The sequence below is a fragment of the Gavia stellata genome, chromosome Z (genome assembly GCF_030936135.1).
Source record: "Gavia stellata isolate bGavSte3 chromosome Z, bGavSte3.hap2, whole genome shotgun sequence".
In the NCBI taxonomy this organism is placed as follows: Eukaryota; Metazoa; Chordata; class Aves; order Gaviiformes; family Gaviidae; genus Gavia; species Gavia stellata.
Genome location: NC_082637.1, coordinates 58,867,373 through 58,939,461, shown reverse-complemented (window position 1 = coordinate 58,939,461; position 72,089 = coordinate 58,867,373). Strand labels below are relative to the sequence as shown.

The 72,089-nt window shown below is 42.3% G+C and overlaps 1 protein-coding gene across 1 annotated transcript; it reads left to right on the top strand.

The window, feature by feature from the left end:
* Positions 1–21,797: 21,797 nt before the first annotated feature.
* Positions 21,798–59,897, top strand: CPLX1 (complexin 1). Its single transcript, XM_059834028.1, has 3 exons — positions 21,798–21,804; positions 22,016–22,191; positions 55,044–59,897. Exons 1-3 carry the CDS (start codon positions 21,798–21,800, stop codon positions 55,239–55,241), a joined length of 381 nt encoding a protein of 126 aa, XP_059690011.1. The 3' UTR covers positions 55,242–59,897.
* The last annotated feature ends 12,192 nt before the right edge of the window (positions 59,898–72,089 follow it).

The following is a 72,089-nucleotide window of genomic DNA, read 5'->3' as shown; positions in this document are numbered from 1 at the left end:
ACTTTTGTTTCCCCCCAGAATTCCATTCAGCTGATAAGACATCATAAGCACCAGGCTTCCTGTGTTCTTTGCTTGATAGTCCTTAATGATCTAGGTGGAGCTGGGAAGAATATACTGCCAGGAATGGTCTGTGGTGGTACTGGCAACAGGGCTGGATCACAGAATCACAGAATGATTGGGGTTGGAAAGGACCTCTGGAGATCATCTGGTCCCCCCAGACCAGGTTCACTTAGAGCAGGTTGCACAGGAATGTGTCCAGGCGAGTTTTCAATATCTCCAGAGAAGGAGACTCCACAACCTCTCTGGGCATCTCTACCACCCTCAAAGTAAAGAATTTCCTCGTCATGTTTAGATGGAACTTCCTATGATCAAGTCTGTGCCCATTACCCCTTGTCCTGTCACTGGGCACCACTGAAAAAAGACTGGCAAGGGATGCTCCATTGTGTATTACAGGAGCAGTCTTCTGGAATAGTTTGGCATCCTTTTGTGGCTCTTAATGCTGTTTGTGGTGCCTGCGGCAGCAGGAATTCAATATATCTAGCGATAGTGACCTTTCTTGAGAATAGTCACCTGGTACGAGGCTAGAGTCTCTTATTATTGTAGCCTGGACTGTAACAATAAAGGTAATTCAAAGTCTATTATTAGGCAACTGTATTTTGTATAGTCCTAGTACTCTTGGCAGTGTGGTGTCAATTAAAAGTTGGTTGAGGAGTATGGGAGGATACCAGTATAATTACCTAATTACGTTTGCACAATTATGCTGGTATTCTGACTACACTCCAAGACTGTCACAAATGAGTGGTTTAGGACGCTTGAAGAATCACCGTCAAGGATATTGGCAAAAGCAATTTTAATAGAAGTTTGTAAAAATGCAACTTAACAGAATTCGATGGCAAGGTTCACTCTACTACTTAGTAAAACATACAAAGGAAAAATTGAACTAGGATTGAATCAAAATAGTTTATACAGAGAGACCAGAGAAACTAAAGGATAAAGAGGACTTTCCCGTTGAGTCACAAGGTTCAAAATAGACTCCCTTGCTTTCTGAACTCTTTCTCAGAGAGGAGTCTGTGTGCGACTTGGTCTAATCCTAGTCTCAGACTTGGTCAACGGTTTATATCTAAAGGATTATATCTATTTAGTAGCAATCTAAGGTTCATTCACAGTTTAAGGTGAATCATAAAATCTTAGCAGCACTTAGTATTAATTTAACATTTGCAAAGTGAGTTGATAGAATTTACTACAGTCACAACAGTGGCTTGATTACAGATTTGGAATGATAGCATTATATTTGCTATTGAGTACATAAATTGATTCACACACACAGAGACACAAAGATATAGAAACACATATATATAGAAAGAGATATGTATATAAAGGTATACCTGTTAAAAATTCCCCTCGAGTTCTGTGAAATATTCACTTCAAATGTCTCAGCATTTCTCAGTGGGCAAGGGTTGAGCCTCGAGGAGGAGAGGGTTTCAACCCAAGTCCCATGGCCAGCTTTCAGCAGTGATCCTCCAAATTTCACAAAAGTGAAACTCTGAGAGGCGTCGCACTCAGAGGGAGATGCTGGTCACAGCCCGCTGCAGTCCAGGAGAGCTCAAAGGGTCTCACTTGGGACTGCTGTTTATAGGTTCGTAAGAGGATTGGCCTTAGTCATCAGCAAGTTACTGGGAAGTTACTGGAATACGAGTAACACCAGTACCATTCCACTTGGGCTACAGTCCAGGTAAGGGATGTTCCAGGGCTGTCAGGGAATGACTGATTATTCCTGCTCTTACTATCCACTTCAAGTTGAGTAACAAGAATGCCTGGTACAGTCAGTGCTACTCCCCACCTTAGCCATGCAAGAATTCCTGGTACAGTCAAGGGATGCTTAACCACACAACTCATTGCACAAAGGCCAAGGCCTAGCTGGAATTCCTGTGAGCGGCCCAGGAAAAAGGCAGGGGGGAAGGAATGCACCACCACAAAGACACAATCAGCCTTTGTATAAAAGTTCATTTTACTCTTAACCTGGTCTGTTCCTGGCCTGGGAGTGAGCGACAGTGGATCGGAAACACCTTTATACCAGTGTCTTTTTCACAGTGAGATTACTTGGATAGCTGAATATATTGAAGGCTCAGAAAAGTGTTGGTTGGGCTGCTTTGTTGACACTTGAGGCTTCCCAGACCAATCAAATTGGCCAGTTTGGTTTCACAGATTCAGCTTGGATCACAGCCATGTGGCTGAAATTGAAGGTCTTAGGAAGATAATTTCTGGTAGGAAAAAGAAGGGATAGGAATGAATGGCTGAACATAGTAAGTCCTAGCAATATGTATGTTGTCTGTACCCAGTGAAGAAGCTTGATTTTTTGAAAAGGCTAATTGGCTGTAGGATTCTTGAGGCTTTTGAAAAATTATCTGGTTTTATGTTCAGCCTCACATTTTGTGAAGCAAATAGTGCAAGCTGTGGTTCCAGGAATGGTAGATGGTGGCAGTCCTCAACATAGCAATTCCTTCTGTCATAGGTTGCCATGCATTTTCAGAGAAGCCCTGCAAAGATTTGCACAGGGGTTACAGTGTGAGGGCAGAGTAAGAGGTATGTAGTGGGAGGATGGAAACAATCCAAGTTTGTGATTGAACGAAAAATCTCAGCTGGTGTATAATTTGATGAGTAACAGCAGAAATTTTTAGTCTGGCAGGGGACTTTTTACCTGCTCCCAGAACAGAATGAAGGCTCCAGGCACCAGTCCCTCTCCTGGCAAGTGTTTCTGCATCCATTTATCTCAGCTATGCTGCGGTGCAGCGTTCAGTACAACAACACAATCTGCAGTCAGGTGTCACACACATGTACATGGATAGAACCTGAGACTTAAGCAGATGCCTAAATAAATTCCAAAATTTCTCAGTATACATATTTCCCTTCTTCTCTCTCCAAGGAAAAGTCCACTAGCTGTAAATGCCTCTTTGAAGTGAATTTGTATTAGATAAATATCTCCACAAAATTTACAATTCGAATGAAAAGTACTTGTGTCAGTGTTTGACAAAGCACAACCAGTGGGGTGCCCTGTAATTCGGTCACTGAGCAGATGGGGAGATGAAGGATTATTGCTTGCTGTATTCCATATAGACAGCACATTGCACAACACAGATGAACCCTCACAGCTGAAGTTTGACAACTGCTAATGGAAAAATACTGATGAAGCAAAATGTAGACTGTCGAAACAATAGGCTTACATTATGAAAATACTTTTTTAAATGGAATTGTTTTCAAACTTATGGACTTCTTGGGATTAAAAGGGATACATTTATGGTCTTGCGAAAGCATGAAGTTGTAATGAATAAGCAACTTACCTTTTTTCTGTTCAAGTATAAAGTCTCTATGGATAAAGAGTTTGATGATGGGCTTGGAAAGATCTCCTTGTCCTGCAGCAAAGTCTGATGGCATTTTTAATTCCTATTGTGACCTTCAATTTTACACTGAAGTGCAGTGTTAGTCTGTGTACCGAACTCCAAAAGCCGGAAGTTGGTTATCTAGTTGATCTAGTTATTTGAAAGCTCCTGGTTTGATAAAAGCGTATTCCTCATATAGTAGAGAAAGACAATATGTTAATTCCCAAAGCAAAACAAAATTATGTGAACTTGTAAAATGGTTCTATTTGGCTATGGGGATATTATGTCCCAAATGCCTTCCCTGAGTGAATATGTTGCTTGTACCCTTAAATTACTAGCAGAAATAAATAACCAAATGCTTAATTTGAGTATCTGTAACCAATGAGTTCTTGACCTTGAGCAGTATGCTGTATCTTATTAAACTCATAAACCAGTACTTAGACATGCTTCACCTGTTAAAGAACAATATTGTTTTCGGTCTAGCTCTATTTTCTCCTTCACTAACAGTTATGTGAGTATTACACGGTTTACAGCCCGTTTCTCTACTTAGTCATCCACACATGCTGTCCATTTATGTGAAAGAGAAAAAAGAAAGCTGGAAGTTTATTCTCATCATACAGAAATGATGGAGGTCCATCTTAGCTGTGTAAAGTCAGGCTGTCAATCCATGTTCCTCACACTGCATCCTTAGTGTTGGTTTACAGTTGCTTCCTCAACAGGAAGCACAAAAACATTCAATTAGAAGTGGGTGTATTTGGGGAGCAAGGAGGGCTAGTTCAACTTTTAGCAAGAGACTTTTGTCGCAGCACTCGGTTCATCTGTGGAAGTGATGTCAGCATAAGCTCAGGCATCATTGCCTTGATAGAGTCCATTCCTGTGGCCTGAAGGAATTCTTCCCCAGCTGGGAAAGATATGGAATCAAGTGCAATAATTTAGTATTTTATATTTAGTGATAACTCATTTTACTTACTAAAGGATCTTGCTGGTGGGACAGACTTGGTGTGTCTAAATCTTCTAATAGTAACAGCCTTTTTTTAAACTTCCAAACACCAAAGAAATTATCCATACCATGTAGTAATGTGGTAAAATACACACACAAATACCCACATGCTGCTTTCACTGTGAACAATAAAAGGCAACAATCATGTCTTGATAATTTCAGGGAAGATGATGTGCCTCAGCTTCCAGAAATTGTAATAGAATTTGTAAAGTCACATTGTGTTTTCTTTTTTTAAAGGACCCTCGCACAAAGGCCTTAATTTCCATTCATCCCCCTGCTTCCAGCCTAGTGCTGAAACCTAATAATCTATGGATATAAACTCCGATTTTACCTTAATCCTAATCTAGGGTCAACATCACGAACTGCTGGAACAGCACTCCAACAGGATAAGGTCACTTGAGGCCCCCGTCCTGTTGCTGCCTTATAGTGAAAGCTGTAAGAATAGAAGTAGTTTAGCATTATGTTTCCCAAAATATTTTCCCAGCTTCCAGCAACACTGTTTCAGGAATTTCTTGAACAAAAAGTAGTTTCTTTATATTTAGCAGCCCTTTTTGTCTTCTTGATTTTCTCTATTCTCCTCTCCATGCCATGAAAACATATAGGACTTGCAATATCCTGTGGCGAGGAGTTTCGAAAGTCAGTTACTTGCCTTATGAATAACCACATTCTTCTGTTTCTCTGGAGTTTTTCTCAGACTAACTTTGTTTGAAACTTGCTTCCTCTTTAGTTCCTGCTTAGCTCTTATATTTAAAGAGACAGTGAAGAGTCATTCTTTCTCCCAGTCATTCCCGATTCTGTAAAGCTCCAGCAATGTGTCTTTTTCCCTGACTGGAAAGTTCTGCTCTATTAATAGTTTCTTGGATCGAAGCTGTCCCGTACCTATCATCTTTGATGACCTACTTTCATGTCATCTCACTTACCTTGACAAGCTGCACAGACCTTTCCTGCAGTACAAATGGTGTCTAAATTACACATTTATGTGAATGTACACCTATTCATGACAGACGCTGACTGCATACACACACCACAAAATGCAGTGTGCTTCTCTCAGTTTACCACTTCAGACTATTTCTGTTAGTGGACATTGATAAACTTTGTTTCACTGCTAGAAGATCTTTCTAACCTTTCATCAGCAAGTTTCTTTTGGCTTAATTTAAAAGATGTTTAATTCCCATAGCTGAGAATATATTCTCTTTAATATTTTTTTTTTACCCTTTTTTCCCATGCCTGGAGGGAATGGTGAGCTCTCAGCTTTTCACGGGAAAAAATGGGCAGCTTCTCAGTATTGCAGCCCATCTGCCTGCAAAAATGAGACTGAATCCAGTTGCAGTTGAGGTTGCAGATGAATTGAAAATAACAGTCTCTCCTACTAATTCTTCTGGAGTGCATTTGTTAAACATCTCAATGCTGAAACTGTCCTTTTGATGTCCTTCATTATGCCTGCAGTTCTGGGTTGTAAATAGGATCCTAAATGTATTTAATTGGCTATCGAAGTCAACAGTATTTGTTTCTCTATATGTAAAGCTTTTCACTGTGCCTTTCCTTCCTTTGCCCTGCATATGGTCTCTGTGTACAACTACAGCATTACGGGTCAGGAAGAACAGAGCCAAGTACAGGCCACACATTGGATTATGTCTTTAACAGCAAGTAAGATATAACCTTGAAAGGATGCTGTTTGTGCTGTCATGTCAGCCTTCTCCAGTGACTGTTGATTCCAGGGCAAGTACTAAGGGCACAGAAGACTTAGCCTGAACTAGTTCCCCATAGCAAATTATGTATGTGCTTGTCAACACTGGGTTGCACTGCAGAAACATCTTTACTGCATTGGTGGCAGTGGAGTTAATAACAGTCTCTTTTCTCCAGTGCTAGCTTATCCCAGTTGAAGCTTGAGGGCTTGGAATTTATGTATCAGGTTTTCTTGTTTGGTACTGAAAACTGTAGACCTACAAGAACAGACAGCAATTCCTAAAGGAAAAAAAACATTTCCATGAGTTACAGCAGCTGATGTCTGAGCAGTCCTGACCGCCATTCGCAATGCTTGCTGTAGAGCACAAGAGAAGGTAAATTCATACAAGTAATGAATGCAGGGTGAGTGAAGTTGTGTTGCTAAGAGAGTAAGCTGTTCCCATGTAAATCCAGATGTATTCAAGGAGTCAGAGCACAGTCTTACACAACTGTTTCCTTGTGTTTTACATTAGATAGGCATTTATAAAAATATGTTTTGTTTTAGGACTGCATTGTTGGCTCTTTCATTTATGTAATAGTTCTGTGAGTTGAGGTTTATCTAGAGCTGTGAGCCATTAAAATCTTGCTTTCCTCATCTTTCATCCCTAAATGAGGATGTGAAATCTCAAATTGGTAAATTTTTAAAAAATTTCTGTGGAAAAGTTTCCAAAAAACAATTTCTTCTGGTTCAAAAGTGTTCCATGTCCTTCAATTTTCTTTTGACTCTCCTGCAGTAAAAAGAAAGTACAGAAATGGCATCAATTATTTTTCTTGCCCAATTATCTTGTGATCCCTTGAGCTTTTCTGAGTAATTCTATAGACTGAGGTAACTCCATACCATGCTGAAAAATGCATGGATCAATAGCAGGCATGGCCTATATATTAAAAAAAGTGAGAGAAAGAGCTACTGACAGAAGACTGAAAATAGAACAAGCACAGCTTGTACACTCAAGGCTGTAATGTGACTTGCAAGAGGTCTTTGCTCCCTTGGTATTTAACAGTACTGCGAGGCTTTTGTCTCCTGAAGTAAATGACTATAAAATTGTGCAAGAAATTCTACCTTCCTTCTTTTAAGAACACTTGTGTTCAGATCTGCATGTTCTAGAAGGGTTGTGCAGGTCTTACTATGATGGAGACTGAACGAGACACCAGGAAAGAGGCACCAAGGACAAAGCTATTTAGACTGTTCTCATCTGTTCTCCATGTGTGTGGGTTCTCTTCTGAGTGACGCATGAAGAGTGCTGCTATAATAACATGATTTCATATGATTCAGGGTTATGCAGCCTGGCGATGTTATATCAGACAGGGTTATGTAGCCTGATCTTGATGGAACAGAAGTTGATGGCAGGCTGGGCAGCCATTGTGTCCTCTCATCCTCATGGCCTTGCCTTGGGATATTTCAGTGAGTCCTTTGATGTTCTGCTTCACAGGAGGGAAATCCTGCCTTGTTCTTGCTTTCGGATGAGGTAACTATTTAGATTAAATTATAAATTGAAGTTCTTTTGAATATAGTAATAGTGCTACTGTATTTCCCTTACCGTTCTTGTGCTGTTTGGACAAGAAGGGACTGTCTTTGGTATTGGGTTAGCGTGTGCCAAGCTCTGGGTGGTGCTTCAGGTGGCCATGTGGGTCTTTCTCACTAAAGCTATATTCATGACTTTTGCTTTGAAAAAAGGAGATGACTTCACCTTGGCATCCTCAGAACAGCCTATGGTACAAACTTCAGTAGTGTCATATAGCTGGAGTGTTCTTAGATTTGCGAGCAAATGATAAGACCTACTTTAGGAACTGTCTCACAAATCTGTTTCTGTCAACATAAAAAGAAAGAGCGGCCTGTTTTGAGGGTGTTACCCATTGGGGTCTGCAGGACCCAGAATCACTAATGTTAGGGTGAAAAAGAAGGTCTACCTCCAGGGTAGGAACAAGTGCAACAGAAATGCTACATTGGTTGGTTTGGGACTAGAAGATATTTCTTGTTCTTTCCAGATATTTGAAATAAATGGACTTACCTTGGGATGTTCTGAGTCCTGAGAGATGGTGTTCTGGACATCAGAGTAGATTTACTGCTCACAGTCTGTCAGGAAAAAATGGCAAAGTGTTTTTGTTGAGGTGTTCAAAGGCCTGAGTTGCAGACTGTGAGATGAGGTGCTTGAAAAACATTTGCAGACAGTGACGAAAGTGTAAAGTCATCTTCGTAGAAGGGAAGATAGTGATGTGGAGTTTAGACTTGTGTTAATCAACACTAAAGACTAAACCAGAGTGTGGTGCATTTGAAAAGAGACAATAGCCAGGCCAAATGCAGCAGCTGTGTTTACTGAGTAAGGAAGCATAGGGATCCATATTCTGACACTCTCTAGCTACATGCTTGTGAAGGCATCTTCTTCAGGTCTCTCTTCTATGGATACAAACTTCAAAGGACTTGCAGATCAAACATTTCATACTGAATCTACTTCTTGCCTGGACAAAGATTTTAAGGTTTTTAGATGAGATACAATCATCACAGAATAACCCAACAATGACAGTTTTGAAAATAACCTCACACATCTCACCTAATTATCAGACTTGAAGCATGAACAACAGTTCAGCAAACTTTTCCTTTAAGTTAGACATTAAAAGAATTATTTCTCTTGTTTTATTTTTTATTCTCTAGTTTTTTGAAATGTATTTTCAGCCTTCCATTTGCACTTCCAGTCTCTTAGAATATGAAACAATGTAATATGTTAATAACTGCCTTGCCATTGTGATTTTTTTAATTACTTTTTTACAAATAAAGCCATATGTCTCAGGCTGAAAGAGACTTCAGTTCTTTGTTTCTCATGACAGAGTTTTGGCATCTCAGTTCTCTTGAAAGCTTTGAACTCGGCAGGGTCCAACTGCTCCAGCACTGCTTCCTCTCCACTTTTGGGGATCTTTTTCATTTTTGCAGCTTTCTGAAAATAGTCTGTTTAGCGACCTGCATGGAATCCCTGAAAAGGCCTTGCAACCATCTTGCTAAGTTCTATGGTAGCAACCAGACCCAAGGCCATTGGACAGGCAACAGTGTTTAGAAAACACTGGCAGAATGTGCTAGTTCTTTCATGAACTGGTTCTGTCTACAGTTGCTAATAGCTATAAATTATGGAGCCAAGTGTCCAGAAAAGAAAGTTTATCCATTGCATGTCTCTTTCCGCAGATTGGGATATTGAGTGCTGCATTCTAAGCTTGCCTGGAGGTAGCAGCACACTGTCAACTCGTTTCACGAAATTCTTGTCCTAAAGTTTCACTGTTGCCCCAGTGAAAGGGCTACAAGGTGTGTGTGTATGTGGGGGGAGAGAGGAGACTGTCCATGATGTGTAACTTGTGTGAATAAAAGACAGTGGCAGGAAGGGAAGCAGGAGGTGAGAATGGGTTGGGAGCATCTGCAGGGCTTCTTTGCCAGGACAGCATAGCCTAATGGTAGCATGGAGGTAGCTCCCTCGAGCCACAGTGATGGGCAAGCCCAGGGATGAGTGGCAGGGAAGGGTCAGACTAGGCACGGCTGATGGAGGGATGCAGGAAGAACTATCTTGACAAGAGACCCCAGAGGACAGAATGGCCTAGGGCTCAGCAGCAGGTGACACAGAGACTCCTGGGTGGGAAGTCACACAGTGCAGGTGCAGGGCTTTGAAGAACCTCTCATGTGAAGTCAAAAACACTTTCCTCTGCCCCCGTTTAACCAAGGAAGCCTTTGCAGACTGCAGTCCTTTTAAAACTTTAGTGTGGCAGCACGTTGTGTTTCAGTGATGGTTTGGCTCATGGCTACACCCAGTGCCCTTATGCAGTATCATTTCTTCCTGCCAATAGGCTCCTACAGGGGTCTTCTTCAAAGAGACATACCTTCCTGGGAAACCTGCTGGGGTGGGGGGAACAGTTTGCTAACTGGTATAAGCTGAGTACCTTGGAACACAAAAGTCCACACAGGGAGCAGCAGAGAAAGGTGACTTGCCTGTTATTCAGACTTCTTCGGTCTCACTGCTCTCTTTAGATGTGTTTGAGGCTGCTGCCAATTGTGAAACACTGTATGTATATGCATTAAACATGTCATCAAAGTTACTGTTGTATGGTGTTGGTCCGGTCTCTGTTAGTTTTTCTTTAAAACAAAAGGGAGATTCCAGTTAGCAGGATTGTCTGACATGTTGTCTGGGCTTCCTGGATAGGCTTATCATCCTCTTCAATCAGAAACCATGGGGAAGACTGTCATTTTCCAAGGCAACAGAGAAGGTCTGGAATCTGTCACCAGTATGAATTTAGAAAATCTGTTAGAGCAGCAGAGCTTTGCACACTTAGCAATGTTATTTTTGATTCAGCTGTTCTTTCTGGGCCAAAGTGAATAATTTCTGTGAAGCAGGGAAATGGGACTGAAACAATCATAAATCCCAGGCAAATAAATATTGTGGCAAGCAGACCTGCTTTCAAGTTCTTTTTTCTGTTGGAACTAGAAGCTGCTTATGACTGTCGTGGTTTAAGCCCAGACGGACTAATCACCACACAGCCGCTCACTCACTCCCCTTCCTCAGCTGGACAGGAGAGAGAAAATATGAGGAAAAGGCTCGTAGGTCGAGATAAGGACATAGGGAGATCACTCACCAATTACCATCATGGGCAAAATAGACTTGACTTGGGGAGATTAGTTTAATTTAAATTTAATTTAATCAAAATCAGAGTAGGATAATGAGAAGTAAAACCAAATCTTAAAAAAAACCAACACCTTCCCCCCACCCCTCCCTTCTTCCCGGGCCCAACTTCACTCCCGATTTTTCTACCTCTTCCCCTCGAGCGGCGCAGGGGGATGGGGAATGGGAGTAGCGGTCAGTTCATCACACGTTGTTTCTGCCGCTCCTTCCTCCTCACACTCTTCCCCTGCTCCAGCGTGGGGTCCCTCCCACGGGAGACAGTTCTCCACGAACTTCTCCAACGTGGGACCTTCCCACGGGCTGCAGTTCTTCACGAACTGCTCCAGCATGGGTCCTTTCCACGGGGTGCAGTCCTTCAGGAACAGACTGCTCCAGCGTGAGTCCCCCATGGGGTTGAAGTCCTGCCAGCAAACCTGCTCCAACGTGGGCTCCTCTCTCCACGGGTCCACAGGTCCTGCCAGGAGCCTGCTCCAGCATGGGCTTCCCACAGGATCACAGCCTCCTTCGGGCTGCTCCTTCCACCTGCTCCAGCGTGGGGTCCTCCATGGGCTGCAGGTGGATATCTGCTCCACCGTGGACCTCCATGGGCTGCAGGGGGACAACCTGCTTCACCATGGTCTTCACCAGGGGCTGCAGGGGAATCTCTGCTCCAGTGCCTGGAGCACCTCATCCCCCTCCTTCTTCACTGACCTTGGTGTCTGCAGAGTTGTTTCTCTCACATATTCTCACTCCTCTCTTCTCCAGCTGCCTTTTCCCGGTTTTTCCCCCACTTCTTAAATATGTTATCACAGAGGCACTACCGCTGTTGCTGATTAGCTCAGCCTTAGCCAGTGGCAGATCCATCTTGGAGTTGGCTGGCATTGGCTCTATCAGACATAGGGGAAGCTTCTAGCAGCTTCTCACAGAAGCCACCCCTGTAGCCCCCCTGCTACCAAAGCGCTGCCACGCAAACCCAATACAATGACTAATGCAGGACGCTGCAGTGCAGGTGGGCTTATGTATGTGAACAAGATGCCTAGGCCATCTTCTCCATCAGTAGATATCCAGCCAACAAGTCCAGAGGACAATTCCCCTACTGAAGTAGATGCTTCCACTTGGCCAGAAGAATCTCATCCCAAGCTCTGTGACTACAAGCTGCCCAGAGAGGTTGTGGAGTCTCCTTCTCTGGAGATATTCAAAACTCACCTGGACGCATTCCTGTGCAATCTGCTCTGGGTGAGCCTGCTCTGGTGGGGGGGGTGGACTAGATGATCTCCAGAGGTCCCTTCCAACCCCTGTCATTCTGTGATTCTGTGACTATCTGGAGTAGATCTCCATGGAGTAGGAAGTGAACCTGGGCAGCTGGCTTGTGACATCTGGGCTAGCAGAGATTACTTATAGCTGCACCCTAGCTGGGTCACAGGTGTCAGGAGGACAAGACAAGCATTTGACAGGGATTATTGATCAGAACAGGAACAGAAGCCACTGCATTTATGGTATACAGGAAGTTGTCCCTGCTTTTTGATTGTGGGGTTGCATGGAGTGTCCCCCTGAGAATGGGACTGCACCCTTCCAGGTGTAGTTACAGAGATCTGGTTGAAAAATGCCTGCCTCTGGACGGTTTACAATGGAGGCAGGGAAGATGAACAAAATTCCAGAAGAAGAAGAAATGGGGGTACTGTGAAGTTTCCTCCCAAAGGTGCACACAGAATCTCTGGAACAGAGGTAGCAACAGAACCTCCTGTTATCTTATACTCCATTAATTCTGTTAATCTTAACCTGTCTCTTAATCTTTTGCCAAGCCATAAAAGGCACTGTCTTTTTCTTTAGTTTAAAAGAACAGTTCTCACATTGAATGGCTTGTTATTTTGGTGTAATGCAGCTGAAACCAAATTAATACGTGTCTGAAGGAAAGGTAGAGTGTTTTTGAACTAGGATTGCACACACTTTGCAGCATAAGTAAAAGGCGGTGGCCTTCCAGGTATCATAGATTAATAATGCCTCTCCAGAAGAGCAGTCAGGTTTGCACTCTTCATCTGGCAGCTCAATCTGGTACACTAGATCACTGAAACTTTTTTAACCTTTCAAAACCAAAGTGCAGCAGACTGTATGAAGACACCTCTACTAGCCTTAGGTTTCTTTCTGCTGCAAAACCTTAACCCCAGCTCAGAGGTAGATGATAACCTTCCCACAGCTTCTGTCTTCCCACATTTGCATTGTACATTTGTCTCAATCATCTCATCATATACCACCATCTTGTAGTTTCTGACATGAAATGGTGTCATCTTATGATATTAGTAGCTGTTTGGCATGATACACACTCTTAACATATCAGAAAATAATTCTTCATGCTGCCTTATAGGCCTCATGAGAGGTCACAGAGCAGAAAGGGAATGAATGAAAGTCCATCAGGGAATACAAACTACTTCAACTAAGAAGTGCAGAGGAGGTTTGCAAGCTAATGAATCAACTGAAGTGAACATTTCACTGCTCAGAGATATTATGTGTATAGCACAATAAGAGGTTAGAAGAACACTGTCTCTGACGCATACAAATGAGATACCACTGACAGGCCATCAACAGTGTTTGACGTCTTTCAAAAATTGATTATAAAATGCAGTACCTGCCTCAACCTGGAAAAAGCCCTATCAGGTCATTCTGAATAACAGATACGTATTAGCCCAGTGGCTGTTTCTAGTTTGTCATGAAATGGAAGTTGTGATTGGCAATTAAAAAAACCCAAACAAAACCAATAACAAACAGTAAGGCTAAGGGCCGGGTCCTGCACTTGGGTCACAACAACTCCATGCCATGCTACAGGCTTGGGGACGAGTGGCTGGAAAGATGCCTGGCAGAAAAGGACCAGGGGTGTTTGTTGACAGCCGGCTGAGTATGAGCCAGCAGTGTGCCCAGGTGGCCAAGAAGGCCAATGGCATCCTGGCTTGTATCAGAAATAGTGTGGCCAGCAGGACTAGGGAAATTAATAGTACTCCTGTACTCAGCACCCGTGAGGCTGCACCTCAAATACTGTGTTCAGTTTTGGGGTCCTCACTACAAGAAAGCTACTGAGGTGCTGGAGCGCATCCAGAGAAGAGCAATGAAGCTGTCAAAGGGTCTAGAGAACAAGTCTTATAAGGAGTGGCTGAGGGAACTGGGGTCGTTTAGCCTGGAGAAGAGGAGGCTGAAGAGAGACCTTATCGATCTCTACAACTACCTGAAAGGAGGTTGTAGCAAGGAGGGTGTCGGTCTCTTTTCCCAAGCAACAAGCGATAGGACAAGAGGAAACAGCCTCAAGTTGTGCCAGGGGAGGTTTAGATTGGCTGTTAGGAAAAACTTCTTCACTGAAAGGGTTATCAAGCTTTGGAACCGGTTGTCCAGGGAAGTGGTTGAGTCATTCCTGAGGGTGTTTAAAAGATGTGTAGATGTGTCACTTAGGGACATCGTTTAGAGATAGACTTGGCAGTGTTAGGTTTACAGCTGGGCTTGATGATCTCAAAGGTCCTTTCCAACCTAAACGATTGTGTGAGTTTCTGAAAAAAGAAGAAGAGAGAGACCCATATGTCCAGGATTTTGTCACTGTGAGTCTGAGATCAGATCAGACAAATGTCCCCTGAAAATTATTTCTCTACATACGTTGCACAGGCAACTTTATTGTTCTAGTTAAAGCAGTACAGAAAGGACTTAGCACTAGTGCAAAGGAATAAATCATATACGAACTGAAGAATTCACTTAAATACATGAGTTGATAGTTGTAAGCTAGAAAGAGAAAATAGAAGAGGGAATTATAACATCAATTTGTTGCACAAATGCACAGGTACAATTAGATTAGATGTTGGTTTGTGTCCAAGTACTGTACTGCTCTAAACAGCTAGAAAGAAACTGTCACTGTGCAGAGATGGAAACTTTGCAGAGGAAAAAACATAGAAACTAAGATTTTAGCCAAAGTAATTATGCTGATGGGGCTGGCAGGGTCTTGCTCTAAAAAGAATACTTTCTTTTGTCTGCCAAAGGAGACTCTCTAGCAGCTTGTACAGTAGGTAAATCATTATGTTCTGTTAACATGGCTATCTACCTCACTCAGTTTTGGGCTTCAATACCCAGAGTGAAACATTGCTCTTGCACACATTAGGACATACTGCTATCACACAAAAATGTGGGAAAAATCATTCCTGGAAAGTTCTGTGATGTGCCTCCACATGGATTTGTACCAAGTTTGAAAAAGTTCCTTCAACATCAGCCTTTAAAGTCTGCCTTGGGGTGTGTAAGGGAAATGAAACATTACTGTAGTGGTGAGAAGAAGCATTTGTCTCCAAATAGCTGGAGTTCCAAATACCTCCAAATATCCTTAAACATTTCAAGCACCTTTACACAGAGTTTGCTCAACTTACCAGTTTGTTTCCCAACAAGAAGACCTCTGAGCAATGCAGTTTGTCTAGCTGGATACAGAGGGAAAGAGAGAAAGACTGAAGTAAAATACCAGAGACAGAGAAAGCTGAGTCTGGGGGGGGGGGAATGGCTGAAGCAAAGGTCCACAGGAACTGTAAAATAAAGGCTTCTCTGTCTAAACATGGACAGTCAGAGCAAATGCTTACTTGTTCAGGACCCTCTTCTGAAGAAGGTGCAGGGAATGGCAAGGCTTGAGAGTTTTTTGGCCCTACACCATGAACACAGACCAAGGTGTGGTAAAAAATCCCAGGATCTGGAAGAAGGAAAGCTGGACAATAGAAATTGTGCTGATGATCACTCTTACTGTATTGATCACCCAAATGATCACCTAGTGTCTTGTCACAGTGCTGATTCTGTGAATAACTTCCCACTATTAATTCTGTGTTTGTCTTGGTACCTGTTACATGGGACAGATCTCAGTGAAGCCCATGTTCTACATGCTGGGTATCCTCAGACCATGTCTTCCCTGGTTAGCTGATGGCAGAAAATATTTTAGATCCCAGCATGAACACTCAGAGAACAGAAAGGACTGAGTCAGTCAATTCCACTAGGTTGAAGAACGGGAATTACAACAGATGCTGAGAAAATAACAGGCAGACCAACAACGTGGAAAATGGAGATGGAGGAAAAATGGAAAGACTGAAAGCAGACCAAATCTGTATTGCAGTGTGGTGAGCACTGCAGCAGCCAGCTAGCTGTTGATCACAGCCTTATTCACTGTTTTGCCTTCAACTCTACTGTCCTTTGATAGCAGGTCAGACAAAGTGCTGACGGGAATAGCATAAGGCTGATCCCTGGGGAAAGGAACAGACCAAACTGGTGTATTGCATTCTCGTTTATTTGGAAGGTAACCTAACCACTTTGTGTGTGTGGAAAAGGAACAAAATAAAAACCCAACTCCTTACCTTCCTGTGCAGTTTCTTCTCAATAGTGTTTATTTAGAAACAAAGTAAACTGAAGCTTTGAGTGCTCCTTTTCTACTCCTTCTTCATGTCCATTTGTATTCTGCCACTACCTAACTTGCACAGTAGCCATGATCCATGGCTTACCACTTGATATGTTCAAATGGACCTCACTGGGATCCTTCCAATATTATTTTTCTGTGATAGCTCAGAAAACTTAACACTGAAATGGATAGGCACCTCACTGACCTGGAAATAAGCCTAAAACCATAGATTGGCCCAGGAAGCAGAGATGCATGTAAACGTGCCCCTCCTTGGTTGTGTAAGACACTTGTGCTGAGTGGATCTGGAAAACTAAACAGAGAAAGAACTCCATGTCTGCTTTGAGCTTTGAATTTCATTAAGAATTTCTTCATTTAATACAATGTTAATGATCCTTACCAGAGCTCCCCACTGTGCCAAAAAGACCATAAAATGTCATTTTCAGCGATATTATGTTTTCTCAAATGAGCTCCTCAAGAGAACTTGGCATCAGTTCTTTGTTTGTGAAAGAGTAATCATTAATGCATTTCAATAGGTGCATTAGATATAGTTAATTAATAAATTGTGATGGTTCCTTTGGAGCTATTCAGTACTAATGTATAAACACAGTATTTCATTCATGCAAGTACCACTTTGGAATATCATGCAATACCCACCTGAAGAGGTGTTACATTTTTATTGAAACTTTTGCAGGAGGAAGTCGGGGGTGGGGGGAGTTCAGCTGAAAGGATGGGTGTGGCATTTACATTTTTGATGAAAAATAGTAATCTGGTGGCTAATAGAACTGCAGAAAGAAAAGACCCTGCACCTTTATCTCCCAGTTGAAGGAGTAGGAGGCACATAATAGAGGCATCTTTGTTCTTTTCACTGAAGAAATGTGCAAACATTTGCAGGACAACAGCTTTCTACAGCGACCATGGAGCTGTACTTTTTTGTTTCCAAAACATTCTTAAGAGCATTGTTTTGTTCTGCTCCTAAATGGATGAGGAGCAGAGGTTGGACTACTTTTTGTAGTTGCAAAGAGCAGCAGGTTTATGTGGACATAGGCAACAAAATATTTCCTGGCTATTGTCTTATTGTACTGATATGAGGAAGATTTTTCCTTCCAAAACAGTGTGATGGCCTGGATCCCTCTGTGCCAGGCCCTTTCTCTGCCCTTCCCCTTTTTATTAATGGGACAGAAAGACCAGGCAGACAACCAGGCTGCCCCAGTGGTGTGGAAAAGTCAAAGGCTTTATACTGACCAGCCTACAGTATGTACTGGTTCTTTGTGGATGAGTTATTTTGATTCCATCCTTGACAAGAAAAAATTGGTCCATGCACTTAAGGGTTCTTGAACTGGTCCTACTCTGAGTACAGTAATCTTGGATTACATAGTTTGTAACTTCTGTCAACTCTGATAACTTTCCATTGAGTTGTACCAAACACTGCATTGAAACAGGCATCGCCTGGTGGAAGCTGACTCAAAAAAAGCAAGAAAACAGGAGCTGCCTTACATCGCCGCCTTACGCCTGCTTTACAGGTGGGTAGACCAAAGAAAGGAGATACAGCAGGGTATGTCTGAAAAGCTCACAATATACAGACCATGTCTTGGAAGAGAACCCAGAAGGGAGCACAGGAGATCTTACTGGGCAGAGTTCCTGAAGAGCTCAGTTCACTCATTTTTTCCCAGTCTCATTTTCAAAGAAGAGCGAGACAAAAAACTGGGAAGTACAAGTTATCAAAACCATCTTGTAATGTCAAGAACTCTCAGTGTGAAAGACAAAAATGAGGTTGTGCAGCTGATCCATCATTGACTGCTCTTCATTCCTTCCTGCTTGGCCTATCTCATTCCTAAAAGTCCCAATGCCATTTTTTTGTTCTCACCCAGACCTAAGAGGGAAAATTTACATTCCTGCTGGGTTTAAAAAAAGTTGCAGGAGTTATTTGTGTACAAGATAATGAGCTATGAGTAGTAAGTTTGAGGCTGTTTAATTTTTTGGAGTCAGAAAAACTCATGGATGACTCAGTTGATTTTGCAAAGTATTGTGGAATGGAAGTGTGTTGCACTAAAAAAATCCAAACAACTTCTAGAGATCAGTGGGTTAGGTCTGGTTGTAGAAGTACTCCTTACTCTCTGTTTTATTTGAGAGGGAACTAGCTTCTTTGTAAAATGCTGTTTAGTGATCATTCATCTATCACTTTGTCTTAGCTGCAGGGGAAGTGATATGCTGGAAACAACTCCTTCTTTAAGGGTGAAAGGAAGTGCATTAAAATGGGATTGCTGTCTAAACATAACATGTTTTGGGGCCTGCTGCTTCTTGTCTATATTTTATGCTAGGGAGCAGTTACTCTCATCCCCCATTCCCCATTCTGCTCCTGTAGATTGTGGTTTTGGGATTTTACTCTGTCTCTGACTAAGATGTGTGTATGAATCAGGATCTTAGGATGCTGCTTAGCTGACTGTTTACTAGATCAGAACAGGTGGACATGCATCCTGCTGTGTAGGACACATAGGCCAAGGGTTCTACATGAGGTTTTGATGTGGCAAATACATATCTAAACTCACCAAAGGTGGGAGTGTGCTTTACCAGAAGCTTGATGCAGCTTTGGACTTCATTTGCTGGGCTGTGATTCAGGCTTTGTAGGAAACCTCATTCTTAAGTGGCAGACAGAGGCAACTGAAGGTCACAGTGGGCTTCTATTTACTATAATGGGAAGCCAGATACCCCAGCACACGTGGACACATGTCTGAGCGAAACCTGAATCTAGCCATCCCTGTTGGGAACTGGATTTCACCCTGGTGGTGAGAACTGCTCTCTCAGCCAGTCTAGTTCATTCAGGTGTAATCAGCAGATGTAATGACTTTGCTGGACGAAGGTAAATGGGTTGAAAATATAGCGCCATATTTTGAGGGCAGGGGGAACAAACTTGCAGTTTGTATTTTGTCTAAAAGAATCTCACCTACTGGTGTGTATTTTGGCTGCAACAGAAGACAAAGTTTATGTCACAGCAGCCAGGGGGAATAATTTGAAAGAAAATCAGGAATTTGAACAAAAACACTTGGACAAGATCTGATTCCTTTAGACATGATAAGTATCGGGGAAAAATTTGCATATGAAATTCCTTTGTTTAGTGAAGTCTTCATATAAATGCCAGCCTAGTCTTTCCTGACAAATTAGCGATTAAGTGTCTTGACTTCTGGACAGAGTGAGGAGTCCCATAATGATTGCTGTAAGGTTTTTTCCTTGATGGCAAATTCACCTTTTTCATGAGCCTTAAAATGGGGAAAAGACTTCTTGTATACCAGACATAAGCTTTGCATTAAAGTCTTGATGAAAAAGGTCTCTCTCCAGTGGTATTATTCTTAGTGCTGGTTCTAATGCTGAAGAGATGCTGCAAAAATGAGTGACCCGTTCCTGCTCCAGGACTGTATTCTGTGATTAGCTCCAGGTGTTTGGATGATGTGATAAAAATCATGCTGTGATTTAGAAACTCTGAAAGATCAGTTGTCCTGTCTGTTCAATCTAAATATGGCTCAGCCACAAATAGTACTACCAAAAAAACACTTGCAAAATTTCCTCAGGGCATGCCTATTTCAGGTAAACCTCTCACTGCTTCCTCTGACACCTGTGACTGAGGGGGGAAACTTCTGCAACATCGTCTGAGATCTGAGCACACGCATATGCAACCCTCTTGAAAGACAAGTGTGGGATGCTATTTGTCTGCAATATGAAATGAGATTTGTGCAAAAGAAATCCTTCAGTTTTCACTTAATTACCTTACCTGAAGCAATGGTGTGTGCAAACTTCCATCATCCTTTGCTTAATTAAGAATGCCCAAGATGTTCTTATTAATCTCTTTCTCTGCAAGTCATTCTTAAAAGTCCTAATCCTGTTCCATATAGCTTTTGCAGCAAATAACTTTGCATGTCAATATTTAGGAGAATTTTTTTCTTTTCTTTTTTTTTTAACAAGTAACAAATGGAGCACCACTCCTGCAAGTTGATTCTGTGAGTTTACGTTTTTTGTGTGAAAGCTGAGTTGATGTCAGTGAGCTATTGAAGGGTTAGGTCACAGGAGGTGGTGCTCCTGTGACAGGGGTCAGGCAGTTTAAGAATTTACTTTCCTTCAGTTCGGATGCAGTATCTGTTTGGGTATGTGCTCTTCACCGTTTTCCTTGCAAAATTCACTTCAGTCACTTTCAGTTGCCATTTAAAGCACTTATGAGGTCTCACAGAGTCATAGAGTATCTGAGGTTGGCAGGGATCCACAGGGGTTGTCTAGTCCAATCTCATTCTGAAACAGGGTGACCTACAGCAGGTTGCTCAGGGCTGTGGCCTATGAAGTTTCAAATATCTCTGCAGATGGAGACTCCACAGCCTCTTTCTGTAACCCCAATTTTTTTTTTCTTATGTTTAAATGGGATTCCCTGTATTTCAGTTTGTACACGTTATCTCTTCTCCTGTTACTGGGCACCAGTGAGAAGAGTCTGGCTCCCTCTTCTTCATTCCCTTTCATCAAGTATTTATGCACACTACTGAGATCCCCCTGAACCTTCTTTTCTCCAGGCTAAACAGTCCCAGCTCCTCGTATGAGAGATCCTCTAGTCTCCTGATTTTTTCATGGCCCTTTGCTGGTTCACTCCAGTAGCTCCAGATCTCTCTTCTATCTGAGAGCCCAGAACTGGGCACATCACTTCAAATTTGGTCTCACCAGGGCTGAGTAGAAGGGAAAGATTACCTCTCTCAACCTGCTGGCATCACTCTTCCTAATGCAGCCCAGGAAGCTTTTGACCTCCTTTGCTGCAAGGACACATTGCTGGCTCTTGGTTAGCTTGTTGTCCACCAGGAGCCCAAGGCATTTACTGCAAAACTGCTTTCCAGACAGCTGACCTGCTTTCCAGCTGTTTCACTGGGAAATATCTCCCACGTGGTCCCCAACAACTGAATTACTGATTTTCAGATGACTGATGTCAATTTAAACCAGCTAATCTCACATAAAAGTGTATCTGAGTGCGTTCATAGTATTTGGCGTAACACCTGATTGCCTAGCTCTTTAGCCCATATGGATCAAGGGAATGACTATTAGTTTGGCATGCTTGCCATGCCACTTGTCTTCTAAACAAACCACCTCTGAGGTGCTTTCCCTCATGGAAGTTTTTTATCCTTTGGGGGCAGGGCTGTTTATTATAGCCAGAAAGATGACAGTTTGCACATGTTGTCCTGCAGCTCTAGCCATTTCTGTGTTCTTCCTGTAGCCTTTTCTAGAGATGTTGGAAATAATGTTGATTGAAGCTCCTTATTTAATAGTGATTACTTTGGCATTCTCTGTCTTCTCTTTATGTCAAGGTAGATGTTATGGTTGCAAAGTGAAAGAAGACAAAAATACCTAGGCTTATCATATGAACAGAATCAGTAAGTGTGTCCTTCCCCGCTGTTTCCTTAGAAGCATCCCTGAAATTGAGATTTCTAATTCCTTTCCTAGCCCTGGTGTCATTTCTTTCTGGATATATCACCTGCCTGTTACATTAAAGACGCTCCAAAATCAATCTTCAGTTGCTCGACTGAGCTGATGGAGTTAAAACATTGTGTGGATGGCAGCTTGCCCCCTTCAGGACTGCAAACCAATTGTGTCACCATCATGCAAGTCTACAGAGGTAGTCTGTTCGTCTTGCTGCCGTGCTTCTCCCGCCAATGTCAGGTAACCCACCCGGTCAGGCTGGGTGCTTTCCCCACCTCCTGCCTCTGTGGGGAGTGTGTCTTCTCCTCAGTGCAAGTAGAAAGCTTTCCAGATGCAGAGTGAGTGGAAGAAGGTCCTGAGTGTAGAGAAGGAGAAAGCTGGCAGCATGGTGGTTTTCCCACATTCTTCCAGGGCTGACTTTCTCTTGTGCTTTCTCTTGTGCTTTCTCTAGGAGCTACCAAAGACATGGGGAAGATGCTGGGTGGGGATGAGGAGAAAGACCCAGATGCTGCCAAGAAAGAAGAGGAACGACAGGAAGCCCTCAGGCAAGAAGAGGAAGAGAGGAAAGCCAAATATGCCAAGATGGAGGCTGAAAGAGAAGTTATGAGACAAGGGATTCGAGACAAGGTAGGGATCTGTCTTTCACCACACACTTGGCCACTCATAATGATCAGTGGAGAACTACTGTTTTCACCTGATTTGTGACCAGTTCCCTGAGCACCTGCGTAGAGCCAGGTAATTACTTTGCCACACTGAAATTTCTAATCTTGTGCACTGTCCCTTGAGCTCTATCCCTGTTTAAACACACCTCCCACACTGAAAAGCCCTGCTAAATTGAAATAGCGAGTGAAGATGAGGGGAGAAAAATATCTATTTTTCTAATCATCTCTTAAATGCTTACATTATTTTAGATGTTAGAGGCTTCTCTGTCCCTATGTGGGTGCTTTCCGAACTTGCATTTGTGGTTTGTAAGAAGGGTCATAATTCAGCGCGTTTCTGAGAGATACAGTCCAAGTACCTTCTGTATTGCTTCCAAGGCTTGCTTTGTGTTGACAGGTGAAATGTGACAAATCTACTCTACTTTTCATATTCAGGCTTCCACTAGTCACAGGGGATTCATCTGAAAGAAAGAGAGTTTCATTAATCTGAGGGACTTAGCCATTGGGAAGTACTCTCTTCTACTTATGTTGACTATAATGATACAATTTGACATGAGAAGGAAACAAATAATTGTGAGAATTCAGAACGAGATTGAAAAGAAATGTACAAAACAAACCTTTACTAGGGAAATGAGCTTAATTTAAGGTAGCTGAACCCATTGTTACCATACATTAGCTTTTAGGGATTGATGTGTGGAGGGAGAAGGCAGTTCATGTGTAGGATGCATACAGCCTGAGCTTGGATGAAACATCCAGCCAATGAGGATTTCCTTGGGATACTGTTAGCTACCTAGACTTTGCTGAGTCAGGCTGAGTGCTGGGTAGTGAAGTCTCTTGGAAATGCATCGACTCCTGAGCAATATGGTGAAGCGTTGGCTCTGCAGAGAGTAAACGGATACTTGGAGGGATACAGGGATACTTTGACCTCAGTCTAAGCTCTGTATTACAGCTTTTCTGGTGATGTGGTGGGTTACCTTTGAGATTAGCAACAGGAAGTCCTGCTTTGAGGAGTGCACCCAACTTGTGAAAACACAGGAGCTCAGTTCCCTGTGGTTTTCTTTCTGCTAGGGATAATCCCAGGTAGCATGCATTTGAAAGATGAAGCTGATTTCTGCAGAATCAGAAAAGACAGATAAAGCTGTAGAAAGAAGCTGTATTTTTTTTTTTAAGTTTAAGAGTTCCATGGAAGAGAGAGATTTCTTTGTCCTGACAAAGAGATGGATTTGATGATATGCAAGACTCTGTCTTCAAGTATTGTGAATTGGTGGCTGGAAATGTGAAACAAATGTTGAAAGACTAGAAAAAAGAGCTGAATTATTTCCTCAATTACTAGTTTATTTAGAAATTACCTTCATTTCTTCACCCATTCCAGTAAAAGCAGAAATACAAAGAAGGAGAAAACTGAAACAAAGATTCTGTCTGGTATGTATACATACACAAGTGGTTGTTAGCAGGTATGAATTAAATCCAAGAAGTTTTAAGTATTAGAGCGCTCCCGATCATATTTGCTCATTTCATAGAAACATAGAATCACAGAATCATTTAGGTTGTAAAAGACCTTTAAGATCATCCAGCCCAACTGTTAACCTAACACTGCCAAGTCCAGCACTAAACCATCACCCTAAGTGCCTTATCCACATCTCTTTTAAATACCTGCAGGGATGGTGACTCCACCACCTCCCTGGGCAGCCTTTTCCAACGTCTCACAACTCTTTCAGTGAAGTTTTTCCTAATAGCCAATCTAAACCTCCCCCAGCGCAACTTGAGGCCATTTCCTCTTGTCCTGTCGCTTGTCACTTGGGAGAAGAGACCAGCACCCACCTCTCTACAACCTCCTTTCAGGTATTTGTAGAGAGTGACAAGGTCTCCCCTGAGCCTCCTTGTCTCCAGGCTAAACAGCCCCAGCTCTCTCAACCGCTCCTCATAAGAGAAATTAACTCACATAAAACAGTAAGAAATGAACATGTGAGTTGAGTGAATGAGTAGGAACAGATTATTTATGCAGAATACAAGTTTGAAAGTGTGTGTCCTGGGTCATGAACCCACAGTCACAAAGTTACTCTCTTAGTGCAGCTGCAGGATGTTAGGGAAACAAGCCAGGGAATCATGGCTTCATCAGTTAGTTAATATGGCTCTAGGTGACACCTACAGAAAGGACAGGCTTATCATACTAGTTTTGGACTTTTTGCCTTGGCTCTTCAACAAGTGTGATGAATACAATCTTTTGTTTAGGGCTTCAGGAAATGTGGGAGCTATGGCAGAGCTTGAAAGGGATGATGACAGATACCAGCATGTGCTAAGTTCAGGTTTTAAATCCAATCTGTTAAATTGAGATACATATGCCCTCAGCCATCCATGGCAGCTGGGTACAGAAATGACGTGGGGAAAGGGTATAATCAATTATGCAGCAATCAAATACTTTTTCATTAAAAATACGCAGCATTTTCATTTGGAAATTAATTTTTAAGGATGACATTTGGGCATGGCATTTTGAAATAACTGGACCACCAGTTGTCTGCCGGCTCCTACCCAATATTAAAGTCCAGCATCTGATACTGAAAATGGATTGAAAGAATGTAAGGAACATAACTGGGGTATATTCCAGATTCCTTCTACCCCAAGGTGCATGTACGCAGCTTGCTTTCTGATCTGATCTGGGCTTGGTCTCAACACTATTGCCCCACAGACCTTCTGAGCCCTGCCACAGCTGTCTCTGGGGAGAGGTGTCACAACCTGATCAACATGGGCAAGGCTGCCAAGAGGCCTTCAGTGCCCCTATGCCTGGTAGGTCAGGGTCTGTTGCCAGCGCCCCAGTGGTGAGGCTGTGGATAGCTAATAACCCTGTTACCTTGCTAACACCAAGTACTATCACCTCGCCATGCTGTAACAGCCGTATTGTTTCCAGTGCTCTTGGGTGGAATACTGCCTTCTGTAAAGAGATGACCTTGTTTGTGTTACATACCTGCATACCTCAGCAGTGAAAGCTAATTATTTTCTTCCTGAAATGATCCAAAATTACTTATTTATATAATTAATTATTTCCACCACTGTGGTAGAACCCAGGCCTGAGAGAGCCCTAGTACATGCTCTGTAATTAACACTCTACCTGGCTGCTAGGTCTTGGCTGCTAGTGAGACAATGCCTTTAGTCTGGCTTCCTGCAAATCTTGCACATGCTTTAGAGGGTCAACATTGCCGAGCCCCTGCTCAAAAGTAGCAAGAGCTCAAGGCTATCCTTACAATGGTGGGTTTGAACCAAAAAGGAGATAAGCATGGTCCTCTGTCCAAATGGCTTGGCTTCAAGACAGAATTTAGATTTTAATTTAGGCCATGCTTGAGCTGGATTATGAACTGCGTCAGTAGCTATTATATACGCAGTTCTCAGAGTGGCCCAGGTGGTCTTTGACGAGTCTTATGTGCTGTGGGGAATAAAACAGAAGTTTAGTTATGTTGATAAGGATTCCTGCCCTCCAAATTGAAAATGAAATCTGCCTGAGAAGAATGGAAAAGTGGCAAATGGAAAACTCAAATGCTGGAATAATTAAAGTTGTCTCTACAATTGTAGTTGTTCCTGTGGGGTGCTGTGTAAAGATTGTGTCACAGTGCTTATTTGCATGGTCGTAAGTATATGCTTCTAGGAACCTCATCTCTCCCACTGCACAAGGCAAGGTCAACTGTTTTCTTTATAAGCAGATGTTCAGTATTTCACCTCTGTCACGCCTCACAATGTGTGTTCTCAAGCTCATTTATTATGCACTATCCAAATTATGACAGCAATATAATGAATTTCCTCATTTGAGGATTTAATTCTTTATTATTATTATTAAGATTTTACTAACATAGTTAATGAGTTCATCCCAAGCACAGTTTCTTCTGAGATTTATCTGGGTGGGGGACAAAGAGTTTTGCTGATATTTTTCTGTTTGCAAAGTACAAAAGCAGAAGGGTCATTATATAATTAAAATCTTGGTGGCAGAAGAATGTTTACATCTTGTTGCACCAGAGAACCTTGATGGCACAGTAATAAATGCTCAGGACTTCCTTGTCCCTTTTCTGGCAATAGGGAAATGGTGAAGTCTGGGGTTTGATGTTTGTTCCTGCAGGCAGCATATCACACAGCAGGAGAATGTGCAGTCCTTGTTCTCTTTAAGTGTGAGTACTTCTGTCTCTGGATGTGTGCCATTAACTCTTCCCATTTTTCTTATTGGCCTGTTAAATACTTCAAGTGGTTAGGCAGTAAGATTCTCCGCAGTATTTGGAATTGTCCATGTCCCAGGAAACCCATGAAAACTATTCAGTTCTTTGTAGATATGCAAGATGTAATTTCCAGGTCTTCAATGATTTAAGGTAGGTGGTATTGGAATTTACTTCTAGAAAAGTGAGAACATTTGGGTTGCTGGCAATGGGAGAAGTCCTAAGTTAGGACCTTTGCTCTCTCCAGTAGGAAAGTGTTCTCATAATGCTGCTTTTTTCTTTTTTTTTTTTTTTAATCTGATTGCTGAACACACTTTTGGCACTAAATCACTAGACAAAAAGGCAATCAGGATGTATAGCTGCAATCCTAGATTATTCTGTGAGATAATCAACATGCAACATCACGTAATTATTTACTGTTAATATTTCATTCGCATATCTAACTGGTGCATAACTGTGAAAATCCTGTCTTAGGGCAGAAAAAATACCAGAACGCGAATTAACTCTGTTCTCCAGCAATATACCTTTGAAATTAAGGGCCAAGGTCAGGAGTGCAAACTTAACTTTGGTAAAACTTTGTTGGTATAAAACAGCTTCACAATGTTAGCTAAACTCTTTGGTGTTAGTACATCTATGGGATGTTTCATTCTTGTCTAACTTCAGATGCAGATATTGGCAAAGGCTTTAAATATTGCTGTACAAAGGAATGAAATTTCACTGCCTGAAAATGCAATTTTGAAGGTGTAGTCTTCCTTGCGAGGAAGAAATATATAGTACATTTTTCACTGGAGACTATTGACAAGTGAAAAAAGTGCAGAAATCATGTTCTTTGCATGTCAAAAGGTGAAGGATCTCAAACAAAGAAAAGATTTTCCTCAGCAATGAATCACGTTCTGTAATTTATATGATAAAATTCGTATCTCAATGAACAGAAACATTCTATCTGATATCTTCCCTTTTAAATCATTGATATTAAACCACTGATGTGAATCTTTATCCAACACTTGTAACCTAATGAAGCTGCGGCTACTGTTCAGCGAGTGGGCCTTAAAATAGATTTTCAGAGATGTATATGTATTGTGCAGGTGGAGAGGTATCATTACCTTGACTCTTTTCCTACTTTCACAGTGGCTTTTGATAATTCAGGATAAAAGAAAAAAATTCCTTGCTTAGTTTAGTTCAGTGCAGATACTCTTTGTGCTATAGACCAAAGAGTGTTTACAACTGGGTCACAGGCCCTCTGGCTATGAGAAAGCAAAAGGCCTAGCTATGACACTCCCAGTGTGATGCTTTGCAAGACAGGGATTATATTGTGCCTTCCAAGAAGTGGGCTCTGGAGTGGGTGGGAACAGTCGTAACGCCAGTAATGGCAACAACCGAGAAGAATTGCACTCTCTGCAAGAATTAAATCACGGGCTGTTCTGGGTGAAGAAGGCTACAAGGGCAATGTCCTGTGGTGTTTACTGTGTTCTGGACAGATTTGATTTATTGGTTATTGAGGAAAGTGGAAGCTGGCATAAGCCCAAGGAGAGTTGGAAGAAGGAAAGGACATTTGCAGGGTGATTGAAGAGCACTATTAGCCCACAGATCATTTTCATATTGGTATTTGGAGACATCCAAGGCCATAAAGTGATTTGACCTGGACAAGACTTCTGAATTCCTGCCAGAACTTGTCCCCCAACCAGTTGTACGCAAGGATGTCTTGACTGGCCTGTGTTGCCTCTGAGCTAGATTCTTGAGTTTCCGTATCAGTTTTCTCCATAACTTAGAGTACAGATCTTTAGCATCAAACTTATTTCTGTACTGCAGCCCTTTGCAATTTTACTAAATGACCCACTTCTCTAACTTCCAACCTTTGGAAATTCTAGTCAGGTTTAATTTTGTGCTTTGCCTCTCCAAAAAAGGTCCCCTTGTCTGCAAGGCAGCAACTGTCTTTTGTGAAAAGGTGAACTGATCTCCTCAAGTAAGAGGAAACACAACTACAAGGCCAAAGGTTAACAAAGTTATGCCTAAGTTCAGCGGTCTCTCTTGAAAGTTGAGAGAGAGAACAGTGCCTTCCCATATGTGCTTTTCAGCAAGGAACAGGGCTTGATGTACCTGCTATGGACCTCCAAGGCCATTATTAAACACAGTTGTCTTCAAAGTGATTTTAGGGAATCTGTTCCTACCTAACCCCTGTAATTTCATCTTTATATTCCCTTGGAAGTCCCAGGATATGCAGCATGTCTTGGTCTTTGTGAATCTAACCACCTACATGTACAGAATTTTCTAGGTGGTTTAAATGAAAGCGTGTATGCCAGGTCTTGCCTTTTGGCATTAAACTAACAGAGCTTCCCTGATGGGAAAAGCTGCAGGGATTCCTTCCTGCACTGTAGCTTTACGCCATTTTTAAAATTCAGAAAAGGGAGGCAAACTATTGGAGCTCAGAAGTAAACTGACATCTTTTTCATCTGCTTCCATAATAGTTAAGAGGTTCAATTATTTAGCAGAACTCATCACTTTCAGTTTCCAGCTGCTGGTTCTCCCACTAATACCTTTTGGGGGTCATTAGTCAGCTTCTTTGTGCAGCTCTGCCTTGCTCTAACTTCGTTTCTACATTTCACACTAATCCAAATCTACACCAGTAGATGTCACTTTGGATACTTGCTAATGAGATCCCATTGATGCTTCTGGAGTTACTGAAATGTCTCTTGAAATGCAGCCTTTTTTACTGTTATGCGCTGACTAGGGTGTCTTGTAGAGTCATTCAGCTGAAATCCTCACTTAAACAACTTTTGTCTCACTGAGTTGGCTGGCAAAACCTATGCACATTGCTGGCATGGGACTGAGCAGATTTACCCACTCAGGACTGGGTGCAAAATGAACGCAGTAGATGACATACAGTGATTAGTGCTGGAATTTAGCTAGGAAGGACATCTGAATGGTGTCTCAAGCCCTCCTGGCTGTGACTTACTGAAAATCCAAGCATTTGGCTCACCTACTTGGAAAGACAAGAAATATGGACCTCAACCAATGGCGTTTTGCAAGTTCTCTTCCTGTACCATTGTAACTGAGCATCTGTGTCTAAACAGCCAGACATTACTACTCTGCTGGAGGTGCTGTTCTGCCACCTCACAGTCCAGTCTACACTTCTGGCCCTCATACCAGGGTGCCCCATTACCAGAAGATCTGTTTGGAAACTAATATCCAAAAATTTTAATTGACAAATTCTTCTGTTTTCATAATAAGGAACTCTTCAGTACAGCCTTCCCTCACGCCATCAGTTATTTATTTATGTTACCACCCAGAGGACAAGAAAGGTGGGAAGGCAGTAACTATTTGTAATTTATTGTCCGATCACACAGTACAGCCTCCCTCTCTTTCCCTTGTGCCTTTTTTTTCCTGGTTCAATTGCTGTTTTAGGCCTTTTCCTTTTTTTCAGAGCTAGCATAAACATTGCAGAGCAAGAATATGTGATCTATGAAGCACTGCTTTATTTCTACAGCGCGTCATACTATAGGGAAACAGTATACACAGCCATTGTATATGACCAAATTTGTGTGCATTTACACACAGAGAAATGTATATACAGAGTTTGAACATATTTTCTTTAATAAGAAGGATTTTTTTCTTTGCATATAGGAGAAGATGAATGCAAAGGGAATGTCTGCATCATGGACAAAGTCTTACTTCATTCCAGTTTCAGTGGCAGCCTGCATTCACTCTTCACCATGTCTAGTCCACAGCTTGAGAAAGTCTGTGAGGGACCTGCCTTTCTTCAGGGGGCTAGCAATGGTTTAACACCTGCATAAAGAGGCTATGTTTCTTGTTCACATCAGCCAGCGCGACCAAGCTGCACAGAGGAAGGGCTTTTTCCCCAGAGATCTCCAAAATGTGATTTTTAAATTATTATTATTTTATTTAATCATATATATATTATACATGTTATATATTAATTATATGACTTATATAATGTATAGCATACTGTATAATATAGTATATATTACTTTTATAATTTAATTACTATTGTAATTATTAATAATTTTTACTTAGCATTACTGCTTCTGATGTACAGGTGGAGAAATTGAGCAACTTGCCCAAAATCATGCAGTGGTTGAGTAGGGAATTGATTTACTGACCTGGAGGCCTAGGGATAGTCTGGCTTTTGTGCAAATGGGATTTCTTCTCCTCCTGAAAACCTGGGCACCTCCACAGGCAGCAGGCCATGACAGAAGTTTAGGACTTAAAAGTGAAAACCATCCAGAACCTGTATGACCCACATTCCCATTGCTACTGATCTCTAGACGTGGCTGCCATGCCCACACCCTTCCACTTTCTTTAGCCAGTAGAACCAAAACCACATGGAATCATTTCTTGGCTAAATCCCAAAAAGGGCATGAATGCATTGCTCTGCATTGAGAGACAGAACAGCTTATTTGCTGCTTTGCTGCTTTGGGGAATAAAATATTCTTTTCTTAATGGAAAAACCCCTTAGTCAGGATGGTATAAAATTTGGCTAAGTCGTTGGAGGAGCTCTGAGTTTTTTCCAAGACATCCTCCCCAAATCTTTTGATTCATCTCATCTTTAAAGGGAGACAGTTCTGTCCTGGTTCATGCTGCTTGTGTCAACCTCAAAATGCAGACAATGGCATGAAAGTAATTTGATCAGTACCATTGCCTGTAATAACTACAGCTACACCATTTTTTTCATGTAACTTCTTTTTTTTTCCTAGCTTAAAAATCAGATGCAAGGGGGAGGGGTTGTACAGTTGTTGGTTCTTTCTATGTCAAGCAAATTCAAGGACTGTGAAGGTCACCGAAGATGATTTAAAGGTTTGTTCCCTTTTTGCTGCAGCCAAAGAGCTCCCATTACTGCTTAAAATCAGACATTAGCCACATTATGTCTCTTACATTGGCAGTTTGTTGTCTGAGTCTTGAACGATCAGATATCTCACCAGGACTTAATGAGACCAGTGGAGTTACGCCTGCTTGAGAATGCAGCCTGATGCCTTCACGGCTCAGCTAGCAGATGCATCATTCTTTTCTGTTAAAAGTCATCAGAGCCATGCTCAGCCTTTGAAATGCTGCTGCTTCCTTAGAGCAAGATGTGACTTTGTGCTGGCCTCACCACGAAGCATTTTTTCTGACTTTGCTGTCAGTTTCATCAGCCTGGGATTTAAGACTGTCACCCCACATGCCTGAAAAAAGAAGGGCTGATACAAGGCCAGATCTGAGTTCATGCATGGGACAGGGTGATAAAGTCTGGGCCATCCTTTACTTGTAGCACTTGTGTAGCCTTTGCCTGCTGTGTGTCTTTGTTCCCCATGGATGTTTGTTGCTTATGGTTAAGCTGGGAAAAGAAGGGTTTGCATGCCCCATTCCTAGTGAGTGCCAATTCATATGGCCTTCCTGAGGGTCTCAGACAGGCTTCAGTTCCTTTACTCACTGACCAGTTTTGAGGCAGCCATGAGTAGAGCTGACTTAATCACAGAATCACAGAATCACTAAGGTTGGAAAAGACATGTAAGATCATCAAGTCCAACCATCAACCAAAAAAACCACCACTATGCCCATTAAGCCATGTCCGACAATGCCACATCCACATGTTCCTTGAATACCTCCAGGGAGGGTGACTACCACTTCCCAGGGCAGTCTGTTCCAGTGTGTCACCACTCTCTCAGTAAAGAAATTTTTCCTAGTATCCAGCCTAAACCTCCCCTGGTGCCACTTGAGGCTATTTCCTCTTGTCCTGTCACTCGTCACTTGGGAGAAGAGACCAACACCCACCTCTCTGCAACCTCCTTTCAGGTAATTGTAGAGAGCAACAAGGTCTGCCCTCAGCCTCCTCTTCTGCAGACTGAACAACCCCAGTTCCCTCAGCCGCTCCTCATAACACTTGTGCTCCAGACCCCTCACCAGCTTCGTTGCCCTTCTCTGGACACACTCCAGCACCTCAATGTCCTTCTTGTAGTGAGGGGCCCAAAACTGAACACAGTATTCGAGGTGTGGCCTCACCAGTGCCGAGTACAGGGGCATGATCACTTCCCTACTCCTGCTGGCCACACTATTTCTGATACAGGCCAGGATGCCATTGGCCTTCTTGGCCACCTGGGCACACTGCTGGCTCATCTTCAGCCGGCTGTTGACCAACACCCCCAGGTCCTTTTCTGCGGGGCAGCTTTCCAGCCACTCCTCCCCAAGCCTGTAGCATTGCATGGGGTTGTTGTGGCCAAAGTGCAGAACCCGGCACTTAGCCTTATTGAACTTCATACAATCGGCCAGAGCCCATTGATCCAGCCTGTCCAGATCCCTCTGCACAGCCTTCCTACCCTCGAGCAGATCAACACTCCCTCCCAACTTGGTGTCATCTGCAAACTTGCTGAGGGTACACTGGATCCCCTCATCCAGATGATCAATAAAGATATTAAACAAGACCATCCCCAAAACTGAGCCCTGGGGGACTCCGCTTGTGACCGGCCGCCAGCTGGATTTCACTCCATGCACCACAACTCTCTGGGATCAGCCATCCAGTCAGATTTTTACCCAGCAAAGAGTGCACCTGTCTAAGCCACGATTTGCCAGCTTCTCCAGGAGAATACTGTGGGAGACAGTGTCGAAGGCTTTACTGAAGTCCAGGTAGACAACATCAACAGCCTTTCCCTCATCCACTAGGACCGTCACCTGGTCATAGAAGGAGATCAGGTTGGTCAAGCAGGACCTGCCTTTCATGAACCCGTGCTGGCTGGGCCTGATTCCTTGGTTGTCCGGCACGTGCCCTGGGAGCGCCCTCAAGATGAACCTCTCCATAATCTTCCCCGGCAACGAGGTCAGGCTGACAGGCCTGTAGTTGCCCGGATCCTCCTTCCAGCCCTTCTTGTAGATGGGCGTCACATTGGCAAGCCTCCAGTCATCCGGGACCTCCCCTGTTAAGCAGGACTGTTGATAAATGATGGAGAGCGGCTTGGCAAGCTCCTCCGCCAGCTCCCTCAGCACCCTTGGGTGGATGCCATCAGGCCCCATAGACTTGTGAGTGTCCACGTGGCATAGCAGGTCGTTAACTGCTTCCTCCTGGATCATGGGGAGTTTCTTTTGGTCTCCATCCTTGTCTTCCAGCTCAGGGAGCTGAATACCCTGAGGATGCCTGGTCTGGCTGTTAAAGACTGAGGCAAAGAAGGCATTAAGTACCTCACCTTTTCCTCATCCTTCGTGACACTGTTCCCCCCCACATCCAGTAAAGGATGGAGATTCTCCTTGGCTCTCTTTTTGTTGTTAATGTATTTATAGAAGCATTTTTGCTATCCCTTATGACCGTGGCCAGGTTGAGCTCTAGCTGGGCTTTCGCCTTTCTAATTCCCTCTCTGCATGACCTAACGAGATCCTTGTACTCTTCTTCAGTTGCCTGCCCCTTATTCCAAAGGCGATAAATTCTCTTTTCTTCCCTGAGTCTCAGCAAAGCTTCCTTGTTCAGCCAGGCCGGTCATCTTCCCTGCCGGCTTTTCTTACAGCACATGGGGACAGCCTGCTCCTGTACCTTCAAGATTTCCTTCTTGAAGAACGTCCAGCCTTCCTGGGCCCCTTTTCCCTTCAGGACTGTCTCCCAAGGGACCCTCCCAACCAGTGTCCTGAACAGGCCAAAGTCTGCCCTCTGGAATTCCATCGTAGTGGTAAATCTTACCGGACTTCAGTGCAACGTGCCCTGTCCAGGGCTCCAGGCCAGGGCAGCCCTCTTGCTGATGTAGGAGAAGGGCTGTGGCCTTCCTTTGACCATGTCAGAGTTTGGGGAAGACAGACTGGCTGCTGCTGCAGGAGAAGTAGGGTATCTGGGGAAGCATCTGGCCTTTCATAATTTCCATTGGATATGGTTATCCAGGGTTCCCTCCTTTTTCTTTTACAGAATCACAGAATCACTAAGGTTGGAAAAGACCTCTAAGATCATCAAGTCCAACCATCAACTAGCACCACCACGCCCATTAAACCATGCCCCGCAATGCAATGTCCTGCATGGGAAGGACAGCATGCACTTAGTGTCAGGGTTATCCCTGTCCTGAAGACATTGCTAGACAGATGTGCCAAAGTGAAAGGAAAGGCAGATGCAGAGAGGGGGTGTGGTGTGGGCTAGGTGTATGATAGGGCCTAGGTCACAGACTGGTGGGTGGTTTCCTCCATCCTGCTTTAAAAATTGGTTTATGATACAGCAGGTCCTTGTCTGGCTCCTTTACTCAGCCATGTTGCCTTTAGCTGGGAGGTAGAACATTTTAGGAAGATGGTATCACAGCTAAGATAAAAATACACTGTGGTAGAGAAGAGTTGTTAATGATTCTGCTATAGATTGCTATCCTAATGATGACAGCAGAACTTAAATTTGTCATGCTTCCTGTCACTTGTGCCACACTGTTCATTTAAGGAGCCATCCCACTGTGAAGACCATCACAGAGCATAGCAAGAACAGGTACAAGCTTCTTTTGTCTATTATGTCCCTTATCGAATTTGGATTCACCACCCCCCTCTGCTTCCCACCCCCAGAGGAAAAAAAAAATAGAAAACCAATTAATTCAGAGACACAGTAGGTTGCTGATTATAAGCTTAAACACGATAATACATGCATGGATTTTTTTTCCACTTAAAAAAACATCCAAAATATTAGCTACAAATTAAAGTAACTGTCAATTTTATTTAGAACTCTTAAACTGCAAAGAAGTGTCCTACAATATTTAACTTGTTTAAATGCAGACTTACAGATTAATACAGGAACAATGATACTGTTACGCTAATCACAACATTTTTCATGTTTTCCACTAAAGGCTGATTTCACTTTCTTTTGCTTCTGTAAGAGCTGATGTGCTCTGATTCTTTGTTCTGAATGCAAGGTTGTTTTGCCATGGATATTGCACATACTGTAAACGCGGAAGCTTTGCAATGCTTTCTGTGTGGATAGTTCAACCTGTTTTGTTTGTGTATGTGTGCATGGGATGGTTTTTTATAGTTTATTTGACCCAAGATATCAGTCTGTCTGCTCCATGGCTGCTTTTCACACAGCCTGTAGGTGGTTTTTCTTTCTTGAAACAATATCACTAAATGTCAAGTGATAAGAAAATATCAGAACCTGATATTGTATGTAATATCTTCTTATGCGATTAGAAACATTCACTATATGTGAAATGGAGTTGACAATATTTTCTCTGTCCTTTGACTCTTTAAGTCATAACTTAAAAAAAAAAAATAATTTAAAAATTAACTTATGCAAGTTAAAGGAGCAAAATGCAAAAGTCAAGCCAAGATTTAAAGGCATTCCCTTGATAAAAAAGGAACTTAAATGTGTGTGCAAATGATCTCTGCCACCTGTTCCCGAGGCTAGTTGTGCAGCTGCCAGTCACTCCTAGTCCTCAGCACCTTTCTGGACAGCAGGCTTGTGTCTGACATGAGCTGTTGGATTCTGTCAAATTCAGGAGTGGATTACTATTGGCAGAGCCTAAACAGAACAGAGGCTCCGGTGATACCTCTGAGCCTTACAATCCGGAGATGTAAAGTACCTATAGTTGTACTTCAAACCATGGGCTTGATACCGTGGTCTCCTTTACTCCATGTAAGGTTAGGAATGTGAGCTGCTTCCATGTCTCTGCAGTTTCCTGGCTGCTAGCGAGCAGTTCCTGGCTCTCCTTTGTGCTCTGTATAGAAACACTAATAGTGATTATAAACGAATTTAAACACAGTGCTCTGCCAAACAGCTTTGTCCCTAATCAGCCAGACTATTTTCACCCTGCTTGGCCCCTGCCCAGGGCTCTGTACATACAAATGTCCACACTGCTCTGGTGCAAGGAAGCAGCTTGGACAACATGCCACCAACTTGCTGTGCCTGTGGTCTAGACTGTCTAGGAACAGAAATGTTCTCTACTAGTGCGCAGAGAGCCTCTAAGGTCAAACCCTAATCAACTCTTTCCTGTCATCAATGTGTTGAATTCCCCACCTGTCCTCTGACATGGTGAGTTGCCTGCGCTTTCTGAGGCAGCTCTGAGTCAAATGATCCCAAATACTTCTGATAGCACGATACTCTCATGCTTCATGTACAAATGGGCTGTGAATTGGTGTCTCCTATGGCTAACTACATTGCAACACAGAACTGCACAGCCAGCTCTTCAAGGATGTAAAATACTTACCTAGAAAGTGTAGGAAAAAATCTTTATCATGGGAAACTTCAAGTGAAATGAAGTATGATGCACAGCTGCTACTGCCAGTATTAAAAGCATCCTCAGAAATATTCTTCCTAGCTCAAGATGTGTTGCTTTCACAGGGGAATTCTACATTAGACCTCATCTTGACAGGTAAGTAGGAATCAATCTCAAGTGGATGATTCCCAGATGCAACTGATCATAGCTTGAATATATTTGCAAAGCTAAGTTTAAATAAGCAGATAACAACTATTTGGTACTGCTGATGGGTGGCTTTAGAAAGTTCAAAACAATAGTGTGCTAAAGGAGGTAGATCATATTTAACCAGAAAAACATAATTAATAATGTGAAACTGTTGAATGAAGTTTATCGGGTGCATGCCCACATTATAGAAAAAATCCTGACATCCTTGGAGGGAACAAAAATCAGCATCAAAAATAGAAAACACTGCAATGAAGAAATTGTGGAAGAATAATACAGTCAAGGTGGTAATAAGTATCAGAATTTATAAAGGAAGAAAAAGAGCAGAAGCAGAACTTTAGAACTGGCAGAATTAAAGGCAATAAAACTATTATTTTTTTTAAAAAAATGCACCAAGAAATAATACTTCCAATAATATTGATCCACTATTAAATGAATTCTGCACAACTGTTAATAATGTTGAAAAAAGTTTTCTGGGTACAGGAGATGCCAGCAACGCATATGAGAAGAAAATTTTAAGAAATCATTCACAGACAAAGATGATGCTAGATAACAGGTCTGATGTGAAAAGAGCAAACTTAAATGACTTATACTGTAGATACTAGAGATCTGGCCAGTTAGGTGGATACATCAGAAAAACAAATACAGATAAGATAATACCAGTGAGCCTGCATTTGACAATCTGAGGTTGGAAGACAGAACTGATTCATGTGTGCAGTTAGAAGTTTGGTTCATAATATAACAGGACATTCTTAGGCCTGGCACAATATCACTTCTGAATTGTTAGCCTTACAGACATATCAAATGGATAAAGGTTTTGCAAACAGAATCCTTGCCAAATAGGTGGTTTCTAAGTCTTGTGAATTATTAGGCCCTAGACCTAATGAATGTTTTTATTAAGGAGATAAAGACAGTTGTGTATAGAAAGAATATAAAAACTATTTCCTTTTCTGCAGGCCAGATTAAGAGCAATAAATAACATCCCATGAAAAACTCGCATGAATCATCATGTAACAATGCTGTGGGCAGAGTTCATTTCAGCCATCAACCCTGTGGTTCAGTGATAGAAATAAAGGAAGATCCAATTCTTTCAAAAATTGCAGCTTTACTCAGAACCATTGTTGAACCTTATTAAAATAATTTTTTAAAAAAAAGAAAGAAAAGGGAAAAAAGGCATTTGATGATAAAAATATGTTTCCTATGGTTGAAATTTGCTTTGCATTCTCTCAAACAACTAAAGGCAAGAATGAAACACCTAATTGTGTTTTGGATTATATTAGGGTAGGAGCACAGCTCTGCTTGCTAATGTCTCCACTTTACTTAGCTACCCCTAAGCCATTGATGCTGCCAGAATTGAATCACCAAGTTATCTGAAATCTGAATGGATTTCAGGTTGCTTTCCTTCCCCTTTCCTGGCAGGAATGAGGAGAGGAAGGGGAGTAAAAGCTTGCAACCTCCTTGCACCAAATTCTTCCCCTCTCCCAGAGGAACTGATAGCTGCAGTATGAATTTTAGAAAAAATTTATGCTGACTGCCTGAAGTGTATCATCTCTGATTTGGTCCATGGAGCATTACAGACCTGAACCAAAATCACTGTTAATGGAGAAGAATGTGTGCCATGGGTAGCTCTGAAAGTCCTATCAACCGATTGTCAGAGAAGAAAATGTTGCTGAAAACAATGCTCACAGAATCACAGAATCATTAAGGTTGGAAAAGACCTGTAAGATCATCAAGTCCAACCATCAACTAACACCACCATGCTCATTAAACCATGTCCCACAATGCCATGACCACAAGTTCCTTGAACAGCTTCAGTGATGGTGACTCCACCACTTCCCTGGGCAGTCTGTTCCAGTGCTTTACCACTCTCTCAGTAAAGAAATTTTTCCTAATATCCAGCCTAAACCTCCCCTGGCACAACTTGAGGCCATTTCCTCTTGTCCTGTCGCTAGTCACTTGGGAGAAGAGACCAACACCCACCTCTCTGCAACCTCCTTTCAGGTAATTGTAGAGAGCAACAAGGTCTGCCCTCAGCCTCCTCTTCTGCAGACTGAACAACCCCAGTTCCCTCAGCCGCTCCTCATAACACTTGTGCTCCAGACCCCTCACCAGCTTCGTTGCCCTTCTCTGGACACGCTCTAGCACCTCAATGTCCTTCTTGTAGTGAGGGGCCCAAAACTAAACAGTATTTGAGGTGTGGCCTCACCAGAGTACAGGGGCACGATCACCTCCCTGCTCCTGCTGACCACACTATTTCTGATACAGGCCAGGATGCCATTGGCCTTCTTGACCACCTGGGCACACTGCTGGCTCATCTTCAGCCGGCTGTCGACCAACACCCCCAGGTCCTTTTCTGTGGGGGAGCTTTCCAGCCACTCATCCCCAAGCCTGTAGCATTGCCTGGGGTTGTTGTGGCCAAAGTGCAGGACCCAGCACTTGGCTTTGTTGAACCTCATACAATTGTCCTCGTCCCATCGATCCAGCCTGTCCAGATCCCTCTGCAGAGCCTTCCTACTCTTGAGCAGATCAACACTCCCGCCCAGGTTGGTGTCATCTGCAAACTTGCTTAGGGAGCACTCGATCCCCTCATCCAGATCGTCGATAAAGATATTAAACAAGACCGGCCCCAAAACTGAGCCCTGGGGGACTCCGCTTGTGACCGGTGGACTTCTTTCACCACGACTCCCTGGGCTCGGCTGTCCAGCCAGTTTTTTACCCAGCAAAGAGTACACCTGTCTAGAGCCACAATTTGCCAGCTTCTCCAGGAGAATACTGTGGGAGACAGTGTTGAAGGCTTTACTAAAGTCCAGGTAGACAACATCGACAGCCTTTCCCTCATCCACTAGGACCGTCACCTGGTCATAGAAGGAGATCAGGTTGGTCAAGCAGGACCTGCCTTTCATGAACCCGTGCTGGCTGGGCCTGATCCCTTGGTTGTCCGGCACGTGCCCTGGCAGCGCCCTCAAGATGAACCTCTCCATAATCTTCCCCGGCAACGAGGTCAGGCTGACAGGCCTGTAGTTGCCCGGATCCTCCTTCCAGCCCTTCTTGTAGATGGGCGTCTTGTTGGCAAGCCTCCAGTCGCCCGGGACCTCCCCTGTTAAGCAGGACTGTTGATAAATGATGGAGAGTGGCTTGGCAAGCTCCTCTGCCAGCTCTCTCAGTACCCTTGGTTGTATGTTAAAGAGCTTTGAAGAAAATACATTAATCTGAAAGAGATTTCATGTAGTAGCAGAAGAACCAAACGTTTCTGGCCTGATGAAATAGCCCTATCTTAGGAAATATTTTTCTTTGACATTGAAATAGCTTTTCCAATGAGGACTTATTGTTGAGAACGAGTGAAAAGACCAGTGTAAGTGTAATGTCTTAATTTTAGTAAAACAGATCAAATCAGCCTGTGTTTAGAACTCATTTTAATGTAATACAGCTTCTTTGGTTTTTTTTAATAAAGAACAATTTTACTGAGGGATGAAAAAAATCAAACATGGAGAGTTTCTTCCAGAACAGCAAAAGTATCTTGCCCTTTGAGTGTTTGTTACAGCCAATAGCAAAACTACCATTGACTTCTGTGATGCAAGATAAAGTCTAAATAGCTGGTCATAAAGAGCTCAGGACAGCAGAGAAAAGACAAAGAAGAAGGAGGCAAAATGGGTTAAGTGACATCATCAAGATGACACATCAGTTTAGTGGTAAAGCTGAAAAATTCCATGTTCCTTGAATTCCTGTATCTGCTCAACTGTATGGCTTTTCAGCTTGAGAAGCTAATCCCACTGATTTCCAATAATGTAAGAAGAAAAGAAATCTGATTGGACACTATTCATGTGGTGTGGAGAAAGCACTCGTGTACTTTAGACCCTGGCAGACTAGGCAAAACAGACTCCCTTGTGCAAATGCTCTGAAGTGATTAGCAGACTAATATTTGTGAAATTTATATAAATACATAATTAGAGATGAGGAGAAGAAATAAGACAGTCCCAAGCCTGATCCCCTGCTCAGAGATATCGGTGGGAAACTTTCATTACTATTAATTGGGATGGATTGATCTTTTAGGAGCATTAAGTTAGCTTGAAATCACAGCTGAAATTCCATCTTACATTAAGAAATGTAAGCTCGTATGATGATCAGAGGACACAAACTAATAAATAAAATATAGCCCCAGTGCCTTTAAGATTTATAAAATGTAAATTGGTAAAGGGCATGGATGTGGTTAACTCAGAAAAGGGTAAACATAGCAATTAGAAATAAGTACGTGTGGTACCTTCACAGAATGGAAAATGAGAAAGTCAGCTCTGACCAGTATCTTCAGACCAGTGTAAATAAGCTCAGTAAAGTCTCATTATGACAACAACATTTAACTTAATCATAAAGACCAGCATGTAAAATATAGAATATATCTTATATTTATCTGGTGTGTGTTTCATGAAGTGTCAAGATCTTTTTTTTATTCTTTAATTATACATTTCCAAAACATAACAAAGAGCTGACATGTTTCTGAGCTTTTTGTTTGTCACTTGTAAATTACCAGTAGTCATGACATGCACACACTGGAAAAGCATTCAATAGCACACTTCAGTTTTGCCTAGAAAAGGGACACAGAAGCCAAATGAGGGATTGTAAAGAACTGATTTCACTACATATTGAAGAGTCACTTGATTTTTTAAAATTTCTTGAAAATTGAAATCACACAGAATGGGAAGACAGTGCACAAAAGTGTTCCTCTAAGCATATGCTGTCCCAACTCTGCACTAGAGCTTTGAATGAGAGAAGCCAGTTAGCAGGCATGTCCTCCAGGGCTCAAACTTCTTTGCTGAGTCTGAATAAAGGTAGACCTCTGATTTCCATGTGGCTGTACAGTTAGCTGTATGCATATGTCTTTATATATAATGAACAATTAGCAGAGTATCTAACTGTGCTACATTTGGTTGAATAATAACTTTTTTAGTGAACAAGTGTTCTTTCAGACTAAAGAATGGTCACTTCCAGGGACAACACTCACTTTCTATTCCATGCTTTCTGGAATTTAACCTTAACGTAGTAGTTCAGTCTCCAGCTGTAATTGAAAGAGCACCCAAGGTGTGATGCTGCAACATGGAAGCTCAGAAGAATGTACACTTGCATCCATCTCAACAAATTCTCATAGAGATGCCCAGTAAGGGTGGGATTTGGCAAGTCTCCCTAGCAACTCATCAGAGAAGGAGGAGGGATGTAGGGTTTTGCAAGCATTACGAAATCCTTGCCACAGTTTCAGTTGTGTTGCAGTGCTCTATGTACAGGTTGCATCCATTTTCAAGCATCATGTCTGAAGTCTTTCAACAGAATTGGAAATGCAAAAATACAACAGGATTAAAAAAGAGGAAACATTACATCCATTCATGGAGAAGAGCTAAATATGCCAGCCCCAATGGAAGCTCAGTTTCATGATATCCCTAAACTGCTGATCATTGAAAGCAGCTGATGCCAGAGGCAGGATCACTTAGTATTACCCTAATTCTTGCAATCCTTCTCAAAGCAGCAACTTCTGGCTGGCTAACTGGACCCTTGATCTAACACAGTATTACAGTTCTGCTGTACCATTGCATTCCTGCTACTTGTTTTGCTCTGTGGGAGTTTTTTGTTTCTTTTCCTTATAAGCCCAGACTGTGATTTATCTCTACTACATAGAAAGAAGAGAGCAAGTCTGGGCTGTTAGCACTGGTGAGTGCGTCTTTCTCCTCTCTTCACCCCTCCTCTCCATCCTGGCTCATACTAAGCATGGCACATTCTTAGTCTGGGATGAGGACTCCTAGCATTCTTCATCAGCCTCATTGGAAGTTTTACCCAAAATCTGTTTGAGTTTGTTTAGGAAAAAAATCAAAGATCAAGGCAGTTCTGCTTTTGGTGGGCACAGAAATTACTCTACCACAAATCCATATTTTCTACTTCAAAATTCAATCTAATTCATCCTGAATTTAGGTGATATGTCTGGGCCCTGTGTCATTCTGGAAAACAGGAAGGACAGAGCCTGAATAGGGTCCATTGTTCAAACCACAACACAACTATTCTGCTCAAAGCCCAGCAGAAGACTATGTTATGATTTTAATCTTCTGCAGTGAAGGAAGCTGTTGCTAGAGGAATTCCAGGGCTGGGAAGATCTTGGGACACTGGCATAGGGCTGTGGGAAGTTGAAGGTATTGGCTAGAGGGCAAAAAAAGTCCCTGTAGTTTTCTAGATATTACATACCAGAAAAATACTATCAGGATGAGATATTTGCACAGCGTTGCGCTCTATCCTTCTGCACTTGACTCCACCAACTATGGACCTCCACACACCCAGCCCAAGGCTCCTTTCTCTTCCAGTCTTGTCCCCCTACCTGCTATTTCCCCATCTCCGCTGCAAGAAACATACGGTGTTCAGTTTCACAGATTGTCCCAATACACAGCTACTGGCATCATTTCTTCAGACTGTCATAGCTTACCTGATGAAACCTCATTCTTGTAGCAGAATCTTACTTCTTCCCAGAAACTGAGAATGTTCTCCAGAACTCTGACCAGCTGATGAGATTTAAGTACCATGCAACCATTCAAAGCTTAAGACCCACTAGCTCCCTTCAAGGAGTCAGTCTGGGAGGGCCACAGATTGCAGGAGAATAGTAGTAGCAGACCAGTACCCAAAGAAAAGAGCTGCTGGGGGATGACCCTACTGCACTGTGGCTTAGGATGTGCAGAGAAAAACAGCCAAAGCTTGTTCCCTGGACTTGTCCCTGCAGGAACTCTCCAGCTTCACAACATCACTGAAAAAGATCCACAGGTCACTGTGACGGAGAGAAAGACTTCACTGTCAGGTTCAAATTAACAATTTATTTGAACTTCACTCACAGGTCCAATACGCCACTATTGCAGGTTCTTTTATGGATACAATGGAGGAATGCACTATTGCAATTAAATACACAATTCACAAGTGCGCTAGATATTAATACCTTACAAAAAAGAGTGCACTAATCGCGATCTTAAAGCATGCCAAATACCATACGTATGTTTCTTAATCACTTACCCTCTCTCTCAGGTAAGGCCTCTCAATCCCTGGGAAGTTACCTTGTACAGCGTCCTGGACAAGGGGGAAAGAATCTCCTACAGGCCAGCTGTATCCTTGGAAAAGCGACTCTCCCCATTTTTCTGCCCAAACCTTATGGTTTTTATTCCCTGATTTGATGGGTGGGGGCAGGCTTATGCAGGAATGTTTATCTCTGGTGCCTTGATGGCTCGGCTCCTTAGTCTATATGGTAATTTAGTGATGTCTAGCACACAAAGCTACTGAATAGTGGTGGAATGGTACTCAGGGCATTTTGTTTGTTAAGGGATCATTCATGGCTCCATTCGGGTTTCGGCAGTGTTCAGACAACCCCGGGCTGAGCAGTTTCCGCAGCTCCCCCCAGGTCGTCTCTGCATAGATAAGGATTTGTCAAGGTGAGACAAAGCTGAGTCGAATCACAACTCCCTGCATCTCGCCTTTGTGCTCCGAAACAGGTTTAGCCGGGTGATCCCATACAGTCACTGAGGGAAACAGGGATAGTTAGGGAGGTGGGGCATCAGGCTTGACATCTCAAGAGCTCTTCTATTCCTGCTGCACATTCCCCAGCTGAAATAATAATTTTGTGCATGATCTCTCAGTTAAGGGGCAGGTAGCGAGTTTTATCATCCTGACTGTGAAGCCATTAACTCTGTAGAAGTTCTTTCATATTAGTCAGGGGGGACATATCTTCCTTTTCACAAAGACGGCAAGAACAGGACCTAGTGAAGCTGATCTTTGGTTCCTCAGAGGGATAGACCCCATAATTGAAAAGAGCTAAGGTCTGTCATGCAACAAAAAGTCTTGCTGTAAGGAAATGAGAATTGCAGGAATACTACCCTGAAACTACATCTAAATTGAATCCATGTGTGAGTAAGCCAAGAAGTATATTCAATCAGCACTAAATGAAGGTAGGATGGCCTTCATTTTAAAAGACTCTTTCTTTATCTTTGTGCTAGCTGTTAGCTGTGAAATGATAGTTTATGACATAATATACAATGGAACTAGTTGGGACATAGCTACAGTGAATCTCACAGCTGTTGCCAACTTTCATTAGCAGAACCCAAACGTATTCCCAAGCTGTTTCCACTTCTGTGGAAGAGGTTGATTACACCTAAGGGAAAGGAGGTTGAGAGAGAAAAAGAAGGAGAAAAAAGAAGAGGAACCTTGCTGCTTTCTAATTTTAGTGAATCGGTCAGAATAAGAATGGGTAATTAAGTATCTATTTCAAAAAACTTAAAGAACTTCATAAGGGGCACCTACAGAGTCCAGTGTGAGAAAGAAATGAATTCAGCTGAGAAGGGAGCCCTGGGAATGTTTTGCTATCACTTTAGGGATGACCAGGTTCATGAAGGAGGTTTGCCTTATCAAGCTTTAGCTATCAAACTGTTCCTTGTCTCCACCTGAGCTGGTGGTCAATTCTTCCTCAGTACTCAATAGGGAGAAATGCATACCTCAAAGGGTGATGTCCTAGGTGTCTGCCCTGGGACAGGATGTATTCCTGTCCACAGTGTATGTCTCTCCCCAGTGACTAGAAAAGCAGCAATTTGGATAAGTAGGGCCTTTACCCAAACGTACTGAGGCTTCAGCCAAAAAAAAAAATCCCAGCTAATCCAAAAAAGATCACGTGTGTTTCAGTGAGGTGTACTCTTAGTTGTTCTTTTTAATTACTCTTTTAACATTTGAAGAATAACTGTTCACTAGTAGCCTGAAGAGATGGAAATTTCTGAAGTGATAGCATTCCCACTGCTTCATGGCTCTGTTAGGCATGCACAGATATTTTATGGAGGGAAGATTATGGGAAGGTACTAAATAATGGTCAGGGGCATGTCACATTAAAAGGAATGCAGTTTCAAATTTGTCTGTCAGAGTCCCAGGACTTTCACTGATTCGTTTATCAGAGCCCCAGCAAATGGACTTGCACCGAGCAGATGCACAAAAATCAAAATTAGTTATTTTATTGAAAGCGACAGAAACAGATTCGAGATTGCCATTGATAAATTCACTAACTACAATAGTGATACTAATTAAGCTTAATATTGCTAGCAAACTTGATAGTAATACAAGAACCCACGGATAACTTTCACTCAGAAGGTGAGAGGCGCAGCGCTTACCCCGAGAGGCGTCCCTGCCTGGAGTGGAGGAAGAGAACACAGCCCGTCAACTGGTCCGTCAGGCATTGAGGTTCTTCTCTCCCACCTTAACAATCATTTTCTCTGTCTTTTATCCCCAAAACTACAAGGTTCCCAACCTCCATATGTGACGTGTAGCATGATTTGGGTGGAGAGATGAGTGCTATAGTATATATAGAGATCATAGCATGACCTTTATAATCTTCATTAGCATATGCAGGGGTGTGAGCTGTAATATGCATTTCACCTGTAATGAGGCAAAGGTCAGTTATCGGACACAAAGCCTTTTCGAAGAAACAAAGGACCCCTCAGATACCTATTATTTTATTGTCTTTGATGACCACAAGCAGGGCTGTCCTGCCTCCACAGGGCCCCCTCCTTATCTGCGTCCTGTGTTAGCCAGGCAAGTCTCCACTCCCCCGGATCGCACAGGAGATGGCAAGGGCAGTCTTAATAGTTCTTTTTGCACAGGAATCCCACCTCATTATCCAAATTCCATAGGGCATGGAACAGCATGATCAGCTGAGCGTGCTTTTGATGTGTGTGGTCGCATGCATGTGCAGGCTGAATTACTGATGTGTTTCTTTCCAACGCTCCCTGCCACTTCACATCATCCAAAGTTCAATTTCAGTGTGATGTATGGTCTCTCTCTCACCCCTCTGTCCCCACCAAAAGTACTGGAAATCTCATTAATGATGCCAAAGTGCCCAGACAATATAGTAAAGGAGACAGCCTTCATTTGCCTAGCTTGAGGATGAGAACATGAGCATGGCTGGGTACCACTCATCCCATAAGTGAGTACTTAGAGCTGCTGCTTTTTGAAATGGACACAGCAAAAAGCCATATGCCACTGCAAAAGATCCCATTCATTGCTGTGTCAGAAAAAAGCACCCAGTCAGATCAAGAAAGAGAAAGGAAATGGGCTTGTGACTCTTGTCCTGACTCATTGTCTGGAGGCTGAATGACTCCACCCAGCAAGAGGTTAACATTTCAGCTGTTCCTTCCCCTCTGAATTGCTATGAAGTCCTGCATATATGGAGAGGGCAAGAAAAACTGCAGGTCACAACCAAGAGCTCAAGAACCTTTGAAAATTATTATAGCAACTGTTCTCCCTTGAAAAGGCTTTTCTTACTTTAGTAACTAGAAACTGGTAGGAGTGAGATGAAACTCCTTTGTCTTGCCATAAAACAAAGGCATGCCTATGGGAAATATGCAGTAGAGTCAGCAAGCTCTTCTATACAAGGATCCCTTTAGCTGTACAGCCCCACAACACTGAGCTTCATGTGATCTGCCCCTGCTCACATATCACTGACAATGCTAAATATCTGTTCCCTGACCATAGCTAGTCAACAGAAACGATGATAAAAGGTCAACAACTGATTCCACCTGGAAGAAATGTGAAATATGCACCTCACCTGTAGTGTGGGTTTTGAGCTATTAGCCCAAGCTGGTTGCAGGCTGTTGCAATGGTGGCTGTTCACAGGTGACAGCAGTTCTCCAAATTTGTAATAGCAACCCAACCTTGGTAGCGCTGTAGAGCCTAAGTGGGTCTTTCTAGCACTGTGACACTATTAATGCTATTCAGTTGGATTGTTAAGATGCACCAGATATTCTTCCTTACCAACTTTCATTCACTACAAACTTGATTTCCACAGCCTCTTGGGGAGCAAGAAAACTACCTTGAATTACAAAAGGGAGAAGCTGGTGTGACAGATCAAAAAGGGCTAGAGAAAGACAAGTGACTTGCCCTTCATTTTTTCGTGTCCCTGTGAAGGGCTACAGCATGTGAATCAACACTCATATTTTCTTACTTTCTCTTTTTGGGTGTCAGTGTGTTTTTCCCATTTTAAAAGCATTTTGATACCAGAGTCCTCCCCTCTGTTGCCGGCTAATGGAATTGAGAAGTACTTTTTGTACTTCAGATGGAAGTGTATGACAAAGATTTGAAAGTAATTGATTAACTACCTTTGATTTTACTGAGTCTTGACTCTGAGCTTGCGGCAATACCTTGGTCTCCGCAGAGGTACTGTCAGGGTGGGTGTGCTAGTTAGATCCTAGCCACAATGGGATAAGGCAGGATTTATTCCACACAGAAGAATCCCCAAGGAGTTGACAACAAATATTATACAGTGTCACAGCAAATACTAAAGATAATTACCTAACTAATCTTTCCTGAGCTCCTACTGTTGCAGAATTACATTGTCCTGTGCTGTCAGCAAAGTCAGCATTGAAAATATTGGTGTAGGTTACTGAAGGAAAAAAAATTCTTAGTGAAAAGTTTGAGGGAGCTTACTGTCCTGTCAAACTCATCCTATCAATCCAGGGTAGTTACTGAGCACAAAATAACCTTATAAGAATGGCGTGAAAGCAACTTGTTATATTTCAGTGTGGCATCATTATAAGAAATGACTGAGTTTCAGAGCACACTCTCTCACTGCAGCTCCGTTGAAAGGGTAAATCTTACTTAAGTTCTCTGTCAACCAAGAAGAAAGGAATTCTCTCCCATACAGGTCACACAGAAAGCTGGGAAATAAATGCAGGTGCATACCTAAATGTCAGTCTAGGGGAGTATTTTCCTTCCAGGTTAGTCCCCAGGATTCTCAGCAGTGGTGATATGAGTGCTCCTTTTATATCTGGGACTGCTGGTTATCTCTCTTCTAATACTTTGGAATATTATTTTGTTTTGCTTGGGTAACAATTAAGCAATGTTTATGATCAGTTGTCTTTGTTTGGCTAGAATTTCATCTTTTTCATTTCCCTCAAATCTGCTTTCTAATAGAAGAGTACAACTGAATGCAACTGTCCCTCACAGTGCTGAACTACAGTAGGGAACATAAATTTAACCAGAGCATACTTTCAATCATGTACAACAATATCATTTCCAGAATGCTTTCTAAGTTCCTTCTTGATCTGCCGTGATGAGCTCTGTTACCTGCCACTTTTCATTGCTGGTAACACACTGTTATATACTCAGGAGTACTTTTTAGTGTACTAAAAAATGCCAGGGACAACCTAAGTTCATAATAGCAAGGGCTCACATGTGCACAGAGAAATGAATGCAACATGATGGAAACAAAACTGGCACTCAGAAACTGTTCTTTTAAAAATCTACTTTTAGTGGCCTCCCAGAGATTTGCAAAGAGATCAGATGCAGAGAGTTCACGTAGTTTATCTACTGAGAGCTGAATTTGAACTGAATCTGAACTGAATCAACCATTTAGGATTCAGCCTCTGAATTTCAGCTGGTTTCAACCTCCAATCTGCCAAAGTGAATGTCATAAGGCAATGAAATGATGAACCTTAGCAAGTGCAAACCTAGCAATGCAGGATAATAATTTCTAAGCCTCATGTGCAGTCAATGAGTTCCCTATCCCCCTGGAGAGCACAAATATTATTTCTTTTGGCAATTATCTGCATCTTCACCGTGCTTTGCACTGTAAGACAAAGCTGATGACTCATCCTGCAGTGAACCACTCCTCATCCACTGGAGCACTTGTATCAGGTTCTTGTAGAAACACAGAAACACAAGCCCAGACCAACACTAACTGGACTTGAGCTTTCAAAATAAGATTAAATAATGCAAAAATTAAAGAAAAAAAAAAGAAAAAAGGAGCTTTTTAAATATGGTAAACAGATGCTATGGAAAATAAATAGCTGTATCTAATCTAAATTACTGCATCATGCTGAGGAATTAATTTTACCAGCCTTGTACTAAAAGGAAGGCTTTCATTTGGCAAAGCAAAAAATTGCAGGAGGCAGGAAGGAGGAGGAGCAACTTATATTCCATGTTCTGATCTTGCAAAGTACACACATAAACACAGATACATCTTATGGAGTTATTTATGCTGTCAGATACATAGCCGTAACTTCTAAACTTATACAAGCAACTGCATTTTTGCATTTCCAGGGTCCCTGCCATTGGCTTCTGGGAAGTTTTGCTTGTAAAAAACTAAATGCAGACACTGGAAACATGAAGAAATCATAACACACTTTGGCTAGGAGCACACCTGCTCTGCATCATGGGAAAATGTCTCTGTTCTCATGGGAACCTTCTGCAGCTTGACCCCATCCGTGATTATGGAGCAAAACTAATTTCTCACTGTAACATATAAGCAATTAAACTGTAATTGTTAGTGTGGAATATGTAACTTTTCTTTCTTCTTATCCTGTCTCAGATGCTTTAAAGAATAGAATTGACCCAGATTTTCCTAATTGAAGCTGCAAGTTGGGTTCTGGGGGAGAGATTTTACAAAGGACCTAACTGGCTTAGGAGTACAATATGGACAGTACTTATCTTGGGCCCTGTGGTCATGAGTCAGTGGGGTGACTTCAGTCAACCCTCCAGGTACCTAAAATCAATATTTTGGAGCCTCTGATCCTATGCTTTTCTTCATGAGTCAGACATTCTCTGCTTACTCTGGAGATTTCTTCTCTGATTACAAGATGGAAGTCTTTGCTATTCAGCACTAATTTAATTACCCCCCACTCCTGAAACCTTCTAAACCTCATTCCCTCTCACTGAGGCTGACCGTTATGCAGTAAGGCATTGTTTTGATATGGATGCTGTGTACACAAGAGTAAGAAAACACAGAGAAAAAGAAAACATGTTTTCTGCTGAGTATTCTGAAAAACTCATGGTATGTGATACCTATGCCTGTGCTTTCTCATAGAGTCTTGCTTCCCAAGCAAGTGCTTCCCAAGCAAGTGCTTCCCCACTTATCCAGGTATTAGGAGGGAAGAAAAGTGTGCAGTGAAACTATCCAGTGATGAAAGAAGTGGGACTATACGAAGCATATATGTAGTAATACTTAATAGTTTATAAAGACTGTAAAATATGATAGTTCAACCATGGCAACAGCAGATACAATTATGTAACTACAATAATTATAGCGAGTAACTATAATAATCTTAGCAGCATACAATCATGGTAAATATTAGTAGCATAATGTCACGGTTGTTGTGTTATGGTTAGCCCAACCTGCTAAGGTCAGCAAGACCACTCTGTTGGTCTTTTGAATCCCCATCCAGAGTATGGGGGACCCAGGGTCATCCTGCCTGGCACGTCAATGGGGAAGATGTTCATCTTGGCAGCAGTTTATTCTCAGATTCCAGCATCCTCTGCACCAATAATCTTCTGCTGGTCCCACCATGCAGTCTTTGAGTTGTCTTTGTATCCCCCACAAAACTCCTTCTGCACTTCCTTAGCTTCTCCAGTTAAATCACTTGTTGTTCCTAAGGAGTCAGTTACAAAGCTGATCCAAATAAACCACTCACACCCTGATTGCAGCTGTCTTCCTGGAGAGTCAGTTCCGTAAGTAATCCAGATATAAGCAGTTACTTCTGCAAGTGTCTTAACTGTGATGTTACTGCTTTATTCATTTTGTGACCTAGATATTTGCTAGATAGATATGTTCATTTTTAGTAAGCAATGGCTAGCTTGTCATAAGAAATGGTAACTATATTTCCGGTGGGTTGACATTTCAGCTGCAGGCACACCTTGGCTCAACAGTCCCCCTATTCCCTGACACCCTTACTGCCGTCAGAGTTAGATCAAATTTCTAGCGTGTCTCTGGTTCATGCACTTACTTTGGCTTTCTGTGGAAAGCAGAAGGAATAGGGAAAGGAAAGGAATGGGGAGAAAGTTGATGGCAGCATTCTTTGTTAGTCTAGTCTTTTCCTGACATGCAGTCAGTGAGTGTGGGGTAAACCAAGGGCCGTGGTATTTTTTCCCTACTCTTTCCATCTGATGACTGAGGACTCCAGCCCACCAATATTTCACCAATATATGACCCTGTGAAAACAATCCTCATGTGACAGCATACTAATGACTTTAGGGGCAGCAAGATGGTTCACATATTTAAAATGTTTCAGTATCTTGCTGGGCTAGGTCCGCAATTCTACATTATTAACTATATGGTGGCATGAGTGAAGTCCAAGCAGATTATGATATAAATACAGCCTCTGATATTAAATTTTGTGGGGTTGGCCCTTGAAAAAAAATGAAATTGTTCTCATCCTTCAGTTTTTTTGAGATAATGCAATATTGCCAGTTCTCAGGAAAGCCAGAACACCAAAAAGATACGTTATTTTTAGGGTTTATTTTTTTTTAATTATTTGCTGACTTCACCTAAAAGATTTCATGTGAAGACACTAACATGCTTTTTTACAATTTTGCTCATATTATGACTTTCCTTTCTATAATTTGATTTCCTCTGAAACAATTTAAAGCTGCAAAATGCCATTTTATTCACCTATGAATCATCACAGCATTACATTTTGATTAATGTAAAGCATTACAAAATACCACCAAGTTTAAATGATAACACTCAATACTCAAAGCAGATCCTTTCTTATAAAAAATGCTTTTTATGCAATGTCATCTTTCTCCAAAAGAGGAATACTTTTGTCCAAAATGAACTTGTATTTGGGTGTTACGTATGTACTAGGGGGAAATGGCTTGTTTCTACGTGTTGTAGCATCACTACGCATAGGAACCAAGAAAAATTAATTTCTGTACTTGGCATTTGTGCCAGTAAACTGGAACAATAGAATCTTGTTTTCCCTAATGCCCTTTTACAGTGAAAAGTCTCTGTCCAGGCCATGTATTGTCCCATTCTGCAGCTGCCCTGTAAGACTGGCCATATCTTGTAAGAGTTAAGGTCTGTCTAGCACTGTACAATTCACTGAGGGCAAATCAGTAGAGGCTTCCTAGGGAAATACGTCAGGACAGGCTAACAAGTACAGTGTTAATTCCTCCATATAATCTTTGAGCTTCCCTCTGTCCTAGCACACAGTAACGCTTGAGTGGTTGGTTTTGTTCAACGGTTTCCTGTAGCCTGGATGTTTGTTCAAAAAGTTCATGAGCTAGAGGATCAACCTGCCATGAGCTGATTGTTTCGAGAGGGAGGATTTGAAAGCATGCAGGGGACCTGTATGTTTCTATGATTTGTGTTGTCTCCACTACTGCTCTTCTTCTCTAGTTGGCAAAGGAAGATAAAGTCTGTAAGAGAAATTACACTGGGAATCACCTAGAGATGTATACCTGTGACTTGAGAGGGAGAGTGAGTAGCAGCCAGCCATACAGACTGTCCACAACCTAGCAGTGTATGTCATTCCCCCTGCGGTGGTTGCTGGTCCTATGTTGGATCTTCTTTGTGGTGTTCAGCCCTGTAACTACAAGTTGATCAAATGCTTCCTTTGCTTCAGATGTGAATGGAGACATCATTTTTCTTTAACATCTCTTCCATAAAATCTGGTGTGACTGGCATCCACTAGGTATAAAAATCGTGAGACAAATGTCCTTAATGAACATTTTGGCTTGGAAGAATTGATTTAGAGAACTAAGGGGTTTTGAAGTTATTGGTTTCAACCTTGCAGGCTGTCATCCTAAATATTAGTGATGATGGAGAAAAGAAGCAAAAATACTGCCTTTGCTCAGAAATGTTTAGGAGTTTCTTGTCAAACCCAAGAACCCTTTGAAATCAGAAAGTCGTGACAGCAGCAATGCATTTTTTGCTTTACTGGTAAACAATTTGGTCTATTCTTAATGGAAAAAATGAAAAGGGAAAATAATGAAAAGAGCATCTGCTTCATGTCTATTCAGCAGTACCATACTATTGATACTAGAAAATACTGAGTACTTTGTATCAACATAATTCTTTAACGATTTTGAAATCATATCTAGTTTTCTTTTCAAAGTTCTTCTCAAACTTATTCATGCAAAATGTTTTGCTGGGCTTTGCATGGATTTAGTTTAGTTACTTTCTGGTTCTATAGTTAGTTACTTTATGGTTAATTCCATTTTGTACTTTAATTAAAATTCAGGCATAAATAAAGGAATGGCTTTTACAGAGCAATAATTTTGAAGCTGATAGCTGCTACAGCAAACCTGAATGCCTTTCCTCTTCCTCACAAAGGTCAAATGCCTCCCTAATGTAGCTGAAGTGAAATGATTGTAAGTAATAAAGAGGGTAGCTTGCAGGTATCCTTGTTGCTGTAGTTTTCCATGTGACAGTTTGAGTTAATGGGGTTTTTAATCATGTATCACCATAATCTCAATTTTTTGTGCAAACACTTGTGGAAATAGCAGCAAAACCTGAGAAATACGGAAATGTATGAAGACTGAGGAGTGATGAATGTTGGTGGTGCAGAAATTGTTTTTCTTGACATGCCTTCAAACTAGCAGTAGGAAAGAAAGTCCTAGTCACTGTGGGAGCTGAGATACTACAGCACTTCTCTCCCTAGTATGAATCATGCAGGCATGTCTTTACTCCTTTATTAAATCTAGCATTTTGAATATAAAATCATAAAATGAGATTCTGGATACTCATGTAACGTCTTAGTGGCGCACCTTTAATTCTCAATGGGAGTAGCAAATATCAGATATCCATTCTACTCGTAGGCTTAAGGATGTTTCTCTTCAGACAATATGAGTCAGCTTTACCTCAGAAGTGGGGAGTTCGGTGTGCAAATGCAGAGTTTCTCATGAAGGTTTATTTTCAGTAAGAGGTCTTTCTGTCCCACTTATACCAAGAGAACAGAGATGAGGTTGTGTAGAATATCGCCTGCATGAGAATATCTAAAACTGTGTCATTTTCACTGCAGTCTTCCTGTCTGTCCTGTCCTGTTTGCTTTCCTTTGTTGATAATTTTTTTCCTGAAGTTTTGCCACATCCATAAACCTTTATTATAAAATGCTACAGATGGAACTTCAAAATCATTGCAGATGATGGACTTGAGCATCAGACCTGTTAACAGTAAAGTGGAGGGTCAACACTAGTAGAATACTACCCCAAAATGTTACTAACACAGAGCTTGTATTGTCTTTGCTAGGCCCACAGCTTTATAGTCCCAAATTCTCTCCCGTGCTTGTTTCTAAGAGGTCTGAGCATCTGACCATCTTGTCTTGTGAGAGCTGTCCATCCACTGGGCTGTACTTAGGGAGGAGTTGTTAGGATTGATAATTCAGGTGTCTGTGTAAAAGAGCAAAAGCAGAATATTAACAGTGATATTCATATGCAGAATATGAGGCATCATGTGTAATGGCTGGCTTCATCAGTCATCCTGTTCAGTGGGTGACTGACAATGTGTTATCTCTCCCCTGCAGTATGGGATAAAGAAGAAGGAAGAAAAGGAAGCAGAGGCCCAGGCCGCACTGGAAGCTAATGCTGAAGGGAGTTTGACACGTCCGAAGAAAGCAATCCCTCCTGGCTGTGGGGATGAAGAGGAGGAGGAAGAAGAGAGCATTCTAGACACAGTCATCAAATACCTACCAGGGCCCCTGCAGGACATGTTCAAGAAGTAATAGCTGCAGACTGTTAGATGGGCATAAACAGTACTGCAAAGGATTTCTCTTTTGCCCAATGGGGATTTACAATCTCGCCATCCATCAAGCAGCCCTCCTCACCTCTGCTTCCCATTACCTTCTGACTGCCTCTTTCCCTTCCCCGCACCCCAAGACTCATCCATTCCTTTTTTGTACATAGTCACATCTAGTAGATGCCTCTGAATGGATGTAAAGATTAAAAAGCTGCAGACTACACAACTTTTATTATAAGCCATAGTACTATGTATGTTAAATAAGGCAACTGTACATTAAGCATAGAAAAGGAACAACATCACATGCATTTCCATCCAAAGCAGGAAGGAGTGTCACTAAGTGTGAACAGTGGCCTCTTTAATTTTCTTTAATTCTCTTTTTATTATTATTGGTAATAATTATTACTCATTATTATGAATGATCTTGTTGATTGGCTCACACAGGCCATTTGTTGTTGAGCACATCTGTCCTTGGAAAGGATATCTCAGTTCTTCCATGGAAGCAGAGCTTTTCTGTTTTAATTCCATCACTGTCATAAATAAGAGATCATTTGGAAGGTAAATCACACATAACTTACACAGCTGACTTCACTCAGAAGTGTGGAAGAAGTGAGTCATCTGCCCTCAGATGCTGGTAGAAGTTAAATGCCTCAGAATCTAAGCAAGAGTCATGTTATTTTGGGAATTAGCCATACACTTAACTTGAAAGAGCAGATTTGGTCAGACAGTTGCCATACAGAGAGCTGAAACCATAGGAGAGAGCATGGTACTCTGTCAGAGGACGTCCCCAACCCCTTTGAAGCCAATGACCAAGTACCTAGGCCGCTCTGATTAACTAACCTCTGTCTTTCTGCCCAGTGCCATATTCAACTGTCCCAGTCCCAGCAGTGCTTGCAGGATGGACATTTGGTTTCCAGTATATTGTTCTGGCTGTGCCCTGTCCACTCCTTCCTGCAGTGTGTGGGCGAGTGTCGTGGCCTGAATGTTAGCCATGGCTCTGGAGATGCAGAAATCCTGACTATGCCTGCTATCTATCGTGCTAAATTATTGCGTTGCTTTGAGAAGATCACTTATTTTTCTGCCCCACCCAGCTTCTCCAGCTGTAAAAAGTAGGTTTCAGTCTGTACATACTATAAAGACATAAAGTGAGGATGCTTCTCCAGTGCTGTGCAGGAGCTAAGTAATATTGTAACAGTGTGTGGCATCCCTTGATGCTAGTAGGTTGGGAGGAAATCTCTCTCACCATTATCTTTGTTGCCTTTCCCAGGAACAGATACAGAGGACTTCTCAGTACAGCAGTGTAGGTATTGAGGAACTGCATAAGATAAGCCAAATTCTACTGGAGGTGTTGACTTGCTAGTACATACACAAACTCACATACATAGATTTATTTTGAACACAGACCCTCACGATCAGGTATATGGCTTGTCATCTGAAAAGCTTATCCTGGAGTTTTTACATTTGGCTAGGTCTCTGTAGTTGCTGCTGTGAGAGCATCATGCCATCTCAGTCTCACAATCTTGTAAAAGAATCAGGGTTTGCCTGGCAGAACTAGCATTGCTTGTCCCTGTCAGGGGAACAACAAAATTTCCTAAGTACATGGAAGAGATTTGGAAGCAAATAAGCGCTTTCTACTGACAACAAAAAGGAAAGCAGTCTGAGATACTTCATTATGTACCTAAATTAAGCATTTTACTTCAGTGGAACTTCTTTGATGCACTCACTCAGTGGAGCTGAGTTTAGGCAAATATCTCAGTACTTTCCTTAATAAGAAATTTTAAAAGATATGTATCATCTTTTCAGGTAAGCAGAAGAAATCTGTACCATGGTTCAGGCAGTGGGCTTGTGAACTCTGTGCCTTTTAGCAGCATCTCTCATAATAGGGAAAAAATGTTATGAAAGAGAAGAAATATATTTATTTTGCTCTCCTGACCCAATTCTTATTCAGGTATGTTAGTCCTTCCTTCTTCACAAATAACTTCAACTGTAAGTTTCTACTGAATCTAAGGTGGAGACTGAGGAAGCTTGACTGATCTACAAGTCAAAACCAGCTGATAAAGATGCAACTTATTTCAGGCTGGATCTACAAACAAGACATGTTCATTCAAGTATAAGCTGCAAGGGCTTCCCAGAGGAAAGAAAAGGCAGGTTTTACTCTTTCAGACAATTTCAGTGGGTTTTTTGCCCTAACTTTCATTTAAAGCAAGATGAGTGTCTCCCCCCTAAAACTTTAATGACCCAGAGCACTCTTTATCTCTGAATCAATGCTTGGGTATAGCATAACAGTGATGAGCAATTTATCATTTTATAGGGAGAGTGTCCTACTGACCCCATGCAAAATCAGTAACTAGTAGTTTGAGCCTATTTAAGTAAACCTCAAAGAACTGAAAACTCTCCTTCTGTCGCAAAGCAGAAGCTGTTTTTGATGCTCTGCCACAGAGGGAACTAAATTCAACACCCCTGAAAGCTAAAAGGCAGAGGCTGGCTCTTTGCTTCAGCCACTCATTGGTAGTGAAATCTTCTAGCCCAGATCACACTGACAGACCAACATCAATACTTTTGAAATGCTCTCACTAATCTCTGTGGCCTGTGTCCTCTAATACATAAGTAGAACTAGTAGAAATGTGCCCCTGCTAAAAGGAACACATCCATTCACATTTTCCCCTCGCCTTGTGCTGGAGAATTCTGCAAACAAACAAACAAGCAAATAAAGAGGATGAGCTCATTCCACTTTGCTTTGGCCTTTCTTTACCACTTGCTTGTTGACCTCACCCTAGCCCCCATCATGGACTCACTTCCTCATCCAGCCAAATACTGTTCCTGACATATAATCAGAATTTTCTGCTTGATGTCCTCCTTGCAGAATGGTACTGCCAATTGTTTGTTTGTTTGTTTTCACAGTCTCCCTAGCAGCTTGATGTGCATGTGTGTGCACATATGTGTGGAAGATGAGGAAAATGGATAAGAAAGGGAGAAGAGAGAGAAGGCAAGAGTGTTTGATATTATTTTTCTAACTGTGCCTCAGCATGTGTGCCATTAAATGACTGGTCTAAGTCAGGATCTTGTGTGACCTGTGCTCAAATTTCGTAAGCAGGTAGTGCTATCCCTGGGTTCAGAGAATTAAACATACTCCTTTTGTGAGCTGAGCTCCTGAGCTGTGTGAACATCTGGATCCAAAATCTGAAGGGGGCCATCAGAACTCTGCACAGAGTTTGTACAGAGCCTCATGCCAGGCTCACAGAGCAGGAGGGAAAGGGAAGATGGTTTATTAAATAACGTTTGCTGAGTCTTTTTTGTTGTGGGACCTTCCCAGCCCAGACATGTCATCATTTCTGTACCTCAGCTCTCCACACCCTCAGCAGCCCTTCCTCCCTAGACAGCAGAGAGTTCAGCCAGGTGTGAGCTGGTAGTTCCCATTTTAATTTTCCTTTTCTTTCAATAAAGAAACATGACAGAATATCTACCACAGGTACTGGACAGGTTTTGCTTAGTTTTGCCTCACATGACTTTTGGCACCTTGCCTGAGTTCTGGACCTCTCCTCAGGTCATTCCACTGTCCCCAAAGTGCCTAAGCCATGCTGAACAGACTCGAGAGCGGGCACTCTCCCCTCCCTTCCACCCATCCATTTCCCTTCCCACTCTGAACTGGCAGCATGGGACACAGACACTTTTGGCTCATGTATGGATGTGAGAAGCATTGTCACAGACACATTCCCCCTCAGCACTCAAGCAGGTGTTGAAGCACTTAAACAAGACCAAAGAGAAGCATGGTTCATTGTTTGGATTCTGAATATCTCTTTGTATTTCCATGTCATTGTTTTATTTGCATGACTGGTCTGCTCAATCTCAGGTAAATGAGGTCTTTTGGTTTTTTAACTAGTTTTTATTTACACAGAAAGGTTGGTGGCTAGACACTGCAGCCATTTTCCTTCACAGTTCCAAGACCTTACTAGTTAGTAAAAAAAAAAAGTCAAAGGGCCTCCACATTTGGAGGGTAAATGATTTCGTTTGCCATTGACCTTGTGAACGCACATTTGTCTTTAGAGAAAGCCATATGAAATCAGACTGCAATATAATTTGTGAAAGCTATTCTTATGTTTAAAATAAATAAAACAAAATATAAGACCATGTGCTAAATCACTTTGGAGTTCCTCTGTCTATGTTTCTAGTACCATACGTTGGCTTAGGTCCCTCCCAGCCTCTCTCCTTTGTCAAGAAAGACCATACCAATGCTGCTGAATACATCTTTTTGGCAAGCTTACTGTGCTAGAATAAGCATTGTTAGAAATTAGCTATTGTGACCTCAACGTAATGTCTTATGTATCTGAAACTTGTCTGTATCTGTTCTGAATATATGTTATCAAGATAACTGTTTCTTCATGTGCTGACTTAGTAAAATGTTTTCATACTGTCATTAAGAGATTGCTTGTTTTCTCTCTTACTCTTTCTCTCACACACACAGAGCAAAATTCAACTTAGCCATGCATTTTCTAGTAGAAATGCTCCCCAGCTATCTTTCAGATGCATGCAGTATTCTCCAAGCAGCTAGAAGATGATTTAAAGTAGAGACTTTGTGAATGTGAATTTCATTTGTTATTTGCCTGCTACTTTTTCCTGTATGCTGTGGGTAAATGCTATGATGTTCTTTTAAAATGGAATCACAGCCAATAAAAAAAACAGTGATTTCATACATTTTTTGCAACGCTTTCCTGTGAAATTCCTACCAGGCTACATTTGGAAATCAAAGTATGGATGCTGATATACAAATAGAATGGTAAAAGAATCAAGGAGAAACATGGATATTATTTGAATGGATATGTTAATTTTTTCATTTGTCAAAAACACTGATATGGTTCGACATCTACAGGTGATTATAAAATTTTAAATAAGTTTTGCTATTAGGAGTAAGTTTTCCTCAGGAAGAGCAAAACAACATTCCTTTGAAAGAAGCACAGGCATGTAACTATGGTTTACTAAGAATATGTTTGGATCTTAAAATCAAAAAAGTAAAAAGCTGATTTGCAATGACATCAAATATATCTCTGGATCCAGAATTTGTGATATATACAAAACTCTTTGGGTGGCAAGTTGCACACAGCTAAGCCTCATTTTACTTGCTTAGGGACAAATCAGTAGTTGTTACGTTTAGCATAAAAGCATTGCACCGTGTTAGAAAGAGAAAACCATACATCTCATAGAAAATGCTGATAGCATTTCCCCTAGGAAAGCTCTTCCTTAAGACCACTGTATGGTGATGTGGTTTGTTGGGGTTTTTTTAGTAACAAACAGAAGTAGCCACAGGACTGTCACAGAGAATCAACCCATATTATTTACATCCCATAACACTTACACAGACTTTGAGCCCATTACTGCTAAGGCCAACACACGCTAATGCCTCTGCAGCCTGTGAGTTCAAGGGCAGGCTTTTCATTTACTCCGAGTTCCAGAAGAGGTCTGTGTTTAAGGAAGATAACAGGGCAAAAAAGTATTTTTCACTGGTTCCCCTAAGAAACAGCCAGCTCAAGGGAACCAGAATAATCATATCAAACCAGTGTGGTCAGGGCAGAGGGTTCAGATACCAAAGAAGGAAAGCAGATGTTTTTGACAGGCTTCATTTTGCAATGAATGTAAATTATTCTTTGGAACCAGCTTCTGCCTCCTTATTAAAAAGATACAGAAGGATAATTCCAGTGGTTAAGCAGGTGCAATCTATGTTTTCCCACTTTAAAAGTACACTTTTCAGGTAAAACATTCTCCAGAGAAGAACAAGACAAAAAGAAATCAGCAGGCACATGAGTGGTTCTGGTGAAAAACCACTGCAGTTACAAAGGTGCATTAGTGACCTACTTCTCAGACACTGGTCCTGGGATGCAATCGTTAGCCCTGCTGCAAGCTTTCAACCTTCACTGACAGCAACGGTGGCACAGACTACATGCTTGGGACAGATGTTAAACTTCTAAATGAAAAGCTGGGTGCAACGATACTCACCGTTGGTTGTTGTGAGTAAGTCCTTTTTAAAGGCTTCAATTAGTTTTCTTCACAAAGTACCATGGACGATCCAGGCCTCATAAACCTCTCTTTGAAAACGAGACTTGAATAAAGGCTAATGGACAATGCTGGCACAATGCTGTCCTATACATTGGCATCCCACAGGGTTTCTGGCAAGCATCAGTAGCACCAGTTAGAAAGTTTCAACCACGGTTTTTAATTCTCCCTCTCCAACTGTGCCTCCTCTCTTCAGGAAAAACAAGGTAACAACTGCATTGGGATATTCCTTGTTGAAGAGAGCTCTGCTACAGCCTGTCTCTAGTGATTTTACAGACAGTTTGAGATAGGTGCTGAAAGCACAACTGAGAAAGACAAGTGGCTGGAGCATGTGATGTCAAACACCCATGCTTTCCTGAGCCTTCAATGTTTAGAGGGAAGCAGAATTCTGCTAGCACTGTGGGATGGAAACAATTTTTTCATCTGAGATTTACTTTCCTCTAAAACCCTATTTTTATACTAGAGGGTCAGATATAGCAGTGTATTTGGCAAGCTCAAGCTGCAGCAGCTGAGGGTGTTTTGAATCAGAAAAGGACTTCTTTAAAACTTAGGTGGTGAACATTTCAGCTGGGCTATGAGAAGTTTAGACTATGGCAAGAAACAACTGCCTGACTGAAAATGTAATTCAGTTCTATTTAATTTTTAATAAAAAATTATTTTAAAATTGACACAAAATGGAACATCAACTTTCCAATTCATCAGCCACTGGTCAAAGAAGTCAAACCCAAGCAAATGCCAGTCTGCATGAGAAGGGAGAATGCGTAAGACTTTATATTCTGTTTCAATTTTCACTTTATTTGTGATAAAAATAGCCAAAGTATGTGTACCATCACATCAAATTTGGTTACGCAAGCCATCATCCTGAAATGCACACATGGTTGAGATGGGACTCTTTACTATCCCAGTTTCATAGCCTGATAAGCTGTGAATTTTCTGCATACATGAACCCAATATCTAGCATCTGGCTTTTAAATTGTTGAAAATGAGACACCTTTCCATGTTTCCGTATCTTATCAACAGCTGCTTATCAGATATTCACCCCTCAGCCACAAAGAATCCTTTTTTTGTGAAGACTGAACATAGCAAATCTCAGACCAAATGTGAACGTTTTAAGGTGAATGTATTTACAAATAAATAGTTTAATAGAGATTGACTCTCTGAAAAAATATCTTGGTACTGAAACTCATGTGGGAGACTTGGGGACAAACCCCACAACTATTATTTCTTTCTAAGTAATATTTGAAGAAATTCCAGCACATCTATTGTCAACTGTTAGCAAACAATCAGGTTACAGATTGAAAGCCCTTCTTATTTAGATGATTAAATGAAGAACTGGGTTTCACTGTACTAAATGGGGATGAGATGCAATGCATTTGGATGTTTTTCACATCGTGTTACAGTATAGCATTAGGAAGCTCCTAATGATCTCTTGGTTTTACCTAAAAAAAAAGATCCTTCATCCTCTATGGGATTGCAGCCATTTCTAGTGTGGAGATGAGCCAAAGGGAGAAAAAATAAAACGTCCACTACTCAGTTAAAATCATGGGCTGCCAGATGGAAATTGCTCATGGGTTTTTTAGGTCAGCTCAATACAGCTCTGCACTACATTCAGAGGGAGAAAAATAAGAATAGAACATTTTAGTGGAAATTTCCTAGGCAGTCTACGTAAGTTCGCTTATTCACTGAGGTTGTGAGAGATAGCTCAGCAGGAACACTACAGTCATGCACAAGAACAGGCTGTGGAGAGCCATCCCAGTGCAAAGCACAAGGGAGAACACCACCCAGTTATTAGAGTCTGGTTCACTCGCCTGAGAAAAAGCTAGAGCTCCAGAGCTCCTAGTTTTCCCCCACTGGTGAAGTGAGGATAATAATACTGACCCCTCTTTGGGATGTCCCAATGAAACGTACTGTCCTTTACACAAGCAGCCTTCTCTGGGCACTCTTGCAACTCAGATGTTAACAATATCCAAGGAATGTATGTCAGAAAGACTCTTGGGAATGAAGAGATGAAACAAATGAAAAAGCTGTGACTTACCAAATGTTACTGTAGGCTATGACAGCAAATAAAATTAGTTAGAGCAGCCTAGGTGATAGTCAGATATTTAAATGTGTTTATTTTTCAGATGGAAATCTATTCACCTGCTGTAAAGTCCACTACATACTTATATAAGTGGAGCACATGGTGTGTCCCCTTAAACAACTAACTCTGCTTCATAAGCATCTTAGCAAATGGGAGAGACATGGTGTACTACAATTAAATTTCATCGAGGATAAAACTTACCTGGTGTTGATTTTTTTTTCCCTGCATGAACTGATCTAAGCCTCTTTAAAGCTGACCACAGAGTCACCATTCTTCACTTAACGTTATTTTTTGTTTCTCAGAGACTGCAAGTATTTTCCACTTAAAAAGTTCCTTTCTGACCTCATTTGCTTTCCCAAATGCTGAGACAAGACAGTCCTGCCTCACTGAAGGCATTCAGTGAATGTTGCATGGGTGTTAAATCAACCCTCAGTAGAAGTGGAATGTCAAGCATTTCACCATGAGCTTTTCTTCCAAGTCAGGAAGTTCTCTGGACTAAGAGTATTTACTCTAGTATTTTATTGACTTGTGATTATCATAGTCTCCCCAGACCAAGGATCCTCCAGGAAAAGCAATGAAGACAAAATTCTTGGTTTGTTTGAAAAAACAGATAAAAAATAAAACTTCTTAAGACTTTACATATTAATAAGTAATCTAAGAGATTGATAAAGCGCAAAAATTGTGCAAGACTTCTTCCTGCCTCTCTCCCAATAGTAGCTCTGAGTGAGGGCCCAGGAGAGGTTGTAGTCAGCATGGAAAGCAATGCTTAGGGCTGAACTAATGCAGAGTTCATTGTGAGTGATGTTCCATAGTCCTGTGGTTGGTGGTAGTCACTGTCAGTCAGGTGACTCTAAGTCTCCAACTAAGACCAGAATCCCCATGGAAGGAGGCTGGGCTACATCCAGGGTTTCAGATATGGTACCAGCTGCTGTCAGGGAAAAAGCACAGGCCTGCCAGTAGGGGCCTGCTTCCCAGCAGATCTCCTGTGCCAGAATACTATTGTCTGGTCAAGAGAAAAGAAAGGAGAGAAAGAGCATTGCACTGAGGAAGTGAGTTACTGTGTTAAAACACAATTGCCCATTGATGACTGTAAAAAGCTTCTTAAACCCTGTCTGTCCTGGCTTGTAAATCCCTGGCTTGGTTCTTTCCAAAGACAGTACCCAGATTTTATGGCTAAAATAAAAAAAAAAAAAGGTGTGAGAAAGAGTATAAACACACAATAATAGTGGTGTGGCACATGATTGTGGAATTTGGATAATGAGGTGGGATTCCTGTGCACACAGAACCGTAAAGACTACCCTTGCTATCTCTTGTGCGACTCAGGGGGAGTGAAGACTCGCCTGGCTAACACAGGATGCAGATAAGGAAGGGGCCCTGTGGAGGCAGGGCAGCCCTGCTTGTGGTCAGCAAAGACAGGAATCTGAGGGGTTCTTTGTTTCTTTGAAAAGGCTTCGTGTCCGATAACTGACCTTTGCCTCATTATGGGTGAAATGCATATTACAGCTCACACCCTTGCATATGCTAATGAAGATTATAGAGGTCATGCTATGATCTCTATATATGACTATAGCACTCATCTCTCCATCCAAATCATGCTACACGTCACATATGGGGGGGGGACACACACACCTCGTAGTTTTGGGGATAAAAGATGGAGGAAATTATTGTTAAAGTGGCAGAAAAGAACCTCGATACCTGACAGACCACTCGACACGCTGTGTTCTCTTCCTCCACTCCAGGCAGGGACACCTCTCGGGGTAAGTGCTGCGCCTCTCACCTTCTGGGTGAAAGTTATCCCTGGGTTCTTGAATTGCTATCAAGCTTGCTAGCAATATTAACCTTAATTAGTATCACTGTTGTAGTTAGTGAATTTATCAACGGCAATCTCGAATCTGTTTCTGTCGCTTTCAATAAAATAACTAATTTTGATTTTTGTGCATCTGCTCAGTGCAAGTCCTTTTGCTGGGGCTCTGATAAACGAATCAGTGAAAGTCCTGGGACTCTGACAGATAAATTTCGAAACTGCATTCCTTTTTAAAGTGACAGTAAATTTGGCGTCATGGACAGGATTGCCATGGATAAACTGCTACAAAAATATAAATGTGCACTGTCCCAAGCAGGACTAGAGTGGGCCCTGAAATTCTGGAAAGATTAAAATAAAATAATAGAGTGAATTGAACAGTGCAGGAGTGAACAGAAGGTTAAAGATGGTAAGGGTAAAGGAATTTTTTGTGCTCTTTTAGGAGCTTGTTTATCCTGTGCACAGAAGGAGGCTAAGGAATCCCCACCTCCTGAACCAATTGCAGATGTGGAATATTTTACCTTGAAGTCATACAACGATGTGTTACAGAAATCGCTAAATTTTGAACGTGAGCAGTTAGGAAGGCGAGTAGATACCCTCCTAATAGAAAATGCAAATTTAAAGAAGGAAAATGAGCTGCTTAAGACACTATTGTTGGCTGTTGGTGAAAAAACTATAGAAAGTCCATTCCAGGAAAAGTTGCGCTCTGTGCTGGAATCAAGGCAGACAGCTAGCGATCCCACAGCATAGATCAGCAAAATTGTTCAGCATACTGACCCTGAAACATGGGATGGAGATATCTAGTGTGATGATGATGATTCTGATGAACCAGAGGAGGCTTCCAATTATGATTATACCCCAGAGCCGGTATCTGTACGGCCACTTATTAAAACTGAAGTCACAAATGAGGGGAGGGATGATGTTCGTACCACTATGTAGACTGTCCCATGGTCTTCTACTGACTTAGCCAAGCTGCGGGAAAAATACTCGCGGCGCCCAGAGGAGTCCGAGACTGACTATGTGTGGCGTGTCTCCCTCACTGGAGGAGATAACGTTTTGTTAAGTGAAGAGGAAGCAGGAGGTTAGTGGGCTCCTGGAGTGTTTTTAACCACCACGCCAGGTGATTGTAATTATTCATTGACAATAAGGGCTGCTTATTGGGCTGGCACTATTGACCCGCAAGATAGGGGAGACCCCCGTGTGATAAAGACTTCAGAGTTCTCTGACTTGAATGTGTCTGTGCAAAAGGCAGCCTGTATACAGGCCATGTATGAGCGAAGCTTGTTAATGAGCTCCCCGATGTTATCCCCTATTGATCCAGCTAGATCCTAAGCCAAAACCTGAGGTGAAAACTAAATTTGATAAGGAGCGCAATGACCTCTGGCGACAGGCTGTGGCGATAGGAGTGCCTCGACGGTTGTGACACGGCTCATGCACTGCTGATCTCCGAGCTCTGGTAAAAGTGCTGAGCAGGAGAAAGGACTTGCTAAAGGGAGGTCAGTCACCAGGGAGACCTTTGGCCCCTGACAAACCCCCACCCTCAGCACCACAGGGGGATTTGATTGGCATAACAGATAATCTGCCAAAAAACACATGTCCCCGGGGAGGACAGTGAGCCATCCTGCCCTGAGGGTGTTAGCTATGCAGTGGCTCTCCAGTAAACATCAGGAACCAATTATTGCTATACCAGTGGGACCCCAGAGAGTTTTTGTAGATACTGGCGCCCAAATATCAGTGATTATTAAGGAGATAGCAGAACACCTAAATGTCAAACCTGGTCACAGCAAACTAAAGTTCACAGGGATTGATGGGATCGTAAAAGAATGCCCCACAGCAAAGATCACTGTATGGCTCCCAGGAGAAGATAAACTGAGGTATTTGTAGGTGCAGCCAATACTAACATATTGGGATTTAATTTATTATTTTTAGAACATGGAAACTCCCTGATGGCTCAGTTTGGAGCTTTGCTGGGCAAGTTAACACAAAAGAGGATGAGACAAAAAGCATAAATTTATTAGAGATGTCCATACCCTTGCCCCCATCAAAAATTACTAATGTGAGACAATACCTGCTGCCAGCGACCGTGCAGTCGGGCATTGACAGGGTGGTAACAGATTTGGAAAAAAGAAATATTATCACTCGCACTCACTCCCCGTATAATTCTCCTGTCTGGCCAGTATAAAAGCCAAACGGGTAGTGGTGGCTTACGATTGACTATAGCCGATTGAATGCCAATACAGCACCTTTAACTGCCACTGTACCAAATGTTGCAGAGGTAATGACCCAATTCCAGAGAGTACCTCACACATGGATGGCAACCCTAGATATAAAGGATAAGTTTTTAACAGTGGCAATGGTATTAACAACCCCAAAGAATCTCTATCCTTGGGAAGCAAAGGACGGCTTTCAATAAAATAACTAATTTTGATTTTTGTGCATCTGCTCAGTGCAAGTCCTTTTGCTGGGGCTCTGATAAATGAATCAGTGAAAGTCCTGCGACTCTGACAGAAAAATTTTGAAACTGCATTCCTTTTAATGTGACAATGATGGAACAGGGAATGGCTGCTCAGCAAGCCTGAGGGACCCTTGAGGTGCTCTGGAGAGGCAAGGCTCGGGTAAATATTCATCCCTCTTTCTACAGTTTGTTAGTCTCTCTGAACAGTCACTCTTGACAGTGCTCCAGTTTGCTGAGCTGTGAAGGACTTGCAATCACCAGGGCAAGTGTTTCATATGCCCAGGAAACTCAGGGCATTGGAAATACTGACCAGAGCTGAAGCATTATGTATTCATTCTCCTGTCAACTAAACTCTGCTAGAAAACCCATCTGCCTTCCTTGCCCAGCACAGAAGGCCCATTCCCAGCTCTCCCTAGTGACCACAAAGTAACACATGGCCTTCCCTAAAGCACAGGGCCTAGAAGACCAATATTTGCCTTTTCAAAGCTCTCTTTACTTTTTACCTGGAAAGTAAAAGGATGAGACGTTTCCAGGTGAAAACATTTTTGAACAGCTCCACCGTTGCATTAAATGGCTCTTATATCTCCATTGCCACATTTTTTGCAGGGTTCATTCCTTCTGTGCCTCTCTGCTGATGCAGAGCTGGGACCCCTACTCTCACTGAGGCCAGTTCATAAGATCAGTAGCTTCTTTGTTCCCTTGTCCCTTATGCCAGCCATCTCAGGCATGTTGAGAATCTTTTCCCAGGCAGAGAAGAAGCTGGTGAAGAACAAGTTTCAAACAGTGGAGCAGATGGCACTGCTTGGCCTTCATTGGCAGCTTTGCAAGCTGCTGTCCAAATTTGTTCTGAGACACCACCCCAGAAACTGCACGCTGCTCCAGCAGGTTCCCCAGATGTCACATGTTCCCAGATGGAACACAGAAGGTCAGTGACAGCATGCAGGACCTTCATACTTTGCTTCCTGCTTCCATACGTCCTTCCCTACTACCCTTTCACACCTCCATCAATAGTCTACTAAATGGCATCCTGATTCTTTGGTTACCAACATGTTTGATGACAACCTGGGACCTTCTCCAACTTCCGGGGATCAGAGGGCCAGGGAGGGAGATCTGAAATCCTTGCTCACAGATACGACACCTAAGCTTTCACTGAGCTTCCACTGAGCTTCCATGCTGTTGGGCAAAAAAGCCAGGGCATTCTTTGTGCCTGCGGGCCTAGCCCTTGCTTCTCCTGAGTGGTAGGCTTAAGAAACATATTTCCCAGCCAGGTTGGCTCCAGTTCTTTCCCAAAAGTGAGTGCCTCACCCATACTCATGCAGCATTTTTACATGCAGTCACCACAGAGTGTTCAGATAAGAAAAATAACAGCAATATCTGTCAGCTTGTATTTGGAGATAATGCACAATAACCTTTCTCCAGTGTGTTGCTGTTTGGCACTGAACGTCTGGCTCTGGTCCACCGTAAGTCTCTGCAGGCATTTAACACCACTTTGGTTCATTAATTGGTGGAGACTTAAGCTTATATCTTTCACAGACCTCCTTGCTATTGCCAACAGACTTTGGCAGATGACAGTGAAGAAACTCTATCCATGCTTCTCCGAGGAAGACATCCATGATCTAGGGAGGGAAAAAAAGCAACAATACTCTTCTTCAGGAGAATTAATTATACCTAAGCTTTCCATGCTATTGGGACGGTATTATAAAAATGTGATGAAAAATGACAGACCAACAAGAAGTTTACCCATACTAATGAGCCTGAAGTTGGCTTGGTTGTTGGGAAATTAATTTTAATTGATTCATCAGAGAATGGTTTCTCCCTACCATTTCCCAGTGGGCTCAAAGAGGTACTGATCTGACAAAACCCTCCAATACCTAGAACTTTGATTTGTCTAAACAAAAAATGCAATACATCCAAAGCTAGGTCTTTAAATTCAAAGCAGTTTTTAGCAGGACTGGTTTTATGTGAACAGGCATCATCTCAACATGACTATGTTACTTGCTCACCCTCTCAGATGAGCCTTCCTTCATTAGGGTTTAATTAAAATGTGTCACATATTCTCTTAAGCCCCTCCCTACTATGGTCTAGTGGAGGCCAGAGTGATATCCTTATTGCTGATCATGGAAGAAAACTCTCCCTCTCATCATACCTTGCAATGGTGGCTCAGACTGCCCTGCCCAGTTTCTGCAGGAGCACCTTTTGTTACTGTTGGAGCAACTGGGATGCCATCTCATGGACACTATTAAGACCTAGCAGTACTGTTATATGTCAGGGTAATGAAGATGTCATACCTTTGGCTGACAAATAGCTTGGTATAAGACAGTCCTGGAAAAATCTCCCTTTATCTTCTCTGAGACTGAAAGTCTCTGCTGGGTGCTCAACGTAACTCCAAACAACATGCAAAACAGTTTCACTGCAAGTGGTAGCAATCACACCAGATGTCCACATGAGCAGAACAGAAGTAGTTGTGTGAGGATCAGCCTGATTCTCAAAAGCTTCCCACCTTCATTCAAAAGCTTCCCACCTTCACTGACTCCTTGTGTTTATGGAGAAACCCATTCCTGCAGGACCATGGGCGCTATGTGACTGTAGCATACCCTTGTGCCAAATGGAAGCTGTAATCCAACCAGGGCCTGTGGCTAAACACCTGCCATCCTATGGCAGGAGGTGCATGGGGCAGAATGTGGTACCAATGACTGTGTAACTATGTAACTAGACAAGAAAAGGGAGGACCAGACAGCACTGGGAGACTACTAGCCTTCGCAGGCTGACTGCTAAGCACAAATTTGAAGTGCAGCATTACAGCCCATGAGGACTTTATAAAAAAAAAAAACAAACAGCTACTTCTGAGGCTGGGCAAAAGTTTGCTGTTCAAGAAAAAAAAGAAAAGCAGCACAGACCAACAAACAACATCTGGTGTTACAAAATCACAGAATCACAGAATCATTAAGGTTGGAAAAGACCTGTAAGATCATCAAGTCCAACCATCAACCCAACACCACCATGCCCACTAAACCATATCCCACAATGCCATGTCCACACGTTCCTTGAACACCTCCAGTGAGCGTGACTCCACCACCTCCCTGGGCAGCTTATTCCAGTGTCTCACCACTCTCTCAGTAAAGAAAATTTTTTTCTAATATCCAGCCTAAACCTCCCCTGGCACAACTTGAGGCCATTTCCTCTCATTCTATTGCCAGTTACATGGGAGAAGAGACCAGCACCCACCACTCTACAACCCCCTTTCAGGTAATTGTAGAGAGCGATAAGGTCTCCCCACAGCCTCCTCTTCTGCAGACTGAACAACCCCAGTTCCCTCAGCCGCTCCTCATAAGACTTGTGCTCCAGACCCTTCACCAGCTTCGTTGCCCTTCTCTGGACACACTCCAGCACCTCAATATCTTTCTTGTAGTGAGGGGCCCAAAACTGAACACAGCATTCGAGGTGTGGCCTCACCAGTGCCGAGTACAGGGGCACGATCACTTCCCTAGTCCTGCTGACCACACTATTTCTGATACAGGCCAGAATGCCACTGGCCTTCTTGGCCACCTGGGCACACTGCTGGCTCATCTTCAGCTGGCTGTCAACCAGCACCCCCAGGTCCTTTTCTGCTGGGCAGCTTTCCAGCCACTCCTCCCCAAACCTGTAGCATTGCCTGGGGTTGTTGTGATCAAAGTGCAGGACCCGGCACTTGGCCTTGTTGAACCTCATACAATTGTCCTCGTCCCATCGATCCAGCCTGTCCAGATCCCTCTGCACAGCCTTCCTACCCTTGAGGAGTTCAACACTCCCACCCAACTTGGTATCGTCTGTAAACTTGTTGAGGGAGCATTCTATCCCCTCATCCAGATCATCAATAAAGATATTAAACAAGACCAGCCCCAAAATTGAGCCCTGGGGGACTCTGCTTGTGACCAGCTGCCAAGTGGATTTCACTCCTTTCACCACGACTCTCTGGGCTCGGCCCTCCAGCCAGTTTTTTACCCAGCAAAGAGTGCACCTGTCTAAGCCACGAGTCGCCAGCTTCTCCAGAAGAAAACTGTGGGAGACAGTGTCGAAGGCTTTACTGAAGTCTAGGTAGATAACATCGACAGCCTTTCCCTCATCCACTAGATGGGCCACCTGGTCATAGAAGGAGATCAGGTTGGTCAAGCAGAACCTGCCTTTAACCTGCCTGTGTTAATCGTTATCACAGCTTTGTAGATGAAAACCTGTAGGCAAGCATGGTTTTGTCACTGTCAAATGACTGTATGAAACTAACAATAACAGCTGATGGGAGCAGTGGAGGAACTAATCCCATAGCAATAAACACAGCCTTCAAAACCTTCCTCCCTTACTGAGGACAAGACTGCCTGAAAGCTGTAGGGCTAACAGAAAACTGCAGATGGGAGCAATTGTCAGAGCTGGCTATGAGTGAGGTTGACCTATGAAAATTGCCCATCAAGTCCACAAGGCA

Excerpts from the sequence above, each read along its gene's own strand:
- CPLX1 (XM_059834028.1), top strand. Across the intron at positions 22,192-55,043 it reads GACAAGGGATTCGAGACAAG|TATGGGATAAAGAAGAAGGA; the intron begins GTAGGGATCTGT and ends TCTCCCCTGCAG.